Source organism: Netta rufina (genome assembly GCF_964035555.1).
Source record: "Netta rufina genome assembly, chromosome: 2".
NCBI lineage: Eukaryota > Metazoa > Chordata > Aves > Anseriformes > Anatidae > Netta > Netta rufina.
In genome coordinates, this window is record NC_140124.1 from 116,824,284 (window position 1) to 116,889,982 (window position 65,699).

The window sequence follows — 65,699 nt, forward strand, 5'->3', positions numbered from 1 at the left end:
CCGGGGCCAGACCCGAGGGCTGGCTGTCCTGGTGCCCCATCCCCAGACCGGTGGCCAAGAGCAACCTCTGTAGAGGAGGGTTGGAAACGGGCAAGGGGGTGATGCTTGTGGTGGGCTCGGATGCTTCTCGTGTGGGTGCTGTAAAAAGGCTTGCCAGCTCCCCTCTGAGGTATAAGTGGTGTGGCAGGAGGAGGCTAATCATTATAGATCAGATATGAGCACGATGCTGTTGGGTCTGTGGGGTGAACGGACGGACCCCTTTGCACTTTCTTCTCGAACTGTTTTGATGGGAATGTTGATTAGAGACAAGGTAAACTTGTTTGTGCTTTATTCGTTAATGACAAACTATAAGCTGCCCTGCCTCCCCTCCCCACAGGCAAGGCACTTGAAGAAAAGCCAGGCAATTAAAGTACTTAAGACAGTAATTACAGGCAAATATACAACAAAAATAAAACCATTGCACAGGATTTTTTTTTATGCTTGGTTTTGTTCTCTTCGTTTATTAAACCACAACTCTTGCCTCACGGTTGAACAGGAATGTCTCAATTGGTGGCACCAAGGCGTGCGACAAGCTTGCCTCGGTTCACTTGGGTGTTTAATAGCCTCCCTGAAGAGGAGCTCTTACTGCTGAGGTCTTCATGGCTCTGAAATCTGCTTTTTAGATGTATCTTCAGGTATATGAAGCTGGCACACCCCCAACTCTTAGCGCTGATCGGTGGGGGCATGAAAGCAAAAGTCTCGTGGAATTTCTTCTTTCTCATTTTCCTGATTCTCACTGCACGTGGAAGAGCATTTCCGAGGTTACTGCGATGCTTAGGAGGGGAAGACTGAATTGCTTGGCTTCAAATGTTTTAATTTACCCGGTGCATTTTAACATTCAGAAATAAGCATCCACAAACTCAGGTTGTTGTGAATCTATCTAATGAGTTAGCATAGTGCAGCATGAGCCTGTGTGTGTGCCAGCCGAACGTATTTTAAGTGGAATTCTTAGCAACTTGAGTATTCCAGATAAAGTGCGCTTTAAAGAGAGAGAAACGTAGCAGTAATGAGATCCAGCTGGTGTACATAAACCTTTCACATTACATTACATAATTAAGTTGGTAAGTAATGTATGGGGAAAAGTTCTTGTTGCTTATTCTTTTGTACTGGAGTTTTACAAGGCTATATAAATACTGTAAGTATTTAATGGGGAAAAGCAGGATTAAAAGCAAACAGCAGAAGATGGATGGTATAAAAATGTCATAAAACAAACGTGCAGTATTACCCTTGTGATATTTAATATCAAATGACTGAAACTTGACAGTGTTCTCTATGTTGGAAGCGATCTTTTAAGATCATTTTCTAATTGATCGGTTTGATTACCATGATTGGTTTAAAGGTGAATTCTTTTCTGCTGAACAATAGCAGAGGACGCATCCCCCCGAGGGATGTTTTGGCCGGGCTTTCTGATTCAGTGAAATCTACACTGCTGTGGTATTCAAAGCAGGGTACAGGCTCATAGGCTCCTTACCATAACTTAACAACCTGTTCTCTTTTTAACAAACTGTAATTAAAGAAACATAAACTACATCTTCATTTAGTTCGACTGCAGAGCATGGGAGAGGAATGTGGGAAGGAATTCATCGTACCGCTGTGAATGTAGCTGCCTACCTTGCAGTTGTTTCATAAACATCCTAGAAAGCTTCTGAAAAATACCGAATGTGGAATGTGCCAAAAATGGTTAAAATGCTAGACTCCGTCCTCTGGCAGACAAGCCCTGGCAAATCTTCTCTTGATGTTGCTGCCCTCGGCTGCCCTCCTTCTTTGCTGGAGCTTTTTTGCTCCCTTGCAGAGTCAGCAAAAGGTACAGCCGTGTGCCCAGGCTTCAGCAGCTGTGCTGAGCCTCGCTCCATGGCTTTTGGGCGCTGTCATTGTCACCAGTGCCACGCTGCCTGGTCGGGGACCCAGCAGGCAGGTGGCCCCTGCTTTGCCAGCTCCCCTGGGGAGTGGGATGTTTGCAAGGAGCAGTCCCAAAATGCCCAGGTGTTTGCTGAGCACTGGCTGAGCTGGAGCCCTCAGCTCTCCTCATTCAAAAAGGGTGGTCAGGCAGGTATGGTACCGTATTTAAAGCTTAGCCTGTTGCTCTTGTGAAGAGTGTAAATTAGGATAATTGCCCTGCTTTTAAATAATGAGACAATCTATTTGAGATGTCTCAATACCTGTTAACCAGTTAAGATGACAACTTAATTTCCAGCTGCTGTTACCGGTGCTGGCCTCGAGCTGCTTGGGCTGGGCGCTGTGCTATAACGTGATGTTGCCTACCCCAGAAGGAAAAGAGAGTTTTGAACCATACATAAACTTTCACTTGCATGAGAGTTACTCAGTGAGAGGTGAAAGGAGCTCTCGGGATATAAGCGAATACAAATATCTTCTGGTTTTGTGGGTTTGTAAGTTCCCATAAATCAGTCGGCAAGTTCCCAGTCCTTGTGACAACCACATGTCCCATGCTCTGACATCGCAGCCACCACAAAGCCCTGGCGAAGGGTGCAATCAGCTCGCAACGAGAGTGGCAAGTCAGATGAGTGGCATTTAAAAGGCAGGGTGCTGTCCTGCACATTTCTGACTTGTTTTTTTTTTTTTTTTTTTTTTTTTTTGCAGACTGTCAGTGTACCGAAAGACTTTTAAAGTGTCCTTGCAGGTTGACAAAGCAACAAAAATCCACAGTGGGACTTTCTGCAGGGGAAAAAAAAAAAAAGGGAGGGGGGGTATGCTGAAATCCTTTAGGGGCTTGTTCGTAAGGATTTGAAGTGACTTGGTATTTTGTGCTGCTTGCTTTTAAGGAAATGTTTGTGTTAATGAGCATTTACTGCGAAACACAGAAAAGAAAGTGGCTAAGAGTGAGGAAGGGCTCAGCAAGGCCGGTCTTGTGGCTTCCGGACCTGCCAGGTGGTGGGAGCAGCAGCCAGTGGTGCTGGTTGGGATGTCCATGAACATCCAGCACCTCATGGGCTCGTGCTGCATGAAATAGCCTCACCGGGGGCTCACCCCGATGGGGCTCCCTGCCCAAAGACCCAGGCTGACCCCGCTCGGCTGGAGAGCAAGGGGATCGCGGCGCGAACAAGAGCCGCTTTGTTCTGCATCCTGGATGCACTCTGATTAAACCCCATAGTCATGAGGATGGATTTACTGGTGCGCTCTCGCTCTTTTTTTGCATTGCACAACAGCACAAACACCCAGCGAGCTAGCAGACTTAATCCGTGTTCCCTGAGGATTGTGAAATTCTGGCTGTGTATAAATTTGCTGGCTGAATTTGGAGCATGATTTATGAAGGGGACCTTGCCTCTTGTAGAAAGCAGGACTTCCCTTCCTGCAGGACCGCAAGGCAAATGTTCTCAGTCTGCAGACTTCTTCAGTCAGCTATCCTTAACGTGGTTTTGGTTCATCTTCCCTGCTGCATGCTTGCTTACTGAAGCTGTTTAACTGAAATGCAAAATAAATTTATTTTCTTTACTGTTTGGGTCTAGTGTTGGCTTACAAGAAATGCAGAGCAATGAATGCATGTTTTGCACTGTTTAGGAGCTTTCTAAAATACTCAGAAGTCTGCTGTGTTTTTTGGTTTTGTTTTTTTGTTCTGCTTCCTCAATCTGCTGTTATAAGTGCACTTTCTCTTGCTAATCTGCTGCCTGAAATACTCTTTGTTCAGGAAGGCAAGTCTATTTCTGTTGTAATCAGGGCTAAGAATTCAGCTGCAGGGTCACTCTGTGGTACTGCAGAGTTCACTGACCACGTTTTGCTGCTGGCAGTCCTAGCTTTGGCCCCTTTACACAGATCAATGCCAGGCTAACCCCATTTATTGCTACTACTGAATCAAAACTCTGCTGCTCCTATTTAATTTAGCTCAAAATAGACATAATGCAAACAAGCGTTAGCATGGCGAAAGAGCTAGGAGAAGGGGGGGAGAGAAAAAAGGCATTCAGTTGTTTGGGTTTTGGTTTGTTGTTTTTTTGTTGTTGTTGTTTTTGTTTTAATTCAAAATACCAAATGGTGCCAGGCTTCAGATGGGAGGAATTAGCTTGCGCTGCATCGTTAGGCCCTTTATAAAAAAACAATAGTCATCATTGATTGTAATCTGCATGCGAGTATTAGAGTCTATCTGGCTGTCTTCAGTTTCCTTTTTGTGTTTAAAAGCCTTTTCTGGTGTCACTGCTGCTGCTTCAGCTTCGCCATGCGTTCAGCCTTCTTCTGGGTGTTGAGTCCCAGTGACGCGTCTCCGGTGTGCTTCCTTTTGGCCCCACCAGGCGAGCCTCCAGCCTTACTGCTGGGTACCGACCACCAGCTCCCCCTGCTTCAGCCTGCTAGAAACCTCCAGACTTGCTTGTGGTCAAGTGAAATCGCTGTTGGCAGGAGTATTATTCTCCATGGAGCTACCCGGTGCTGAGCCCTTTGCAAGGTCCATCGCGGTGAGGTGGGTCACAGGGTTTCGCTGAGGCAGGCATGTGGCAGGTAAGACTGCTGTGGCTGCTGGGCCTCTTGACAGAAAAAGGTAGTTTTTCTCTGTACCTGTGGATCACTTTGGTACGAGAAAATGTTGGGATTGTCAGGACGTTGCTTGGAGTCGAGATGACAGGACCTTTACATTGTGGTTGGCATCCCGCCACAGTTTCCAGCTAGGACTGGGTGTATAAATTCCACCGCCACACCTCATTCCACACGGCTTCGCAGATATGTGGGGGAAGGCATACCCTCACTGCCTGCTGTCTTCTGGGCTGAAACCTTGTTCCTTCTGCAAGGCAGCACGGGTGGAAATCCAGAGATTTGGGGTTTCTGCTGAAACATGAGGCAGTCTCTCCACATGTCCTCCCACACTGCCCCCTCTCCCCAAACTAATCCCCTTCGGTTCTGCATTCAGCAGAAATCAGGTGCCCAGCCTAGGTACATCTATAACGGGACCACAGATGACAGCCACGAGACAAATCCATAATTTAGGAATTGTTGGTCAAGTTATTTTGTGCTCCCCACTGCTAGATGCTCATCGCAGGACTTGTGAAACTTTTCCTGTTTGTTCCAAGTGCTCGTACTCGTGTCTGTCACTTACAATTCATCTGTTCCTGAAGGCAAGCTTTTGTTCCAAAGGGGAGACCAAAGCCTGACAACTTAAATGTTTTTTGTGTTTCACCACCCTTCTCCACACTCTTGCAGATTAAACGCCGCCTCCTCCAGCCTACCCTTTTCTCTTTTGGCAGGGCTTTGTTGCCCCAACAGGGGATGCTTTGTCTCCCCTCTCCCACTCCCCAGGCACACTTGGCGTCCCTCTGCCTGCTCTTCTCGCCTCTCACAGGCACTGCAGCCTCCCTGCTTCCCTCCACTCTGTGCCGGGACGGAGCTGCTGGTGTCCTGCACCACTTCCCCAGCCTTTCCCCCATATTTGCCTGCATCCAGAGAAAGTCCTCTGCAGGTGCTATCTTCCAGACTTTGTCTGGAACCGCTCTTTAAAGCCTTGAGATGTGTCACTGTGGGTGACCATCCCCTCTTCAGCCCCTTCAGCTGCCAAGCTTTTCTCTTGTGATGGTTTTTCCCACTTTTCAGGTGTCTGGAATGCAGTGGTTTGGTTTGCTTTTTCACGTGAAAGCAGTACTTTTGTGAAGAAGGGTTATTTTTCTCCCTCTGATTCATGCAGGGGTGAGAAAGTGTGTCCTCTGTCCTGCTGTCCTGGCCACTGAGCATCGGCGGCCTGCCACGTGTTGCAGTGGGTGGGCACCACTCACAGCATCCAGAGCTGTATTCCCATGTGTGCCTAAGGAGAAAGCCTCATGTGGTCCATCCTCTCTAAAGAAGGGACAGGGTCTTAATCATTGTTTGCCTTTGTTTGTTTTGGTGTGTGGTTCATTTCTTCTTTTTTTGTGTGTGTGTGGTTTTGTGTGTTGTGTTTCTTGTTTTTTTGTTTGTTTTGGGTAGAGGTAAGTTTTTTTTTTCTTTTACTTTGTGTAGAAAACAGTTCCTTAACCTATTTTTTTCCTTGGAAATCAAGCTGATTTTGCTCTAGTAAGTGATTACATTTTAGTAACAGATCCCAAATTACTCAATCTTCTAAGCACTTAATTATCATATACTCGAACTGCTGTCTTAGACATTTGGAGATACTCTCAGATCTTGTGGTCTCGATCCTTCCCTAAAATGTTCTTCTCTATTACAGAAGGCAGTGTAGTTCGGAGGTGTCAGTTTGGGACCTGAGCTGTTTATAAAGGATGTGTCCCCTTGTTGACATGCTTTTACTGGTTAGTACTAGTGGTTGCTACCCCTCTAGGTAGTGGATTTGTTTCCTGCAGCTTTAGTTAGGTGAAGTCTTCCCCCAAGACTAACGCAAGATTTCTTCAAGTATTGTTTCGAAGGAGAATAATTTCACATCAAGCTTACTGCCTCATCAGTGGTTAAATTAGGCTAACCTCTTGGCAATGTCCGACTTCTCCGAGAACCCAGTTACAGAACAGCCTACCAAAGAGAAATTTCATACCTGAGTGGTTACCACACGGTGGTTGAACCAGCTCTGGCAAGTGGCAGTGAATGTCCTTAGGTTGTCTAACATAGCTTCTGCATGTTTTAAAAATGAGGTAACTGTGTGTGTGAGTGTTATAAGTCTGGCTTTCATTTTCCTGGTGAAGCTGCCCATTGCCCTTTTTCTTTCGAGCTGTCCCAGAATCATCTCATTAGGTCTTTCTTCTGTGTTGTTGGCTTCTGTCATAGCGCAGCTATCTTTAGCATGACTTTGTTAACGTGTCTGTATTTCTTGCTTGTCAATTTTATTGAAACGTTCACTGAACATTTGAGGCAATAACAGCCAGTAGCTAGAGAAAGTAAGATAGGCATTTCTTGTCGATTAACCAATGTTGTCTTTATGCTTCTTTAGACACTTTCAGTTCCTTTTGTTGTCCAAGCACTGGCAATTCATGTGTTAGTAATAACCAGAGAAGCACAAAACCGGGTTCAAACAGAACATGCAATCCAAGCTAATGTATATTAAGATACCAAAATTTTGACTGGTGTTCTGAGTATGCGTATGTGTTCTGTTGTGGTGTAGGATCAAGTTAAAGCCTTTTAATATGAAATAAAAAATTTAATTAACTAGTTAGCAGCTGTCTAAAACTAGTTAGCCAGTTGCTAATTCATGAAGTTGGCAGTGGTGATGGTGGCTTCTGTTAGCATATAGCACATGGTTATATAGATTCGTGGTTAATCTACCCTCGTGGGCAAAAAATGCTAAAATTAGCTGCCAAATGGATGTTTTTATCATATGAGCTACAATGACTACTTGGAGAAATCCCTACAGGTTTGAAAACAATAATAATCAAAACTGTATTTCTTAGCTTTGGATGTGAAAGTATCTTTTACACATAATAGAATCAAATGAACCAAATCTAAAGTATGCTTTGTTCCTATGCCATACGGTTGCTGCCTTGCCAAGCACACTTCTCGCCTTCCAAAGCAGGATCCTGCGTTCTCCTCTCCTCAAATCCTGCCCTTCACGTACCCAAAAAAGTCGCTGCTTGAGCCTGATAGTTGTGTACACACTGTTCCTTTTCTCCCTTCATCCCAAAGTGTTTTCCCAGCATTTAAGAAAACCTCAAAAAAAAGAGAAAAGAGGATAAAAAAAAAATAATAAAAATGTTCATGCATTACTGCATGAAGGAGCTTTTTGAATTTAATTCAAGACTTTAGCCCCTTCCCACCAGCTGCGTACCTACCCCTCTGAGGGCTTCCACATCTGAAGAGCATCACATTTCTAGTATGGGGCAGGGATAGAAAAGCATCTGGATGGCTGAGGGTTTTCAGCTCACCTCCCATATGTGGCACGACGTGTGAACAACCCTCTTGGAGAGCTCTTCGGACCCCGTGACTGTCCTGTGCCACCTTGTGTGTGTCTCTTCAGCAAAAGCCTGTTTCCTCTCCAAGCACCTGTATGTTGTTGTGCCGCCTGTCCTTAGGTATTAAGTAACCTACATGTATTTTGAAATAGCATAATGATAAATAATGTGATTTCTCTCATGATAGTGCTTGGACTTTTTCATTCTCCTGTGTGTTATGAAATATATAGGCTGATAATTTCAATGAGAGTTACAAGAGGAGAGAGAGACTTCCAGCCAGCCCTGGAAATGCACGGGATCATTTCAGAGCCGAGCAAACTCTCCTCATTGCAGTCTGCGTTCACCAAGACTCCCAAAAACCCTGTTGCTTCAGTAAGTTCAGTCTTTACCATTTCCTTGCACTGTCCTTTCGGTGGTCTCAGTCCATCTGGCAGGTTTTCAGCAGATCATCATTTTCTGAGCGGTGGCATCCTTGCGTTGATAGCTCAGCATTGGGAGGGGAAGTGGGCGGGAGGGAGGAGGAGAGCCCCATGACAGCAGAGGGCTCCTGAAAGCCGGTCCTTTCTGACTATAGTGTTGCATTGCATCAATTCTGGAGTGAGGGATGTATAATTTAGGATTGCAATTTTCCACCGTATTTCTAATTCTGCACCAGCTTGAACTGTAACTGTCAAACGCAGTTGTGTTTACATCTTTGTTGTAAATTAGATAATTATGAAGGTATGGTTTTAAAGCCCTTTTGTGCCTCTTTTCTGCAGTGAGGTGATAGATGAAGCTATCTGTCTGTTGTATTGTCTAGTCTCGTAATTACTAAGTGGACGTAATGTCTTCAAAATTACGATTCAGGCTGAGAATATTTTATTATTGGTTGCTGCAAGAAACATCTGGAGAGTGCTTAGAGCTTGAGTGTGCTACGGCATTTCATAGATACAGTTTTATTGGATCCTTATAGTTTGTCTGTTTCCTTTTCATAAGGCAGGAAGGGCTAACAGAGGCTTTTGGGGTCTTTTAATTTTTTTTTTTAAGGTGATTCTAGATATAAACTTCTTTAGCTAGTCTGAAGATGTTTTGTTTTGTTTTTTTTTTCTGTTGGCTGCTTGTTCAATCTGAAGTAGATAATGTTCTGTTGATATGTCCGAAAATGCGTGTGCTCCAGATGGGTCAGTATTATCTCTTTCTGCTCCTAGGCAAATTAATAAAACAAATTTAAAAAGTGCAGAGGAAAGCAGGCGGCTGGCTGATTCAAAGGGAGAGGCTATGTTTTTCATCACCACCCTTTCAAAGCCTCTCTGAATCAAAAGAACCATTGGATTGCGAAGGCAAGACCTATGCCACACCAGAAGCTCCCAGTTCAGCAATTTTCCCAGGGTAAAATTATAACTCATGTTTCCTCAGCACAGGCTGTAACTGGCAGCGTTCCTTCTACTTCTAAGGGTGAAATTGCTGGGGGGAGAATAGACATCTAATGTGCCTCTGGAAGTTTTACAATGGGTGTTAGCCTGGCTTTGTGAAAAGGTAGACGTTCTTCTGGAACATGCCCAAGGGCAGGTGCTATTCAAACTGTAGTGTAAATTAACTTTAAATAAGGTAGTGTGGGCTTATTTCTGTTGGGGTTGTGAGTCAAATTTGCAGAAAAGGCCCATTTCTCAAATTCTGACAGTTAATGACAATCTTCCAGTTATCCCACTGAAGTCTGCATTTTTATGAGTCTTTAAAATCTTCAGATATGACTGCAATTCAAGATGGTAATCTTTATTCATGTACTGCTGATAGGATCTTAACTCGCAAACAAAACAGACAGATTTTAGCAATGCTTGTTTTTTGGTGTTGCTTCTCACCAGAAGATTATGGGACAAATTACAAACTCAGTACAAGAAGAATGTAACCAGTTGTTGTTGTTTAGTGTTTTTTTTCCCCCGCTCAAATTTTGACAGCATCTTTAAGGAGTTGTTTAACTTTGCATTCAAATGTACCAACATGGTCCTGGCAAACATAAGTTCTTTCCTTTTAAACCCAGGAGGGAGTGTTGTATTTTTTTCTGTTGTTGCTTTTTTTTTTTTCTTTCCTTGTGCTTTTATTATGTAAAGACTCTTACAAAATATGCATAGAGTGCCTGCTAGAAGTGGATGAAAGGCAACACTCGAGTGAGAAGTCTGACAAAAATTATGCTATTAATATCAACATCTCAAGCTGCGAGGTGTTCACCTGGGAGGAGTTAGAAGATGGTTTCCAGTGTTCAGAGCTTCCCTGCCCCTTCCCACCTCCGTTCCTGATCTGAATCCCATGTACACACATGGGGTTAAGGTGGCTGTTGCATGGTCGTCATCAAGAGCAGGAGCTGATGGCTGGGCTCTTCCCAAGGGCCGGGGAGAGCTGCTCAGGCAGCTGCCACCTCCAGGCAGGAGGTACTGGCCCTGGATGAGGGCCCAGAGCAGGTAGGTATCTCATCTGCAAAGGCACTGCACCTCCTGCAGAAGGGATGAAGTGGTCCAAGGTGTTTGGATCAACGCTGCCGCTGGACAACTGAAGCCTTTTGCGGAGGAGAACGGGTCTGTCACCTCCGTCCTTCGCCAAAAGGTGAAGCTCCCTTCATGCGCTTGCTGTGGTATGGAGGGCAAGAGAATTCACCTCCTCTCTGCTACCTGAGCTTCGATAGAGGAAAGAGAAGAAGAAAAGTGACCTATTTTCCAGGCTTAAAGGGAAGTGAATGAAACTGTCCTGGGGGCAGCAGAAGCAAAGGCTTTTGTATCAGCTGTAGTGTTGTGGGCAGGGCTGCCAGGCTGCTAAACGCTCTCAGGCCTGCAAGCTTCTTTCCCAGGGACTGCTCGTCGTCATGTGTTTCCTTTTAAAAAATAAAAATAACTACATAAAGGTGTCTGAGATGACTGTGGTCTTTCTCCATCGAGACTGAGGGATCTGTTGGCAGTCTGTGTCTTGTGATAATTTCTGCAGGATCTGGCAGGATCCACTTCTTGTCCGCAAGAACACAGGCGGCTGAGTGAGGTGACTGAGGTGCCCAGCTATGCAAACCTTCACATATTTGGGGCTGGGCACGTTACTTCAGGAAGGCTCAGGCTGGGGCCTTGCACTTCCTTTTGGTCACTCCTAAATCAACTTTATTGTAGGTTTGAGTAGAAGCCGGTGCAGAACAAACAAGCTCCCCGTGGAACAAACGGCCTGAAATTGCAGGTATCTAGCCCATCCCTATCTTGGGACGCCATGAGAAGTGGCACAGCAGGTCTGTTGACCTTTGGTCTGATGTCCTCCTGCGTCCTCCCGTGTGCTTACGGGATGTTTTTGCCAGCTGCGTGCTGGGGTGCGCACCCTGTGATTATCCGGTGTCGGGTGGGCATTGTGTGCTGCACGGTAATTGGGAGCAGCTTTCAAATCCGGTTCTGCTTGTAAATTAAATTGCCACTTTTCCTGAGCGAGAATCCAATCAGCAGCAAGCCCCGAGACCGTACAAGTCTGCTTCCATTAAGAAAAGCAAAGTGGCCAGTGGATGTGTGCTGGGGGAGGGCGATGGGCCTGGGCTGGGCCCCCGAGTTTCGTGGGGATTTTATTTTAATAGTGCAGTGGGTTGCACGTATGCAGAAGATCCTGCCTGCATCATGGGCTTAGGTCAAGTCCTGTGCCGGCCACATTCACCACTGGCTTGACCAAAGTGTAGAGGGTGTGCACAGCGAGAAATGGGGAGGTGGTGCAGAAGAACAGAGCTTTACTTGCAGGGCCTGAAGGTAATAAAACATTTGGGCTGGCCTCAGCAGCGCCTACCCAAACAGGCAAGGGGCTGAGTTCCCATAAAGAGTACAAAATTACAGAATATCTTGAGGGAGGTATTAAACTTTTGTATGCAGTTTCAAGGCCTACGGGAAGCTTCAGAAAAGTTTATAAGCACTTGAAAAAATATATCCTCTCTCTGTAAACTTGACCTTCTCCAGATTTCGGACTTGCTGCACTAGTGGTATAAGCATAGCTCCTGCCCTTATCCCTAAAGCCTCCCTTCTCAGGTTAATTAGATATTTTCTTAAGCTCTCAGTGGACAGTTTCTGATGAAGCTGTGGTTAGAGCTGTTCTGCTGAAGTCAATCGTGAGCTACAGGTTCGGCTACTGTCCACCTGGGTGTTGGGGTTTTCTAAGCATCTTCAGGCTCCTGTCCAAGGGCACTTTTAGCTGTCCTGAGCCTGAAGGTAGGCAGCGCTCCTTTTTCCCTCGATCCCTTGCCTTGCACATGGTTCTCTGCACCTGTGGCGTTTATCCTAGGTCCTGATCAGCTCCGGTGAAATCCCAGCAAGGCTCGTTACGCCGAGGAAATGCAACCACGTTCTCTCCAGCGCTCGCAGCACTGACTGGGCAGGTATGCTCAGCAGTGCCCAGGTCTCAAGGAGGAGGCTGTGAGCAGCCGGCATGCAGGATATGGAGCAAGGGACCCCTATCTCGAGGGATGGGATCGGCACTCCACCCCTGGGGACAGCACCTCTGGGACAAGGAGGATGTAGCAGTTAAAATTGTCCCGTCAGGTAAGTGCTCCACTCAGTATCGCTGTAGCCACCCTGCTGTGACAAAGGTTCGTCATTGCTTTTGTAGACTTGGTCAGTGTTTGAGCTGTTGCACAATGCAGAAGAACTTACCTCTAGGAGATGGTTTGAGCCATGTCATTGTCTTCTGATGGCCTGTACCTTACCCCCGGCTATGATGGACCCCTCTGGGTATCTGTGTCCTATCTCTCAGGCAGCCATGTGTTTCTGCAAATCGTACTGGTTGCTGCAGACATGGCACTGGTGGTGGGCAGTGAGCAGCTGCTTGGTGTAGTAGTTGGTTTTGTGCTGTACTCATTTAGTGTACAGTGCTTTAGCATCTCAAGAAAACCCTCCTAACTTCTCAAGCTCTCTGTTGTACTTGACTTTCTTGTATAGGATAATTTGGTCTTCCATCACATGTTGACAGACATTCAGGATGTAAAATGAGGCTTTTCCTCCAGAGGTCTAAAATAATTCTTCTACTACTACCGCTGCATCTCAGGGGATCTAGTATCTCAGCTTACTGTGGCACTAAATTGCATCTGATAGTGTTTTGGGCCTGTCTTTCATGCAGCACTCAAACACAATTGTTTTGGAGTTTTGCTTTATAAATGCAATTCTTAATGTTCAGAGTCAGCAGTCCTAAAGCTCGCAGCTGCAAGGGAGAGAACACTCATTATATTGATGAAAGGCAAAACATTACAGCACAATCGGCAGATTTTCACTGGGGAAAGTGATGCGTTACTTCTTTGTTTTGCAGACCCAGTGGCTCCAGTACAGCCCAACCATCTCCTCAGACTGCTACCACCTGTCAGGGTAAGGGTGAAGAAGCAGAAGAAAGAGCATTGATATACTCATGTGTAAACACCTTTTGCTAGGGTTTGGCCAGTAGCCTGGGCTACTTCTTGGTGTCTGTGTTACTCAGAACGAAGATGAAGAGAAGCACCACGATGGCATACGATGACTTAGGAGACTGAAAAGCATCTGTCACACTCCATGCTGTGCATGTAGTCATCTTTTGAACACCTTGTGGGCTCTTTCTGAGGGGCCAGCACAACCTGGTGTCAACTGTGGATGCAGCATACCATGGCTGTAGCCAGAGAATTCAGAGGATTCAGCCCATGAAGGAACCCAGGGCTGGGTTTTCCCCTTCCAAGAGAAAGTGTCTGGGCTTCCTGGACACGTAGCTCTGTATCTCTGTGTGCTTGTTACACCTTCCAGAAGAGCTGTTTGTACTCTACTGATATTGTTTATATTGAATAAATATATTCTCCAGCCTCTTTGTTGTGGTGACTGTTTCTGCTGAATTGAAAAAAAGTGGGGGGTACTTGCTTAAGCATTGTGGTGAGACATGATCATGATTTTTTTTTTTTATCTTTAATGAAATGTTTATTTTGAAAAAGTTTGGCCTCAAAACAAGGACACTTCTGCAGGAGCCAAATCTGAGAGAGTCATCCTGATGTTTCTGGTTTGGATGAGAGACTTGAAGCAGGGTATCGCGCATACCCTCAGACACCCCTAAGTAGCAGCCCGCTGTTTATTTCAGTGGTGGGGCACACAGCTGTCCATGAGATTTGAGTGGTTCCTACTTCATACTGAAGGAATAGGCATTTGTGCCTCTATCGTCTGAAGTTTTTTTTTTCACCGTTTGGATTCATTCTCCACACAGTGGGGTTGCATGTCTTTGGAGGAGATGTTTCTGCCAGAGACTGCTGGTGTGACTATGCTGTCTGCTTTTGCTACTTGAAGTGATCCCTAAGCACAGAGCTTCTGTGAAGAGAAACCTCTCCCTCATGGCTTTCTATTGTAAGATAAGATAATGGGTACAGACAGATTTGATGCAATACAATAAGCTGTTGCATGATTGTCTTTTCTGCTGTCCTGTCCAGGTGAGACAAGCTTGTCCTCACCTTCCCCCCAAAAAATCCAAGAAACTTTGAAATATGTAACTTGGAGTTTCTCAGCAATTAAAATTCCTTGAATTGTGTCAGGGAGGATCCAGTATGATACAAAGACTAGACCTGCAGTATATCGAGTAGCATTTATATGCTCCTGCTTGAGCTGGGCTGGCTCCTGGACATATATTGGCTATACTAACCACAACCAGTAATGATACCCAAGTCTTGTGGGTCACGTAGGTGGATTCTTTGTACTTGAGCATTGGTCCTCCAGTTGAGTGAGCACGGATTGTCTTGTAGTGCTGTGGTTTATGTCAGGGTTCCTGGTTTAAGAAGGGAACTGAAATGACTGCTCAAGACCACAGAGTGTAAATAACACTTTTGAAATGCTTCTAATCACAGAAGCCTAACACGAGCACATATTTTCAGGGGAGGAGGAAGCCTCCTGTCTCTTTGATTTTGTACACTTAGCAGCACATTTTAATAGCTCGTGTTCTTGAGCTTATTTATATTTTTATATATATGAGTTTATATACCTCTTATTTCTTCCACTTGCTGCCAGAAGATTGATATGGCTTCTGTGTTGTCCTTTGGTGGACCAGTGGCATTGGTGCACATCTTAGCCCTACAGCTACTGTGTTTTGTCAGCCTGGATGTAAAGGCTTATTCTTTACCAACCCTCTTCAATGGAGTTGGTGAGAGGAAGACAGGGAGGAGAAGAGATCTGAAAGCTTTCCTCCGCGATCTTTGGTCCTCTTTGGTAGAAAGGCTTCTTAGTACTAAGGACTTCTGTAGGTCCAGGGGAGGAGGAGTTGAGAGTTGAGGCAAGGTTGCTTTTCTGTTGAGTCTACAGGAAGGCTTTCCTAGGGCAGAAAGTGAGAAGGAGGTTCAAATATACTCTGACAACCTGAGCCGACTAACTGCTTGCTGTTGAAAGCTAAATATCTTTAAGCTGCCCACTGCATAGATTTTTAGTAGTCCTTTTCAATATATAGCTCCGGCAGTAAATTTGTTCTGTTTGAAATCTGAACTCCTTAGTTTGAAAAGTTGTTGGGGGGAAAAAAGTCATTGAGTAGTAGTAATGATAAATGTTTAAAAGGTATTTCAAGCATTTTGGTCCATGGGAAGTGATGTAAAACATTGAGATTTCCTGTTCTTTTTAAGTTTTCCATAGGGCAAAAATTGAAATATTTGAAAAGGAAAGATACCAAGTGAAAAATGAACTGCTAGCAGATTGGGAAGGTCGCTGCCCCTATAGCCTGCATGGGCTCTGGCTGTGCTTTGTGTCCTGCTCGTGAACAAAGTCAGTGCAGTTCCTGAGGCACAAAACCACCTCTGTGATCTCCCTGCCGGTTGGGAGCAGCCATGGCTGAGCTAGAGACCTTTCTTGGGCCACAGAGGGACCTATGTGAGACCAAACACCTCAAGGAAGGCTGCTGACAGCCTTTCAGCCCTCTTTATCATCAGCTGTTTTAAATAGATAAATAAATAAATAAATAAATAAATATATTTAATTAATATATATAAATAAATAAGTAAATAAATAAAATAAATATCATCAGCTGGGTCCCACTGAGTTTGATTTCCGTAACTGCTTTCTCTCCTCCTCTAATTGTGTGTAAGGAATTATATTTGTAAACACTTCATGGTAGTGGATGCCTAATTTACCAGTAGCGCCTTATTCTAACCACTTTTTTAATCTAAGCTTGTTCACCTCGTATTTGCAGTAATCCAGCAAAAGCAGTATATTTTTCAGAGGGACTATCTGCCCCTATCATCTTTTCCATAGCTGAACTAAAACAACAGTTTAACTCCAATCTGTTAAGCAAATGTCAGAGCGGTGATCTTCTCTGCTGCGCTGGTGGATTGCGCCACATAAAAGAAGCTGGTTTTCAATCGCCAGGTTCTTTGAATCCCACTTCTGCATTAATTTCTCCGGGGCAACTGGATAGAAATAGAAATAATAGTAATACTATTGCTTCATTTCAAAGTGGCCGCCAAAATGGTAGTGAAAAGGTTTCATCCAGGGAAATGCTCTTTGTGAGCTAAGGCTGGAGCAATATTAGCATTAGAGTTTTTAATATCTAAATATTAAGTATATGGGGCATTGTTTTTTGAGGCACAACTACTGCAGGTAACTTGAAGGGGGAATGTTGAAAAGGAGGGCGAAATAAAAGAGCAAAGGTTTTAAGATAAAATTGTATGTACTTTTATTCTATATTTCTTGGGAGTTTTAGGAGGTAAACTTTGTAAAGGGCCGCTTGGTTGTCTCACTTTTGGAAACCAGTTCTTTTTTCATACCTCTTTTTGCCTTGTGAAAGACCCACGGTCCTTTGACCAATATCCCATCCTCGCGGTGATGTTTATCCTACTCCACCTTCTCCCATTTTGTACACCCAGTGCTATCACAGCTATGCTGAATGAGGTCCCAGCCTAACTACAATATTAACCCTGCAAATCTGTTCATTTTCTCCCGAGCAGCCCCAGGCAGGTTATACAGGAGAATGTGTCCAATTGAAAAACTATTACAGGCTCCGCGGTGCTGCAGTCTGCTAAATTGTAACAGGGCTGTGTTTTTCTGACGGAGAGGATCCTGGTGAGGGGAGTGATGTTATCTATTTCATACAAGTTACAGAATTTATTTTTCCTTTTAGTTTCAGCCTCCTTTGTTGATTTTTCAAATCGTTTGCCTGCTTTTAAGCACTGAAAGGTGTTCCTTTCCCCATGACGTGTGCTTTTTCCCCACTTCGTATCGTTTCTTGCCTTCTTACTTTCACCTTTCCAGTTGTTGTTTTTCATTTTTTCTTCATTATTTTACTAAATATCACGCTGCAGATCAGTAGCATCTTGGGTGGTGGTTGTACCACATAGCATTTATAGCAGACATTAGTTTTGCATAGCGTGTGTACCTTATTTTGTCTGGACTTGTCTTCATTGCGCTGCAGGCACCTCCTCGAGCAATTGTAGTGATTAAGAGTGGTATTTCTGCAAATAATATATTAACTTCTGCTTATACAGAAACAGGGGGAGAAAAAAACAAAACCCAACCCTCCCCCCTCAACATCTAAACTAGGCATTTTTCTTCATCCCCTTCGTTTTTATCGGTATTTGACCTAAGCTTGCTTTTGCGTATGAAAGAAAATTAGTTAAGTACCTTGTGGTTTATAGATGCCTTTTGTTACATATTACTTGGATTTATTGTGCAATGCTGGCCTGTAAATCATTTCAGTTAGACATTTACCTGGCTCACGCTGCCTTTATGCTTTGAATCTTTAACAGCCGTGAAAAATGTATAAATGTTTTCGGCGGCGAAGGGCTTCGCCAGCCCAAATTCCCCGCAATTCCCCGCTTCGGCGAGGTTTCAGTACCCGGCTCTGCGGAGATGTTTACAAAGGAGCCATTACCTTGTGCAGCTAAAAGATGTGTCGAAAGAACAAAGAGAGTTTTGTGATGAAGTGTATCTGACTTCTCGCTGCTTTGCTTACCTTTTAAATGTAAAACCTGGTAATTTGCAAGGGCTTTTAGTTCTCAGGGCATCTCTGTAAGGTTCCAAGGTGCGTGGAGCTTTCCTTCAGCAGAAAGCTCGCCTGTCTCAAAACCGCTCTCGAATGCATTTCTATTTTAATCCCCAACTTTGAATGCAGCCTGCCTTACTGGCTCCAGCAAATCGCTCTGCCCTGCCCCACCCTGTTGGGCGCACAGACTACGAGCGCGCTGTTTACCGGCGTTACATCTCTGCCTTTGTGACTAAAAGTTGGTTTCATCAGCAAGCATCTGCTCCTGCTCCACTTTCCGAGCTCGCTTGCCCGGGGAAGCCGCTCAGACCCGCCGCCTATGTGGGGCACGCCGGGGCATCTGTCGCTATACGTATAACTTTTAAATGGAAAATGTCTTTCTCAAAGGCTGTCGATGTCCAGTGGTCTGCAGTGCATGAACAGTTGACTAGTCCAGGTGTTTCTGCTTCGGTTTCCGTGATATGTGAGTTGGAAATTCGAGAGAAGAGTGTGCAGAATGGAGGAGTTGAGGGTTTGTATTTCTCTTCTGACTGCCTCGCAATGACTGTGGAGGGCTTGGGAAGGAGCACAGATATTCTACCTGTGGGTTTTAATTAAAATAGTAATTGTTCTTAGGCTTTCTGTCTGCAGCTCGTGGTGTCTTTGTCAGAGCCTATATCAGCTCTGAAATGCGAGAATGAGCTTTTTTTTTTTCTCTGCACGGGTCGTCTGTCATGAGCAGGGTTCAGGAAGAACTTGTTGTATTGAACGTGGTTTCTACTTTCTGGGTTTGGTCGTTGTGTTTTGCCACACTTTACCTACTTAAAACATAGCCAGTTAAGACTTTTGGATTGATTTTAAAGATTGCCAAATATTTGTCTGTGCTTTAATGAGATGAAAATCATAAGCTGAGACTACGAGACAGTGCTATTGACTCGAGACTGTGGGTTTCTGCGAGGTTTTCAAGGAGATCATTAACCCACGTCTATCTCTTCACAGGACAGTCGGCCCAATATGTCAAGACCTCTGATCACTAGATCCCCTGCATCTCCATTGAACAATCAAGGCATCCCCACTCCAGCACAACTCACAAAATCCAACGCACCAGTTCACATTGATGTGGGTGGGCACATGTATACCAGCAGCTTGGCCACGCTTACAAAATATCCTGATTCCAGGTAACTTTAAAAAGATTGTTCTGCATGTCTTTGGCAACTCTTTTTCTTCAATTTCATGCTCAGACATCCCTGGGCTGTCTTAGACTGATAAATTTAGTTCCTTTTGTTTCAAAATTAAATGAGGTTTCTTTGTTCTTAGGAGGTTAGACACTGACTTTTCTTCCCCTGCTCCACTGTGTTTCAGACAAATGACATCTTTACAGATCCATATGTTTATGTACTAAAACACAGTTGATGGTAAAGTAGGTTGACTTTCTACCACGTAGGATTCTGGTTTGATGCCTGGGACCTGTTCTGTGGTTTATGACAATCCAAAACTGTATAGGTACTGCATTTAAGTCTAAATGTAGAAGTGCTGGGATTTTTTTCTTTTGGGTCTACTTTCCTGTACTGTCACAGTATATTTGCAGATGTGTCAATTGAGGTAAAGGCAAGGTTGTATGTAACAGAATATAGGACAGCATTAATTTCATACTTTTTATAGAATCTTAGGATCTTTTACATAATTAACTCTCTTAACTTGCACTTCATATATCTTCTAAATGAGAATTTAGTGGCTTTGGTAACTTACTAGCATTAAGCAGTTAGAAAAATTTGGGGTGCATGAGCAAAGGGTGTATGTAGAGTTCATGTAATAAAAGTGCAGGTTTAAGAGAACAAGAGTTCATTGAACATATTATGGTATGTGGATGTTTCGTGGTGGCAGATAAACATTGTAGTGATATTGTAATTCTAAGAGTGGTTATCAGTTATCAGAGGTTGATCATGTCTACAGTATGTCTACACCTTGCCCTTCACTGCCTGATCCTGCGGGAAGACAGGGTTACCTTCATGGTCTTTCCACGCCAGCCTTTGAGTGGGGAAGAAATTAAGGTGCAGCTCCCATTCCCCTCAGCCACTTGTACACCCCTCCCTCTCACCTCTGCACTGCTAGGGCAAAAAAGAAACTCTGTGTAGTGTCGTCGGCATAAGTTCATGGGAGTAGAAGACCCAGAGGGGCCCCATTGCTACCTTGACATGTGTCCTGCAGAGGGGTGAGGGCAGGTCTCATTATTTCTAACAGGACAGATGGGTTGGTGTACGGGGGTTTAGTGGAAGAAGGAAGGTGCAGTCTGTCAGATTCTTGGCCAGAGGGGTGCTTGGCAGCATTGAGATCCTTTTATTTATTTATTTATTTATTTATTTTTGATTTTGTGAGTGGTTTGAGTGATCCTGTCCACCACGATGAGACTTGTAATTCTTGCACTGGGACCTAAAGAAATTAAATCAGTCCTGACTAAGGCTTTAAGAGAAACTTAGAATAGAAGTATTCAGGTTAGTCCATGTCTTGGTGGAATCCTATCGCTCTAGTTGAATCTCAGTTAAGTGGTTCATTTAACAATTACCCAGAAAGATCCTTATTGCAATTCAAGCAGCCAATTCTCTGTTTCTGCTTCAAGAGCAATTCCCTCTATTAATTATTGTCCTATCACATGACTGGTCTCCAGTGTCGCTTTTGCCCATTATTTTCAGCTATTTTAATAGCAGCAATTCACAACTGAAGCATTTATTCAGAGAATTTCTTTTGTCTTCTCAGATTTTGTTTCCATCAGCCCTTAGCTACTGGGTTGTGGAGGGTGAAGACCAGAGGCGAGTTTGTGAGTTTCTTGATCCCACAACTCTAACTTGCCTTTCCGGAGGGTACAAGATACACTTCATGGCATATAATTTTGTTTTAAGCATAGGTTTCACTGGTACTACTGCCTCTGCAGCATAGGACTGGGACAGTGCTTCTAACAGTAAGAGCTGACAGTGCTATGAGAAGAGAATGGTAAATAAAGGCATATGAAAGAGAAACAGCTAAACACATGGCCTTTCTTATGACAACCTCCTCAAGGAAGGCCAGGCAGAGCAAAGTAATAGAAGCATTGCCAAAGCAAAGGCCTGCCAGGAGAGATTGAAGCAATGTCTCAAAAAGCTTGAACTGTTCGTCAAAAATGGAATTTGCCCTTTTCAGAAACTTTTCTTAGGACCTGATTGTGTTCAGCTACTAGAAGTGGTGATTACTTAGCGTTTTTCTCAGTAGCTGTAGTAGTGGTGGTGTCTGAAACTGTAGGGAAGTGCCTTCCTGTTGTGTATTCCTTCTTTCAGTGCAGTAGAAGTGGCTGTTTCTATTAATAATGCATGCAGCTTCTGTTTCCATGTCAAATTCACCGGGACAGCATATTCCTTTTTAAGTGAAGAAACACTGAAATGTCTTTCATAAGTGTGTTTGGTAGCAGTGGAATTTAAGCTTAATGCATTCTGCATTCAATTGAGCTATTGTAACACTTTAAAGTGGAAGCTATGCCTCTAGTATCAAAGCTGGTTTAATAAATTAAACATTTTAAAGCTCTTCAGACATAATTTAAAGAAAACCCAAACTCTAAGTTATAGTCATTCTGTTTCAAGTCGTTCTGACATGCGTTTATGTTTCAGTTCTGACAGTAAGTGTCTTTTGAACCCCTTGATGAGTGAATAATTCCAGTACAGTTATTAGAATCTGGAATTCCCAGACACTTCCAGAACTTGAGATATATATTTTTTTTTAACATTAGCAGCTTCAAAAGAGCAATTACTAAACTCGTTTGGATGTCAAGACCGTGGCGTGAAGCAATAAGCTGGCAATCATGATATTGTAGCTTGTTTTTTGTCTGTGAGATCTTACCTTAACGTTTATTTCCAATGTTGCGTTTGTGTATAAACATGGTGAGTGCTGGTTACACATTATCTAGTAGTATTTGGGCCTTACTAGAAATTGTTCCTTGTAGGTAGCCTGACCTGATCAGTCTGTATCCACAGACTAACTTTGTTAGTGCTGGTTCACTCTAATCCAAGCTTTTGGTCAACATTGCTTTATTTTTTATTTTTTTTCTACCAATATCGTGTGTGTGAATGAAATCAAAACTAAGGCAGGGCCTCACCAATCTCTTAGGGTGAGTTGAAGCCTGCTGAGGCTTACTGTCACATGAAGTATTGTCTTTGAAAAATAAGGTCTTGACTATCTTGCCTGAAAGAGCACTGCTCCAGGGATGAGTCAAGGCATAGGTTGCAGGCTCCAGCATCTAACAGGTTGAGACATGAAAGTCATTAGGCTCCTGACTCGTATTACATGCAGTCTAAGGGCCAGAAGCCTAAAATGAACCTTTCATCTGTGGGCCAGGTACCAGAGTCATCTTTCTTTGCGAGATTGAAAGGGTGATATCCAAAGCAGCAGCTTTGGAGTCACTGCGACTTGCCAGTATGGAGGAGACCTGTCCTGATAGAGCAGTCTTTGCTTTGGAGCAAGTATACTCTTCCTTCTCCTTTTGGGTTCAGTAACATCTCTTCTTGTGCCTCTCCCTTCTTCCCTTCTTGGACAGGATAGTAGGAATTGGAAAGAGTACTTCAAAAAGGGTTCCTTAAATGGTACCAGGTAAAGACTTGCACCTTGCAGGGCACGTTTTCTGTAATTCTTTTGTTAGATCCACAGAACCAGTTTGTGACTTGATATGTAAAACGCCTACTGACAAGCATCCATCCGTTCCTCCAAAGAAAACCTAGGTGAGAGTATAAAAGCATCTTGCTGATGATGCTGGGCCCTTGCCCTTTGCTATGGAAAGTCCATCGAGGGCTTCTCTCAAATACTCTTACAAAGAAACCAAGGAATCAGGACCTAACTGTATTCTGGCCAAAGGCTGATTGCAGTGAAGAAATCCAGCAGACAAGCAGCTTATCTTTGAATTAAGTAATCCTGGAATGTAAAATTCTGAAGGTGAAATAATGCTTAAAAAAATACAATTCATAACGAATCAGCAGTATAAAATGCAGGGGAGCCCAGTTTATATTTCAGACCAGGGAGAACTTGCTGTTTTCACAAGGAAGATCTCATATGATTGTTTTATCTCATCAACAAACTTCAGGTTCTCCCAAGCCATCAGTGAAACCATGCCTCAGACATGATCTCATACAGCTGAATAATAAAATTTGCCAGAGTTAGGCTTCATGAAAAGGCAGATTGAATCAGTTTATCTACCTACAAGACCTAGTGTTAAGGCCGGAAAAAAAATTAAAAAGCTATTTTTCTTTAAGTACCTGAGCAGGGGCAAGCGTCCTTTTGTGCACCTTTTCCCTACAATACTGTAAACTTGCTGCATTCACTCATGTGTAGATTGTTCCTCCTGTTTTTCAGTTGTTGACCAATGGTGATGCATATGTCCATGTGAATGGACCAGATGTGGTTGTTTCTGCTCTGTGAGAAATCTTGAGGTTTTAGAATTTGTTCTGTTTTGAACTAGATTATGCAGGATAATATTTGGCAACATGGTTTTCTGTTAAGCATTTGGATGCACTGTTTTTTTTGTTTTTTATCTTATTACTTTGTTTTTGCAAATAAAGATTTTCAAAAATGAGCCTGCTTTCTAACAACCCAGAATAAGCCTCACATTTTTTAATGGGAAGATGGATACAAGATGAGGATCTCCTAGAAGTGCCTTTCTCACCTGAGAGCTGAGGCATGTGCAAGTTCTTCCATTGTTCTTCATGGCCACCAAAGAGTCTGAGGAAAGTAGCTTGTGTTTGTAGAGTTTATGAGTAGAGGAAACACAGGTCTGTTAGTTCTCATGTTGGAACCCGAGCAGCCTACTCACCTTCTCTCAGTGTATTATCATCTTGCATAAGATCAACCCTTTGCTTGGAGATGGCAATCCTACATTTCTCAGCCTTATCCTGTCTGTATGTTGTCTACCAAAAGTTGTTGTGCACCAGGCTAAGACAACCTCAAATGACTGTCGTAGCTAAATGAGATGTTTGACTTTGATCCGTATGAGCATCAGCTCTCTGATATCTCTGTTATCAGCAATATCAGCAGTGTGGTCTGTCATAGGTTCAAAGCATCTGGACTTTTAATTAGTTCTGTCCGATTCGCACAGTACAAACTTTTGCATAATTCCATGGCATCAAATTGGCACATCTTATATTCCCACTGTAGAATCAGAAGATTTCTTAAAAACTTTAGATATTTTTCCTTCTGGAACCTTTTGGGGTATTTGATTGCGTTGCTACATCTCCCATCTTGAGTTATTCCCTGCATACAAAGATGGGTTCTTCTTGTATAGTATTTCACAATACTTCCAAATTTCTGCCCAGGGCTGTTTCAGGTTTTCATATGAACCAATCCATTCATGTCCCAGTTTTCTTACCCAATCTTCATTCTCAGCCCTCAGGGAAATTAAATTTCACACACTTGGATCTAGTTAGGACACTGGCTTTTTTGGTTGACGAGGGTTTCTTTTGCATCAATAGCATAAAATTACTTAGGAAAATGCCCAGATTGCCCTTGGCCCTTACTGAGAGTTTGGGAGCAGGCCTTACCCTTCATAGGTTGCGTATGTGAACCCCCAAGGACATCCTGTGCATTAGGCAGGGTACCGCTGTTTGCCTGTTTCAGAGCTTTGGCAGTTTCTGCTGTTTGAAGGCTGTCTGCAGTTCCAGAAGAAGACATGTCCCTTGGTTCATGCTTCTCTAGGTTGCAAGGCCATGCTGGAGGCTTCTTGTTAGGTAGGAGGCCTGCTGTGGTGGGGCTGTTCCGTGCTGTGCATAGGAGTCCCCATGCAACACCTCATGAGAGCAGTCCTCATACTTGTTTCTGACTCATGGTACCTCTCAAACTATTGTCATGTGAGGTTAGTCATTAAAAAAAAGAAAAAGAAAAAAAAGCCAAGTTTTCTAATTAATGAGCTTTATGTTTGGTTTTTTGGTTGTTTTTATGAAAATGCTAACAGAATGGGTGTTATTACATCTTTACTTCTAGTCTCCTTGTTTGAATTAATTTTCCTGGAAGGCACATCTGTATCAGAAGAACTATTTGGTGATCTTTCTAGAGTAGCAACGTCAAAGCTGGCTGAGGTAATATTACTTAAACCATTGTGCTAAATTTCTTATACAGCTTTTTCTTCTGTAAGTTGTAAAGAGCAAGCTCCCTTGAGAGTTTTCAGTGTTGTTATACTCGGGCAGCTGCCTCAGTATGAGTGGTCCAGGTGGCAATTTTTTAATATTTTGTATTTTTTATTTTATATTTTGTTTTTGTTTTTTGTCCTGGCAAGGGGGAATAGACAGAAGAGGTTGGCAAAGTCTTGGTTTAATCTTTGTTACCTACCCTGGCTTGCTCATCTAATTATTCACTTTTTATATTTCATCATTTGATTGCTGCATGGTCTTGTGGTAAGAAAAAAGGTTTGGGATAGGACAACACTCTACCACTGATGTGTTCTGTGACCCAAGATAACTGATTTGACTTTGAGCTTTGGTTGCTTCCTGCTAAGGTTAACAAAAAAGCAATTTGTAAAATGTTCTATGATGAGGATTGAAGTGTAAAAGATTGCTGTCTCTAAGCATAAATATTTATAGATGCCAGTAACAGCGATAGAAACAGTTGATGACATTATTATCATCAGAAGCATGTATCAGTGAAAAATGAAATGCTGATTCAGAAGGACCATGCACAATACAGTTTGTTCAACAAAGTTTAAAACTTCTGTGCTGTCACCTGGTGTTTCTTACTCCTGGGCTGCTGTTCTTTATTTTGTCTTGGTTGCTGTAACCACGTATACAGATCTGGGGGGAAAATAGAACAGTAAATGATAGTATACTTAATTCCTACTTCAAGAAATTTAGAGAATTTACACAACTGATGTTGTAAAGAGAAATCTTTTGTAACACACATCTGTCAATAAATTGCTCAGAGGGGTATTTTCTAGTCATGGCTGAACTGAGATTAATTGTATCTCTAGGTATGTATATTGAACTCAAGGTATATATTGACCTCACTTTGCCTCAACGAATGATCACCACAGGTCAGCCATCACTGTCTCCTTGGTAGAAGTTAATATTTTCTGAATCTTAGTCCTGTACTATGTTTACCTAGCAAGGTCAGCAAGCCATTGCTGTTGCTTGTGGCTAGTGACTGGGTGAAAGAAATAGCATGATCAGATTAGCAGGTTTTCACATCGTGTGGTCAGTAACTGGTAGTGAGTCATCACTGAAAGGGGCCATCAAGTTGATGTCTTCCTGTTATAAGTGTCAGTAAAATTGTCTTTGTGTATTAGTTATTTGTAGGATTAAATAGTTTTCTATTTATTATATACTTTTTCAATCTAATGAGTAAAATAATAGTGAAATCAAGGTAGTAGAGTGTTAGAGTACTCCTCACACATGCAGGCCCAAGGACTTTCTATCACAGGGGTTCGTGCCATGCTTAGCCATGGCTCCATGAATGTGATGGTGTGGGTAGAAGTATTCAGAATAAATTTCTACCCTCATGAGTGTTACAAAGTGAAAGGCTTCATCTCCTTATTTCTGAGGCTAGTAGTCTTCTGAGGTAACAAATGCTTTTCTAGAAGAAAAAGAAGAAAATCTGTATCCATATTGTCAGCATGGCTCACAGGTCCATGTACCAGTAGGCCTTGGTGAGGTGGTATGGTTTGGTTCAAGCTGTCAGTCAGTAATTACTGTTTGTGAAGGATCAGTGCTCCAATAACTCTTCTCATTGCACAGGCTGCTTGATTTCAGCTCCGTGGGTGGAAATTTGTTAGTGAGGAACAGCTGAGGAGCTTTCAGACTTGTAGCCCGGTAGCGTGGCTCATAAACCAGCATAAAGAAAGCCACCCGAGCTGTATTGCTCGTTCTAACTGACCAAGAAAACGCTCAGAGAAAAGGGAGTGCTCAGCCTGTGAGTTGTGCTGCTCTGATAAGGACAAGCCCATGAGAAACTGAGGTGGCAGCTTCCTGCTTGGCACTGAAGCGTTGTGCTTATCGGTCATTTCTGATTGGGTCCAGATTTGAATCACAGCCTGGAGGTTCACTGGTTTGTTTTGCCTTTTGCTGTACCCAGTCCTTGCACTCGAGGACCTCTGTGCGTTAGCACTAGGTCCTGATTCTGCTGCCACATGGGCTGTTTGCTCTTCGCTGGTCTTTCGTGAACTGCAATGCAGTTGCTAAGGAAATTGGCATCTCCTACGTACGCAATTGCAGAAGTAAACATTTGGTTTCCAGTTTTGCCATCAACACCTGGCCACCGATTGGGTGTGTTTGGAGCTTTAGGACTAAGGCTCTGACTTGTCTTCCTTTTGATAATGGTCAGTTTTCCTGTTGGGTTTCAGGCATACAAGTGTGTTTGCCGTTTGGGGCTTTATCTGCAAAGTTTGCATAGGAATTTGGAAAAACTGCTTAGGACCCAATGTTTATCTGCGCTCTTTCTAATACAAATAATGCATAAATACTGTGGGATTGTCACCAGCTCCTGTTATGTGAACACGTCCTCTAACTTAACTGGTTTGCAGCGTATTCAAATGCAGTCGTGTCATAACCAGACAACTGTCAGCTGACAGGCTTGAGTTCTCCTTTGTCATTCATTTTCAGTCTCTTTCCCTATAATCTTCAGCTCTCAGGATGTCGCTGTCTCTTCGACTACATCTTTTTTTCTGTCCGCATTCATCTCTGAGTATCGAGCTTAATTTTGCCATCAGAATTCCCTCATTGCTTTGTCTTCATTTCTTCTTCACCTGTGTTTTTCTGTCTCTGTCAGAAGGGAGTCAGAGCTCACAAAGATCACACATGATCTTTACCTGGCCAGATCAAGGCACATTGCTTACTTCTTGTCTCTTTCTCCCCACACACCATTAGGTTTCTGACTCCTGTTAATGGTGAGTTTTCTTGGTGTAGTTAAGCAGCCAGCCTGGTTTTTGGATATCTCATATGATGCTTTCACTCATAGTGACATCAGCTGAAAGGGTGCTCTGAGACTCACTGATACCACTGAATCTTTGAATCGGTGATCAAAATAAAGCATTACTAACTGTGGTGGGTATGTTATCTTAGATCCAGCACAGTTGTCTCTGCACCTCATTTGGACAATCTCCTAGGCACTTTGAGGCACTCCGCCTGCCTCAGAGAGTCAAGGGGCTCCTGTAACAGCTGGAACAACAGCTTTGAGTTGAGCTTGTAGCTAATTCTCACGGCCTGCTTTGCAGGAGCACGCCTTTAGGAGAGCAGTGGTCTGACGGTCACCTTTCCACCCAGTCCTTCCACTGCACAGCTCTGTCTGTGTAGACACTTGGGTTAGCCCTGATGCTCAGAGCAATATAGTACAACGCTCCACCTGGACTCGTTTATCCTGCTTCCAGCTAACTCAGCTGTGCTGCCGCTGGTACCCAAGCTAATTACTGAAGACCAATACTTTATATTTCTATGCACCACTGCATTTTGCAGCAGAGGCACTCGGTGAAAGGAGAGCAATGCTGGCAACTCAGTTTCTATAAATCAACTTTGTTTGTGAAGGAGTAAAAGAGGTGAAAGGGGAGAGTGATAGAAAGGTACAGAGATTTTCTTCGTAAGATTAAATGGCAGAGCATAGCAATATTAAGTTCAATGGCAGTATACTTCAGCAGTTCATCAATTTATAAAGACAAAGATTAATTCTACTTCCTAAACCTCAGTGGGGTTTCCATGCTGAAATGTGACTCGTCTGTCAGTCAAATGGTAGGCATAATTGTTCTTTAAGTGACCTATTAAAATACCATTCATTTTAATTAAAAGTTGTATTTGTGTCCTGGCACAGTCCGTACCCAAACTGCTGAAGCCCTTTCCATGCAAGGCGCATTGCAAGGAGCTGGCTTGAGCTGTGTGATACACACGTGAAACGGGAGCGATTGAAGTCCAGAGCAGCAAAATGTGGCTTGCCTTCGGCACCTGCTGCCAGGGAGGGAGATGGAGGGAGAAGCAGCATCTCCCAGGGCCGCACCCAGGCTCTTTGCATTCCCTGCCTGAGACGTTGCTTGTAGTTACTTCTTGCGGCGTAGAAAGTTATAGTACGGGGCATTTCCCGTAAGTGTGTCACTTCAGAGCAAATGATGGATTACGTCCTTCCACACCCCAAAAGCATTCTTTGTGCTATAATTAAAAAATAAATGTTGCAACGTTGAATTGGAAATATTTTCTGCCATACAGTGAATGTGTTTTGTTAGGTTGCCTGGATGTAATTGCAACAATGTCAGGGTATTAAAACCTTGTCATGGGGCAATGGTTTCCTGCCGCTATGCGAGTGCCAAGGACTGCTTTGCTTAGCAGCAATATTGCTGTTTATCTCCATCAGCAGCGGTGATGATTTTGCTTCTGTGGAACTTTTCTTCTTATTTTCTTGCCCATATGCACATGATAAATTGCAGCTCTGCGCGAGCACTAACCTCAGAGCTTAAATGCTAGGAAGCGCCGCTGTGCCAGAGAGCGACCGGGCTGGGAGATGGTTCCTGGTCTGCCCAAACTTGCCGGCAATCCAAAGGAGAAGCCTCCCAAAACAGCCACCCCATTCAAGGAGCTCCGCCAGGCCCCTTTCGCCCATCTGAGAATTGATTTCTCTTAAATAGTTCAGAGGGCCCTGGGGGGCTCGCGGCGTGCATAAAAAATGAAAACCCTTCCTGTCTTAGAGCAGTGCAGGCAGTCAATACAAAAGAGAAAAATGATCTTTTGAGTGTATCCCGTTGAATCCATTATCTTGAGGGCCTGCGTGTGGTGCTTCATCAAAACATCATCATCTCAGTGATACGTGGGGGGAGAGGGTGAGGCGGCGTTTGGGGAATTCAGAGAAGACTGCGGTGCTCCCAGTGCCACAGGATAGGCTAAACACGTTACAAGCCAGAAAATGAGAGCTGCAGCAAAACTGATATGTTCCTTTTTATAACAAATTGATTTCATATTTTACATGTTTGAAACACAAACAAATCATTCAGGAAAAGTTTTGAGTGCCTCTTGTGTCGGTAGGAAAGCCCTGTTGGGCATCTATTACAATAATTGCTTTGCTTTAGATCAGAATACAAACTTTCTTTCCGATTTTTTTTTTTTTTTTTTTGCTTTACGATGATAAAGAGAATAAAAGAGGAAAGAAAAAGATCAGTGTCATGTGCTGTCAGTGCATTCTAGCCTTGTTTTGGCAGGTTGTCAAGGGGTTAGACGGCACTATCATGTGCTAAACTGGTGTTGAATTTCAATTTCTTGTGAGTTGAGTGTGTCACAACTGTTAGTTTTTAAACAGTGACGTTTTTTAAATTTTTTGCATGCCTGTATTAATGATTTGTATGTTTTACTTAGACGAGCATGAAAGGAAGATACTTGGTTTCAGCTGTTCTGAGTTTGCAGTGTTTACTGGTGTTATTTTACCAGATTGTGTGGTTAGAAGCTGATATTTTGCTGCCAGTGTTTCCTTGCTGCAAATAATAAGGATGTTGTTCTTTGTTAAATTATATGAAATAAAAGAGAGAAGAAATGAGGATCAATTCCAATAATCAGTAGTATCAATAATCCAGGAGGACTAGTGAAAAAATGTATTTTTGGAGGGCAGCTGCAACGGGAAGAACGCAGACAGTATTCCAGAATACAACTGACTCGTCAAGCTTACGTCCTTCGGGGTGTCCTCCATTTCCTTTAGAGAAAGGTTTGCTTAAATAAACTGGGCAGTAAGCAGTGGGTGTGTGCTTTTGCACAACAACATCCACCCAGGTGCATTGTTGGCCATGGTGATCCTAAAGGCAGAGTGCTGTCAACATTCCTAATTGGTTATTACCCAATAACGCACACCCTCGAGTGTCTTGGGACTACAAAATACTTTCTACCTAGCCTTCCTACATGAATAATGAAGTACTTCAAACATTCATCCAATTATATCCAGCCTCTCTCTTGACTAAGGGTTGCCAAATGCAATTGGACATACTTCTGACATAGGATTGCAGGCTGCATCTATGTTGGAAGGGCTTAGTCATAATTCTTGACTTCTGGGGAGAGATTAGATAACACCGCGATGGTAATTTCTCCAGCCTCAAAACCTACTGCTTATTCACTTTGGCTATTAAATTCTGTTCTACTAGCTGTATAATTGCAGAATTTTAAAAATGTATTTTTTTAATTTTCCACTTGGAGCTTGTCGCGTGAAACAGCGTGTGTTGTGTTTGAAAAAATAAGGTGATTTGCGTGTTCTCCAAGTGCTGCTGGTACAGCTGCCTATGAATGAAGTCACCAGCAAGCGTTTGAAAAGCAGACAATTACTTTTCAAACATATATACTGTATTTGTTTTCTGCTCTTTGGTTTTCAAGTCATTTTGCTGCCAGTCATGATTGACTCCCAGTATTCCGGTGTCTTATTTTTGAATGGATGTTTCTTAAGTCTTGCTAACATGCTGTTACAGGCAGAAGTAAGCTAGGGGAAAGATGCCTCCCTGCTTGTATTTTCCTTGTGGAAGACCTAACTCAAGGGAAAGGACGAGGAGAGAAAAGCTTCTGCTTTTCAGTAGCTAATGTGTATTTGGAGGCTCCGCTTTTTGTCAGGCATTCTCATTTTTCCAGCTTCTATTATTGTTGTCTCATAAAGCTGGGCCCTGGGCCATGCCTTTCATGCCGGCCTTTCCCTGCTTAGTAGCTAACCCAGATAAACTCATCAGCAGAGCTACAATTGCACTTTCCCCTTTCCACTTTGGATTAATGGCGCAGCTCCCTCTGACTGAACGGATGCTGCTCTCCAGGCTGCAGAGGTCTGGTTCCAGGTGAGCCTCTAATTCCTCACTTCAGATACAGAAATAACAGCCCTAATCAGGCGCGTTTCATGCTTCTCTCTTTGGTAGGCTCAACAAAAGGAGAGGTGAAAAGGATGTTGCTGGAAGTCGCTGCTTGTCTGGTGTCATTATAAGGTGTAAAGCATTGGTTTGAAAATAGAAACAGCTGCTACGGCTGTAACTTTCAACTGCATTTAGCTTCTATGTGGGTCACTTTATTTCCTGTTAAAATGCGAAGTAGCTAAATAAGGGGTGTGAGTCCTCCTTCCTTCTCTTACTAACGGAGTCCTGAAAACAGGACAGGCCAGAGGAATTGGTGGAGAACATGCACCCGGTTTTTGTACCATGCAAAAATCATAAAGCTGGTGGCACAGTTCTCATCCATAGGAGAAAAATCAGTCATGTTGTTTTCAAACTGCAGGAGGAGAGGGCTGCAGCACTGAGAGAGCCTGGGTAGGGCTGCTCCAGGAGCACATCTCCCTGCAGCCCCATCCCGTCCTGCAAAGGACCTTCGGCTCGTGTGCCTCGGTGTCTTTCTTTGCAAACTGCTTCCTCTGGGGAAGGTGAGCAGTTATGAAAGCTTCATCAGCTGGAAGCTGAGGAGGCTGCAGACAGAACAAAATAAATGGGGTGGGGTCTGGAAAAACAGGGCTGGTGAAACCCAGTGCCAGTAAAGGTCAGGTCTGTTGCAGTACATTGCTGACTAAACTTACGTACAAAAGGAGGGCACATCCATCATAGCACGGAGAGTTTATTTTCCTCATCGCTGTGCTAATGTTATTCTGCCGTAGTAACAAAACATTTGTGGGACAGTGTGTGAGCGGGGCTGGTCCCTACGGTCAGAAAGGGCTCTGCGCTGTTCCCAACAGCCTTCCGTGCTCCATGGGTCCATGAGAAATCCCCTCTTTGTCTTCTCTACGTGTCCTGTGATGATAAGCCAGCAATGTGCTCCCAAAATGGGATTGGGAGTTTAATTTTACCTGTATTTTTTTTTTTGTATTAATTTTGCCTTTGACTTTAAGGAGCAAGCATGTCTCGACTGATGTCAATCAGCAGACCTGCAAACAGATCCTCATCGCACTTGCTGCTTTCCTGTCGGCTGTATCACTGCAATATCGCTGCTAACATCGCAGTGCCCAACCATCTCAGAGCCTTCTCCCTCCTGGTAAAGCCCATCACGAAGCTGGTGCTCAGCAGCAGCTTCTGCCTGGCAACTTGGGCACCTTGCAGCATACACCAAGAGGGGAAGAAAGCTGCGCAAAAGTGAGCGGCCAAACAGGACAATCCATAATTTTCCCTCACAGAGGTCTGCATGGCTAATGCAAATAAAGACAGACTTTCATGGATGCAGTTAGTGAGAAAGTATAGTTTGGTGGTCTTGCTTCATGGTTGGAATTGCTTGTTTTAAAAGACGTTATCTTTTCCAGACTTGTGTTGTGCTAATTGGCTTCTACCTGCCTCTAAACTCCAAGAAAAGTAGGCTTTCAGGAAGGTAGTGGTAAATGATCAGAACCTTCCCACAGCCCCAAACCATTTATTGCAGCCTTGACAAATTCTGGAGAGGTGGGGGGTGCAGAGCTTTGATGAAACAGCACAGCTTTTGATTATCCCAAACTATTTTAAGGCAAACCAGAATGTGGTTCTGTAGATCTCCTGTAAAGATAGCAGAAAACAATTACATCTATGCCTGGTGGTGATGCAAGAAAAAAAAATCTAACAAAACACCTGGATTTCTGCTAAATTAAAATTTTATTACATTCAGGAATAGAGAAAAAATGTATTGGTATTAAGTAGCTACACAAGTGGAGGGGATAATGCAAGGTTGTTGAAACATGTTTTATTTTCAGCAAGCACAGAGAGGAAGAGAACACTGAAACACTTCTCTGTCCCTGGAAATGCCTGTGTTGGGATTTGTGTTATTCTCCAAAATTGCAGTTTTGAAATTCAGGATTTTTCTTACAGAATTTGTAGGTCTTTTTCTTGTTGTTGGTAAGGGAATTGTCGCCTTGTGGTGTACACTTACTCATGTTAGGCGTTGATCAGGTTTTTCAGTATCCATCGTTAGTGCAAGCTGCAACTTAAGCTATTGCTAGAAGAAATGTGCAGCAGCAGTACCTGTGTCTGGGGATGAGGACAGATACAGCATGGAAAGACCCTTAAGCAATGTCTGTTCCCCCCCCCCCCCCCCGCTTTAATCCAGGCATAGTTAAATTTCATTCTGTCTTTTTAGAGAAAGGCTTCAAATTAAGCATAGGAAATAATAAAAATATATAGATTCAAGCAGTAGACTACTCCATGAGCAATGTCTAGCTGCTGGCTTAAAAGCAGTGCTCAGCTTTCCAGGGAGGCAACTTGTTTATTAGCAGCCTGGTGTAGCCACAAGGAAATCCTGGCTGTTGGGCTGCCCTGGTTTCTACCAGTAAGATCTGGCCATCCCGTGGGTGGGAGATGCTGGCTGAGCATGGGCAGCAAGTGCTCATTCACGGCTCTTGCTGGGACTCCGTGGCTGCTCTGTGAGCCTTTGGAAGCTTCCCTGCATCGTCCATAGCCCTTTAGGGGTCCCCAGGATGCCCTCGAGCATCCCAAATGGCACCAGGCACCTTCAGTTTGACAGTTTAGTTGCATCCTGGCTTTCCTGCTTTGAAAGAATCATGGTGTGACATTCATGTTGGACATGGTATTTTTGAGGGCTTCATTTACCAGAATAATGCTGTCTGTTTTCAGCTACATTGATTAATTAATCCTCATCACCCTATTTACAGGGCTGTATTGCTTCTGTATGGTATCTCAGTTCTTATCCTTTCTTCTTTACCTCCTCCACAGAAATACATTCTTACTGTGGGGTTTGGTATGGCTGCAGGGACTATTACACCATGACAGCATCTAATTTAATAAACAATAAAGCCACTGTTTAGTATATGTAAAGTTTGTCAATGGAAGTAATGTTATCTGTGTGCTTTTTATCACCCCCACCACCAGCAGAATATGCAGGCGTGGCTTTGGCATTTCTAACCTATGCATTAAGCATTGTTCGTTGCTCAGAGCCACAGTCTAAGATGTTTTAGGTGGACTTTCCTGTCCTCTTAACTGATTAGCACACAGGTTTTGTATTAACTGATTTGCTTAATGGTGTGATTTTCCTAGTTACTGAAATGCCTAAATCATTTCAACCTCTAGCGTGGAAGCAGTTAAACATGTAAATGTATGAGAATAAATTAGACAGGTATAAACACGTCTCTCTATGTAGGCACATGGGTGTCCACACTAGGAATCGAGGCAATGTAATTGTAATGCATATAAGCTAGAGTTAGTCAGAACAATAGCAGTGCGTGGCCCTGCGTTTCTCATAGTAAATTCTGTGGTCGTAACGCCCACATCTTCCTTGCCTCTATTGTGCGTGCTCTCATGCTATCTGGGTTGCCTTTCTCAAGGAATTTGTAATCTGAGCTGTGAACCTGGAAGCGCATCCTCGGTCCGGGTGGAGGAATGTGGGAGCAGGTGATCTATGCACTAAAGCAGAGCACAAGTGCTCGAGACACATGTAGTAAACCTGTTATCGTGTAGCTGGCCTTGCAGCTTTTCTCCGTGCAATTAAAGTCAGCTTTAATAGGAAAAGAACGTTATTAGAGCTGCCAGGGCAACCTTAGTCTGTCATCTTCATGGTATATGTGCAGTAATACCATCTCCAATACGTGATTGCCTGCTGCTCTGCACAGAGAAACGTGGTGCTCAATTAATAAACATCTCGTCAGCATCTCCTGTTCCTCCTCACTGTTCAGCACGTGTCCTTGGGCTGTATTTTCTGCACGTTATTCAAGTCCCGTTCTGAGGAGTCATTCTTGCATGCTTTCTTGCAGCTTTCCGTAGCCCGGCACCTTCTTGCCTCACTCACGGCAGATTGTGTTTGAAGGCAGAGATGTGACGTGAAAAGGGCTGAGGTGGCGAGATGTGGAAGCTGTGGCTGGGTTTGTGCTCTGGCCACCAGGCCACTGCTCTCTGAGGTGTCACGGCACCTCAGGCCATGAGCTCTCAGTGCTTCTGTGAGCTGGCCCCCGTGTTGTGGGGTGGGAGCTCACAAAATAAGGCAGACACACTTGGTAGCATCACACAGGAGATCTGGATGGAGTTTGTTTCTCCAGCATGGTCCCTCTCTGCATGGCCTCCGCCCCTTCCTGCCTCCCCTCGCCTCACCCCTCTGGCCTCTCCCAGCTCCTCCAGCAGCTGAAGCAAGGGTCCCATGGGCAAGGGTCTGCTACACTCTGCAGACCTGGCTGATCCCACATCCCGTGCTGCCCAAGTGGAGGGTGCTGTGGGAAGGCTGTAGGTCACGAAAGACCACAAAAAGGTCACATTTCAGGCACAGGGAGGTTTGCAAACAGAAGCTGCAGAAGGACCTCCGGTGTCTGACATCTCAACTTGCGATGCTTGTTTTGACTAGGACAATATTCTTTACATACGTATTTTTCCCCGTTTGTCTATACTTAGAAGGCTTTAAAAGAACTTTGCACCTTCCCTGGCAAATTTGCCTTGTGACAGTATGTGGGAATGCTTTATTCCATGCTGGGTTCTGTGTTTTCTGGGGACACAGGCTCGTTGTAGTTAACAGCTAGAGGTTTCAGAAGCACTTTGAAATTTATTCATTGGTGAGAAGCTGTTAATTAGGCTGCAATGTAGAAGTGGCCTTTAGAGAATTAGTCCTCGTAGGACCCTCTGTGTGGCACGCAGAGGTTGGTTTCACACTCTGATGCCTTTATGGCAAGTGCCTTCTTGTCCCGTCTGCAGAAATGGGCTATCTGTCCTTCTAGAGGAGGCAGCAGCTAGCAAAACAACACAGGTAGGGTTTCTGGCTGAGTAGCCAGAGTTGTGAAGATCTTGGAAAGCTTGATCTTTTACAATTTCATGGCAGTATTTCCTAATTTCCAGTGATTTGAATGTGGAATTTTAATGCTGAGCATTCTTCAGGGTACAGAGGAAATACTGAGAGCTAGCAGTGGTTTGAATGAAATTCATGAAAGCTGAGGGGCAAGTTTGATACACGAAAGAATACATCAAAGAATTTCCCCCGTTCTGGGAAGGTAGTTTGGGGTGTTTTTTTTCCCCAGTGCCAAGATTTTTGAAAGAGAGATGTCTCTAGTAGCTTTTCTTATTTTTTTTTTAGCGTTGTCTCTTTGTGTAATCTAGGTTTACAGGGTTTATTGACAGAGCTATGAAGAAGGCTATTGCTAACATGTCTTTTTTAAAGAAATGACAGGCTTGAAGGAAGGCGGGTTGGAGCAGATACATCTTCTGCTTTCTACCTAAAAGCGGTCCCAAGACACGAGTTCTACTTCAATACGTTGCTGACTGTGAAGGAGCTCAGTCTTCTGCATATATAGAGCATCATGGCCTTTGGGATGTTGCACATTCACCAGTTTAGCTGCTTTCTGGCTTTTGGTATTGAACGATAAACACTCCAGTTCTGCTCCTATCCTCCATTATCTGTACTCACAGCAAACCTGACCATCTTAAACATGATTAAAATATAATTCAAAAGTTATTAGCTAATTATGACGCAAAGTACTTAATTTGCCATTGCACCCTAATAACTTAAAGGTACTCCTGATAACTTGGTAATAACCGTATCATAAGCAAAAGGACACGGTTGCTACTAACTTAATAGGCAGCTTCCCTCAAGATAAAACATAAATAACGTACCTCAATGAAATCGGATTCGAGCTTAGTAAAATTATCTTGGCAAGCAAAGAGAATATTTGTTAATTTTTCTGTGAAATGTTATCATTGCCAAGAAAACTTGGTTACAAAAAAATAGAGATGGAGAAAGTATTTGCGTAAATAATTGATTTAACATTTCATTGGCTTAAATGATTTTAGGAAAAGTGGTTTTGATACACGCTGGAAAACTAAAAAGTTTTCTGGGACTTATTTGCAAGATATCAAACACTGCAGGAGATGCGGAGCTTAAAGGCTTGCAGCCTGCTCTGCAGCAGATCCAGTGCATGAGTGAGCCTGAATAAAGGAGCAAGGAGAAGGTGGCACAACAAAGCATCAAACATCAATGGTCAAGTGCCCAGCCCTTGACTTGGCGTGTAGGTCTGGTTGATCAGGGAGCTGGCCAGCTGGAGAGATGTCTCAGGGTCCTGCAGGATGGAGGAGAGGGGCTGTGTTGTAGATAGTGGTTTAGCTGAAGGGACAGCCTGTTTGGGGTTTGCAAGGCTTGGTTTTGTTGGGAGACGGGTCTGTATGGTATCAAAAAGGGCTGTTCCTCTTATCTGTCTGCATCTCTTTTGTTATACCAGAAGCTGAGAGGTACAGAGCAGAGACAGAGGGTATATGGTAAACAGAAACTCCCCATTCCGTCATCTGCAGTCTGGAGTTAGGACTGTGCTGGCCTCACCTAGGCTGCAGTCATGCAGTGGGGGGAAAGGGTTTCTGTCTGCCCACATATATACTCTTCTAGCCATGAGTCACCAGCTCTCAACATCCCATCCCAATTATTTATTGCCTTCCTTTCTAAATCATCAGTATTTCTACAAGTGCCATTTGGATCTGGGTGGCTGATGGTCCTGAATGTGGGCATTTGAACATCACAGGAGAATTATTATTTAATAATTATTTACCTCTGCTCTGAATTTCCTTGGTTGCCAGATCACCTGTTTAGTGGGGAAAATACAGGTTTTAATTTTTCTTGGAAAAACTTCCTTTTCAGGCAAACAGATCAGGCTGTTGCTTTTGTCTTCTGGGGCCTTTGCCATCCATTGTTTAGTTCACCCCAAAGTTTCCTGTGACCCACATGTTCTCGTTTGCGTGGCTGTCGTTCAGTTATACATCCCCAGCATCTCCACACTCATCTGCAGCATATAAAGCTGCAGTTGTCTCTCGTGGCCGTCTCATTCCTGCAACATGACTGCACGGAGTTGTGCAATTTGTTCTCTCCCAGTTAATGTGTCAGTTTGTCCATGTGGGTTGGATCCGGTGACTATTGGTTCATTTTTAATAGGCCTGATTTGCTTTCATTTCTGCTCCTGGTGCTGCTGCTGATCAAGCAGGTTATAGCAAATCCCACGTTTTGTTGTTTTTTTTTGTCTCTGATGCCTTCCCTCATGATACCACCTCACTCATCATTTTGAATTCTTCCCATCTGTTCCTCATATACTTTACTCTGCATTTAAGGCTACTCACCACCTCCCATCTATCTCAATTCCTTCTAAGTGTTTTATTAGCCCCTTGAGCTTGTCCTTACCCTCTCTTTTGCCTCCATGCTCAAATAACAATCATAAGATGTTTGAAATGGTCTCCATGTAAATGATTCAGTCCTTTAATCTTTGGCAAATATTTCCACAAAGGTTTCTGACATCACTTCCACTCAATATCTGGGATTTATCTGTTCTTTAAAATGCCATGTAACATTCTCTCTTAAATCTCATAAGACCCGAGGTTTTAATGTCTTCTCCTTCTTGCTTTGTCTGCTTTGGCTCCTATATAAATACCTTTTCTCTAGAAGGTTTAATAAGATTTTAGGTGTTAATACACTTTTCCCCCGTTACCTTCACTTTACAATCATTGTATTCATGCCTCTTCTAATAACTTAGGAACTGTCTGTGCCAAGGAATTCCTGAGACTCATGGACACGAAACCTTAAATTAAATGTAAGGAGGAAGAGATAAGAACAAATTATAATAGCACTGAGAGCAGGAGATTACAACAGGGTATTTGGTTAAAATGTGGTTTTCATAATGTATGTCTTACTGAAAATTGCAAATTTATTCTCTTATATCATGTTTATGAGGCAACTTTTGTTATGCAGAGTTATGAAGGTTGCTAGGTATTCAGTCGCTGTGGATCCAAATGACATGAGATGTTGGGAAAAAAAAAAAAAAAAAGATGAGCAGGTTGTTACTGCTAAAGTGGTCCTCTGAAAAATGAATAAAAGCCTCGTCATTCTCCACTTGGGTAGCATAGCATTTCTCCCTGGTGTGGCTACCCCTTCAAATGTACTAGCTTCTAGGGAGAGTGCAAAATTATATAATTTAGACATATGAGGAAGTAAAATTAAATAGCCATGAGATGAGCATACCATTAAACAGATCTAATTTATAATGGGCTCTTATGCAAATTGCCTTTGAGCACTCAGCAAAAGAAAATGAAAAGAAATTAATAAGGACAATGTGGACTAAAAAGTCGCAGAGAAAAAAAAAAAAAAAGTAAAAGCTTCTTCCAACTCACTCTCTGCACACCCTGGAGTGTTAAATAAGCATTCATTCGCGTTAGCCACTTAAATGTAATGACGAGATAGGAAAACCTGCATTCACTCATCCCTGCTGTCTTTGCTTCCATGGCTCCAACCATGTAAGCTTTCAACTAAATATATATATATATATATATTTATAATTATTTGCCATGCAATTCATTATTTGAGGAAGGAGAGGTGGGTTTGCCACTTGGGTGTCAGAGCACAGTCAAGTCCCAGGCAGGTTGCTGCATGGGACTGCAGGTACCACATCACCAATGCTGCACCTCTTCCTCTGCCAGGTTACTGAAAGGACTTTGCACCGTGAGTTTTCCTCCCTTTTTGCTGTTTTGTGAAAGGCACAGAGAACAAGAAAAGCTGGCGACTTGGAACAGTTGAAAAGGATTTATTGGAAAAAAAAATCAGGTCTGAGTTTGTAGTGTCTATAATAATAACATGAGTGATAATATGCTGAATATATTCAGCAATAAGAGTTCTGTATTTTCTTGGGGAAAAAAAAAAAACACATTCATTTCTACCTCTTGAAATGATTAAACATAAGGCAATATTCTGCATGCTTGCAGATAACAAAGCTTGCTGCCTTTCCATGTTCCTTGTATCCTTCTGAGAATACAAAATACAAAAGAGAAGAATTGTTTCTCTGTCCAGTGAAGTCACTCAATCTGCAGAACTGTGACATTTTAATAGTGGTGAGAAAGCTGTGCAGTACTTGGCTTGTTCAATTAATATTGTCCATCTTGTTCTTAATTACTGCTTCTTTCCCAAATACTCAACTGAGGCAGAATATACTAAAGGAGAGACTTTCTCTTCATGTCTATAATAATATATGTAAATATTTATATGCTCAGAGAGCAAGGATATAAACACTTATGCTGTGCAGCTTTGCTGCAGACTGAGTGTATTTTTATACTTGACAAACAGGACTTGTTTCTGAAGAACTTGAGAAACCCTGTAAGCAATGTCATCTTCCCCTGCTTTTTGTTGTAGAAATGCTGTTCCGCAAGTGCTGGTCTGTGGGGACAAGAGTCCCTGTAGTATTTTATGGAAGTAAAACATTGATCTTCTCCACGTCCTGTTGTTTTCTCCCCACTAAAACCAGGTTTGTGTCCTTAAAGTAAACCCAAGTTCTCTGGTGGAAGCTGAGTTTTACAATGGTTATATTTTCAACCCTTAAAGCATTCGATTTCTGACAATGGATTATGATACTTAAAGCCAAAGACGTTAATTATTACCCATTGGAGGTCGCACTTTCAACCCATGGGACATTAATTTTCCATATATACAGAAAATTCCAGCCTGTTAGTTTTAATTAAACATTTCAGAAGTAAATTTCCTTATAAATAGACTACAGTTTTTTTTAGCCTTTACCCTTGATATTTGGCTAATTCTTCATATAAATATCAACTTATTTTGCAAGCATCCTTCAAAGCATTTTGCTGTTTAGCAATCCATTCAGCTGTTTTGTGCTTGTCATTTAAAAATATAGATATATAAATCTTTTGTCAGTCATCAGCTGAAGCTGTCGAGAAGGAGATGGGGAAAAGCATCTTCTAGGTTTTCTTGGGAAGCGAAATTTTAATGAACATGGTTTCACAGTCTTTTCTCATGCCAGCAGTCTGGTGTCACTTAAGCATTTATAATTTCAGCATGAGACCAAGCAGAAGGAGAAGCAGAAGCAGAGCTGTGGGTGACAGGGAGGATGGGTGCTCAGATATTACCGTCTAGCAAGTGTGCAGCTCAAGGCAAGGCAGAGTTTTCTGCTGTGCTTCTTCTGGTCTCCAGTCTCTTCTCATGGCTGCAAATGCAACTTAGACCCTGCCACCAAGCTATCACAGCCTATGAAGCTGGAATCTGTAGTTTTTGGTCCGAAAAAGGCTTTAATTTTATTTACAGATGTCTCCTGAAGCTGTTGTACCATTTGAAAATACCATTGTGTACCGCAAAGTGGTCCTGGGGAGGGGAGGAGTTGGTGCTTAGCAGTTCCTCAGCTCTTAGCAGCTTCCTCGTGGTTTGCTGCTGCTGGAAAGCAGCAGCACACGAAGGTGGCACTTTGCGAGCTCCTCCAAGCCGGACAGACTGGCTTTCGGGTCCCTGCTGTTTGTGCGCTGGTGTCAGCTTTGTGATTTTGTCAGAAGGCTCCAGCCTCCGATACTATCTTGTTCTTCTTCTAAACAATTAATAAAATGAAGACAGAAAGCCTAGAGGTTTAAAATATGTAATTATAACAGTAATTTAGATCTAGGGAAATGCTACAGAAACCAATTACAATTATACATTTCAGTAATGACTGACTTGGCCAAATATATATGGTTTGTGTGTGAATTCTGTGACAGATTCCAAGACAACGTGCTTGAGTATGGGAGAAAATCAAATCTAAATGCCTCATTTTAGCGTATTAGACATAAATGTTGCTCATCCACCTAGTGAACAGAAGTCTGTATTATATGGCCTGTCACAGCTTAAATTTTGAGCAGCGGGGCAGGCAGTAACAAGTAACCTTGGAAGAAAGCTTGAATTGTTCTAAGGGATAGCTTTGAGAAAAAATGTTTTGTGCTGGATCATTCTGGAAAATATGTTTAATTCCTTATATGTTAGAGATTTCACATGGTTTGAATTGATTCTGGCATTTCCTACAGAATTTTAAATGGCCAGCCAAGGTTAATGGGTTTTTATTTCTTTCCCAGTCTTCACCTCTCCTGGCTAGTGAGAGGAGACCCATCTGGGTTGGCTGTGCTGTTTTAAAGGAAGGATATGTGACTGTGGGTGCGAAGCATCCTCTGTTCACATCCTGCACTGGGTCAGGGTGATCCCAAACATCAGTACAGACTGTGTGATGAATGGCTTGAGAGCAGGCTTGCGGTGAAGGACTTGGGGTACTGGTGAATGAAAAAATGAATATGAGCTGGCAATGTATACTTGCAACCCAGAAAGCCTGGGCCACATCAAAAGATGAATGTCCTGCAGGCCAAGGGAGGTGATTCCCAGGAGATTTCATTGACATATGAGGGAGGACTTCTTTATGGTTCGGGTGACAGAGCCGTGTCACAGACTGCCCAGAGAGGCTGTGGAGCCTCCTTTTCTGGAGATATTCAAAACCCGCCTGGATGCAATCCTGTGTAACATGCTCCAGGTGACCCTGCTTGAGCAGGGGGTTTGGACTAGATGATCTCTGGAGGTCCCTTCCAACTCAGCCGTTCTGTGATTCTCCCCTTTTGGTCTGCTCTCACAAGACCATTCCTGAAGTCTTGAGTTCAACTCTGGGGCCCTCAGCACAAGAAGGACATGGACCTGTTGGAGTGAGTCCCGAGGAGGGCCACAAGTATGATCAGAGGGCTGGAGAACATCTCCTATGAGGGAGTTGGGGTTGTTCAGCCTGGAGAAGAGAAGGCTCCGGGGAGACCTTACAGCAGCCTTACAATGCTTAAAGGGGGCCTGCAGGAAAGATGGTGAGAGACTTATTGCAAGGGGTAATGGTTTTAAACTAAAAGAGGGAAGATTTAGATTAAACATTGGGAAGAAATTCTTCACTCTGAGGGTGGTGAGGCATGGGCACAGGTTTCCCAGAGAAGCTGTGGATGCTCCATCCCTGGAGGTGTTCAAGGCCAGGCTGGATGGGGCTTTGGGCAACCTGGTCTTGTGGGAGGTGTCCCTGCCCATGGCAGGGGGTTGGAACAAGGTGATCTTTAAGGTCCCTTCCAACCCCAACCATTTGATGATAACGTGAAGCTCAGTTTCTCAGCAATTCCCCACAACCTCACTGCAAGCCCTGCCATCCTTCCAACTTTGGGAGCTGTTTCCATCTTTTTGCCTCTTGAACCCTTGCTGGAGATCTCCTTTCCTTGCTCAAGTGCAGGTATATCTCATCCTGGGATGCCCTGTGCAGCCAGGAGGGTTGGTCGTGTCTGAGCTGTGCTGGTTTGGGGTTTGGTTTTCTGTGAGAGATCAAAGCAGCCTTAGGATGGTGGTGAGGAATGGTGTTTCCTTGCTTCTTTTAAAAGGAAAACAGTGTGTCATGGCTATTTGTTGGGCTTGTGGGATTCATTTTGTAAAAAGACAGACTTGTACCTTGCCTACACCAAAAGCAGAGTGTGATCAGGGAACAAGAGCCCATCCCCTAGCCGCATGCTGGTGTACGGTGGTGGTATTGCACGTTCCTTAGTGAACTGCATAGGTTTCTCTGTGCTAATTCCCAAAACAGATTGATTATATTAGGACAAAAACTACATACGAATGAGCTTTTTCATTAAAACAATGAAGGTGCAAAATCTGCGGAATATAGCAGAATCTAACAGCTTGTGACAAGGCTCAAAAGCCGTGCCCAAGAATGTCAGTAGGGTTTCATGCAAAGCGCCCACGTGACATATCACAAGTTAGCTATTTTGAGACTGTTTTGTTTACAGTTCTTTGGAGGGGTGGAATTGGAAAGAGTCAAAAAGTGCTTCCACATGCACGTATAGGCACATAAACATGCACACAACATCAGACGTGCCAGTCACCCCTGGTGATTTCATTGGGAAATTGTGAGTAACTCCAGAGTGTTTTGCAAACACCTCAGCACAAAAACACGGCATGTATTTCGTGTTACTGTGGCAGGGGGGTTGTTCCCAGTTCTTAGTCCTTCCTACAGCTCCAACTAAATCAGGTTTTGCAAGGAACACCTTTAGAAAATGTGCGTTCAGCCAGCAGCTGATGTTGCAAGTGTTTTTAGCAAGCGGATGTTCTCTGGGCAACTGCGTAGTGGTGGGTGGTCTCTGTAAATGCTGAGGCATTTCTCCTGATTAATTTAAAGTATGCTAATTGATACCTGCCACAAATGGCTGGGTTTTGCTATGAAATCATTACCTCACGTTGAAATATTATAACTTTTGTTTCCCCGGCTACTGCTCCCTCAATTGCAGCGGTCCAAGCATTGGTTCCAGTAAATAGCATCCAGAAATGATTTAACAATAATTTCATAATAAAATAATTAAATAAAAAGTTTTTCCGAGTCTAATTTTCAAGCTAATTCACCACGTACTTCCTCCAGGAAGCGAAACGGAGCTGATCGAGGAGGTTGGTGCTGCAGGGTGGGATGGCGACTGCTCAAGGGGCCATTGAGAAAGGTGCCCCAAATACTGTCATCAGATAGCGCTGTCATCTCATGAGACAGGGTTTGGGTAGCAAGTTTTCCCAGTCACTGCTGAACTGTGTGTGGTCTGACACTGACGTTCACCTCTTGTTTCCTCTTCAGAATCGGCAGGCTCTTTGATGGCACGGAGCCCATCGTCCTCGACAGCCTCAAGCAGCATTATTTCATCGACAGAGATGGGCAAATGTTCAGATATATCTTGAATTTTTTAAGAACATCAAAACTCCTCATTCCTGATGATTTCAAGGTGAGATTTCAAGGGACTTGGATGTTTTGCATGTACCTTGGTGAAGTAAGAGTCTGACATATAGTCAAAACAGAGCCCCAGACAGGGGGTACTTCTGGAATATGGTGTTTGATTTCAGGTACTTGGCAAAAGTAAGCATGGGGTTGCTACAGTGGCATCTGTCAGGCTTTCCTAAAGTGGCATCAATATTACATTTTCCCCTCCTAGCTCTAGTGTGGTGGAGTAATCTTGCCACATTTGACCCAGGGAAATTAAACATTGCAGGATGATGGTGGAATCAAAGGATGTTACCATCTGCAACCAACCGATCATGAGCTTTGCTGGTTACTTGTCCTGTCATCCTCTTTTATCATTCCCTTCTGACTGCAGCAACTCCAGCTTCCACTCACATGCTGAAATTTAGAGAACCATGTGGGAATCATGGTATTGACAAAATAAACAGCACGCGTGGTAATATTTGAGCATTAAGTCATAGAAGAGTATTTTCTTCCCCAGACTCCTGGATGCATAATGGCAATTTAGTTTTACATTTTTAGAGAAGTCAGGGATGAATAGTTCTATGTTTACCATTTAACCTTTATTAAAAAGTCTGCTTTTCTCTTTTTGATAACAAATTTGTAATAGTTCCCCATGTCAGACTTCAGCCTACAGAGGCAGACCTTCAGACTCTTGTGTGCTTGCAGGTATGTGGGTGTACCTGTGGTGTCAGTGAAGTGAGTGCTGGAGACCAAAGTTGCAATCAGAAGAGATCTTTATCATTACTTTATGAATGCATATCAGTGTGGCTGGCTGCACCATTAGTTCACCATAGGAAATGAAGCAATTTAGACTGAACAGAAGAGGTGATGTGGAAGGGTTAGAGCAGTTCACACTGGAGTGCAGTCTTTTATCCCTCATACCTGAGACATTTTCAGGTGTTTGAGGCATAATAGGTGTGAGGTTTGGTTCAGGAGCAATCTTTGAATTGTCTGTTGTAGATACCTACATATTTCTCCCTAGGGGGATGTGGTAGACCTACCCGAATAATGTGGGAGTTCAGAAACGGCTGATAGCATCGTGTCCCTCTTTTGAAGCCTTGGAATGTCTTTGTGCTGTTCTGAGCGCCTGTCCTAAAAGTAATCAGAAGTACAGAGAAAGGAAAAGCCACTTTCCATGCAATATTAAGAAATTACATATGCAGGATGCTTTAACCACATAAATATACCATAGCTCAGCTGAAATTAGAGACGTTAACTCCTGGCAAGTTCACCCAACCACCATGATGTTCAAAGGGGTGTCCCTTCCAGTTGTGCTGTAAGTCATCTAACAGATCAGTGCTTAAAGTGAACTTCAGCCCTGTGTTTCTTTAGAAATATATAGATGATTTTTTTAATTAGACATTAAATATAAACAGTATTCTAAATATGCTTCAGGTGTCCTATACTCATCAAGTATTCCATCTGTAGCCCAAATCAGGGCTGTGTTGATTGTTAACAATCATCTCTTGTGGTCATTTGATTCCTCTGCCCTCTATAGTTCTCATTTCTTTCTTTTTCTCTGTATATTTTCCAAATGTTCCTATGGTCTTAAACATAGAAAAACAGGATTTCGATCTTTATTTATTTATTTATTTAAAATTCAGCAGTAGACAAACTCGGGATCATCAATTCTAAATTACATCTGTACTGGCTATGCGTAGAAATGCATTCTCTCTGCTCTGGTGCTTGAGATGATGTAGTAAACAATACTGTTGGCAAAATTGAGAGGTATTAAAAAATACTTAATTTTTAAAATGCAGTAATATGTGCAATTCATTATGCAAATATCTGAAGCATTTTGCACTGAGAACCATTGCAGTCTCTCTCATTTACATTCTTATACCTGTTACAATGCCTGCTAGTATTGCTGTAAGAAGCGATGGATCCTAATGATGAATTTTCTGAATCCTGATTGAATTCTGTTCCATCTGTTCAATGAGGTCATTATTTTATGACATCACTGTGGGGATAAAGATGTGGGGAAAAGTGGAATGTGGCTGCCTGGATTATTCCATAGCATGAGGCACCTGATCAAGCATAACCTCCCCCTCCCCTCACAAATTCTGCTATACTCAGTCTGCTTCAATTTGCTGATGTTGTTTTTTTTTAATTTATATATGTATTTTTTTGCTTGCACTATTATTTTATTACACCTTCCTACGCAGTAGCTATGAGCTCCTTATGAGCTATGAGCTCTAAAAGGTTCCAGATATAGAGCAGTGTTAGCCTGAATAACCATATACATTAAGTGGTACATTATCAATGTCTCTTTCTTAATTATGCACAGTAATATGCATGTCTTTCAGGACTACAGTTTGCTATACGAAGAAGCAAAGTACTTCCAGCTTCAGCCCATGCTAGGAGAGATGGAAAGGTGGAAACAGGACCGGGAGAGTGGCCGCTTCTCGAAGTCTTGCGAGTGCCTGGTGGTGCGAGTTGCCCCAGATCTCGGAGAGAGGATTACACTGAGTGGCGATAAGTCGTTGATAGAAGAAGTGTTTCCAGAAATCGGTGATGTGATGTGTAATTCTGTCAATGCCGGCTGGAATCATGACTCAACGCATGTCATCAGATTTCCACTGAACGGATACTGTCACCTCAACTCAGTTCAGGTAGGAGGTCACATACACATTTATTGAAGGGGAGCTTGCTGGCCAGGTACTTGTGGGTTGACACGCTTCTCTCTCACTGGAAGATTTCAATGAACAAAATCAGCTGGAGTCTCTGAGCTAGTTATTTACTTCCGTGGGTCAGGGCTGCTTTCTCAACTTAATTCTCACACATCATCACCAAATCTCTTTGCAAAACAAACTACGCTAGTGTTAAAAAACAGCTCTAAGAGGTATGTTTGCCTCAATTTATAAAGACACTGTATATCTGGATAAACATTTTTTTGACACTTGAACATAAGGCGACTATTCAACCCTGCTTCCAGTCCCATGCCCTGCTTGTCATAAAGTGTTTTTTTGGATTGCTGTGAGGGCCCAGGGACATCTCAAGCTGGGGAAGGAGGGTGCCACATCTCCACAGAGCAACTGTGAGAGCATCAGGCTATGTCCCTTCACCTTGGAATGTAACAATTGCCATGCACTGAGAAAGGTGGTGGAGGTGCTCTGATTTCCTAGAGTCCTTAGGAGCTCAGAAACTGAATAGAGAGAACAAAAACAGTAAAGCCCTGCTCTCTTATTCTGGATAACACAGGATAAGTGAGAGGAAAAGGGAGTTAAAGTGAGAAAGGTGACTGGACATTAGTGTTGGCCGGCCTCTGAAATGAGGGTCATGCATCTGCAAAAGGAGAGCACAGCCAGCCTCCTTCTCCTCCTGTTCCTCCTCCTTCTCCTGAAGTAGGACCCAGTATTTCTGGAGAAGGGAGCACAGAAGAAAGGAGCCTCTCAGCTCTCTCTATCACACCTCAATGTGGGGCATCTTGGTGGGGCTTTGACACTTGCGTGAGACTGTCAGGCAAGCTGAAGTGTGAAGGATTCTTACAGGGCAGTAGGGGGGAAGTTATCACACATATGGTAAAAACTATCATATATTTTCCAGTGGTACACAGGTCATTGATTATGATATCCTTAAATGCTTCTTGAACAAATGTACCATATGCTTTTTACCTTGGACAAAAACAACTGGCTCGTTCTTTCTCCTTCATTCGGTGGCAACAATGACACATCTGCGTATTGCAAAAATGGACCTCTCTAATTCTTTGGTCTTAAGGAAGGGCCCCCTTTTCCCCATTCAGAGGATGTGGCAATAACTAAAATCAGTAGTATTGTTTAAAAAAAAAACAATTGTGAAATGGGTAAAATAATCTGGGAGACAAACACAGGTAATTTCTAGAAGAATTGCATTAAGCTTACAAGCTGTAGTGTCATCTGTTTTATCCTTTGTTAGTTAAAACAAAAATCCACACCCACCTTCATCTAAGTTCGTACATCATGCACAGGCCCAATTTGGAGTGAGAGCACTTTTTAACATCTGGAATCATCATTAGCACTATTGATGCTGCTTGGTTTAGGTACACCTCCTAAATGCTCCAGACTTAGGAGCAAATTCTTACATGGAGACTTGCCAATTGAGCTTGGCATCTTTCTGCTGCCAGGTCCTGCTCTCCAGGTAGCAAAGCTCTGCTCCCATCCCCTGATGAAGAGGGTTGAGCAATGTGGTATGTGCTGAGGGCTCTCTAGATGCTGCATATAATGCTTGTGCTTCAACACAGGAGAAGGAATAGTCCTATCTGACCTGTCAAGACATGGTTAATGCATGCTATGCTTGGACAGTTGTCTCTTAAATAATTGGCCTTTATTGTCATGCTAAAACATCAAAGTTGTTTTGTCAGAGTGACTAATTCAAATTTAGAACACCGCTGCATGCAAGATTATAATGGAAAATGGATATTGCATGCAAAGAGGGATATTTAGCCACATGTCCGTGGAATCACACAATGGCTTGGGCTGGTCGGAAGGGACCGTAAAGATCACCTCGTCCCAAGCTCCCTGCCATGGGCAGGACACCTCCCACCAGACCAGGCTGCCCAAAGCCCCATCCAGCCTGGCCTTGAACACCTCCAGGGATGGGGCATCCACAGCTTCTCTGGGCAGCCTGTGCCACTGCCTCACCGCCCTCTGAGTGAAGGATTTCCTCCTATGTCTAATCTAAATCTCCCCTCTTTTAGTTTAAAACAGTTTCCCCTTGTCCTGTCATTATCTGACTGATCAAAAAGTTGTTCTCCATCTTTTTTATAAGCCCCCTGTATGTACTGAAAAGCTACAATAAGGTCTCCCCCGAGCCTTTTCTTCTCGTGGCTGAACATCTCTCAGCCTTTCTTCACAGGAGAGGTGCTCCAGCCCTGTGATCAACTTCGTGGCCCTCCTCTGGACCCGATCTAACAGATCCACATCCTTCTTGTGCTGGGGGCCCCAGATCTGGACACAGTACTTACTCCAAGGGGGACAAATGTCGTATGATAGTTGTCAAAACAATTTTATCCATCAGCAGCTTAGCTTTTTTCCTGATATTTACATTTTTGTCACACAAATAAGGATTGCCAAGCCTAGTGATGTGCAGAACTCAAGTCAAAGTGGCAAAATACACACAGGCTTCAAGAGAGATGCTGATCCCACGCTGATCTTCCATTTTGGGGGAAGTAAGCATCTCTGTTCCAAGAACAGTATGAGGCAAGACAAGGACTAGTGGTAGGCCTGGAAAGTGGAGTGCAGGCTCAGTGATTTGCCCAGGGCTTCACTAGTTTCCTGACCCATCACATTTTCTCTCAGCACTGAAATTCTCTTCCTCTATTTTTCAGTGGCTTGCATTGAGACGTATTTGGGCTTATATTATTAAAAGATAAAGCTCAGGTTAAATAAAACTTGCACTGAAGTTTTGATGTTTGATCTTCACTGGGGGCTTCTGAGACTCTTTTCCCACCTCCTGCTTTTTGAGATTTGTCTGCTGTGTAATTAGCTGGATTTTGGAAAGACATTTGCTGACCTGAAGCAATGAATGTAAAAATGTGACGTGTCTTGTAGTTTTATGGGCATTATGAATCCCAGCTTGCTTCTGCCCCTGTCCCAACTCTCTGCTTGCCCTTGCTGTCCTAGCACATGTCCTAGCTAGGTCCCAGGTTTTGCCACTGGTACAAGTATAGCCATACATCTTTGCAGTCACGGTACCTTTTAAGTCTCTAGAAAATCTGATGGTAACTTTTCTGAAATTGCAACCACAGTATCTGCATTATCACAATTGAACTGAAGTGTTTGCTCAGCATGCTTCTGTGTCTGATGTGCAATCCTGTATTTGCCCTATTGTATTGTAAATTGTGTGAAGCAGAGAATGCATTTTTTCAGACATGAATCGGTGGATAGAAGAATACTGTATTTGCTGACAGTACTAAAGAATACCTATTTTTCTCCATTTTTCTTATTGCTCTGTGCCCAAAAGTCAGCAGAAATCAGACAATACAATGGAGCTTAGGGAACCACTTAGTGGATCTGTGTAACCACATTTGTTTTCTAGCTGGATCCATTTGAACACAGCAACTATCATCCTTGGACAACGGATAGTCTGTTTATTTACTTACACATTGGTGTTTTGTTTCCTCTTTTTGCAGGTACTTGAGAGGTTACAGCAAAGAGGTTTTGAGATTGTTGGCTCGTGTGGAGGTGGGGTGGACTCTTCCCAATTCAGTGAATACGTACTGAGACGAGAACTCAGAAGGACATCTCGTGCACCCTCCGTCATTCGAATAAAGCAAGAGCCTCTGGACTAAAATGGACATGTTTCTTTATGCAAAAAAAAAAAAAAAAAAAAAAAAGATAGAAAGGAAAAAAAAAAGAAAAAAAAAGGGGGACGTTTCATGTGCAGTTTGGACTCCAAACACGTCCTGGAACTAAAATTGAATAAAAGACACATTTATATCAAATATAGAGACCACACCTGAATTCATATGGGAACACTTGGAATAGTAGTAATAATAATAACCTCAAGGTGTAAATGAAAACACACACACACACATATATATGTATGTATGTATAGGTATGTATGTACATGCATATATGTATGTATATGTCAAAGAGTAGGAAATGCAACAACAAAGAAGTAGATGAGGTTGGTGCTGTGATGGCCATTAAGTGTCCTAGGCCTGACTCGGGCCCACTTAACGGTGTACAAGCCATTACCATTGGGGAATACATAGACTGCTCATACAAAATGCATTTTCCATTGCCAAACACCATCCAATTTTTAATGTGTACACACCTTGATTCAACTTTATTTGCATATGGAGGTTTATGTCTGTCTTTTTTAGAGGTGGATGGGCAGGCGTTCAGGAGACGACCATCCATTGCGTTGGAAAGCTAGTCGACTGAAATTTTAAATGTAGTTTGTACAGAAGTCGCACACATTTTGTCTGCCCTCACAGATGTGAAAGGTTAACTTTTCTTTTGAATGAGTTTTTCGTTGTTTTTTTTTGTTGTTGTTTCGTTTTGTGTTTTTTCAAAGGGGGCCAGAATAATTAATATTTGGTAGAGATGCTCTGGTTTGAATCTGCTGCTTTCCTACAATTTTTCAAATTTTATAATGTATTAAATACAATAAACTCTGTTTAAAGTAACGAGGGTCTGATTTCAGCCAACAAGAGCAGAGAAGTGGGATTTAGCTCACTGCAGTCCGGCGCGGTGGAGTGAGCTAAAGGCAGCAGGTGCTGTTGTGGGGTTGCTTTGTGGGGTCAGTCCAGTGCGCTGGTCTTCCTTCAGCACTGTCCCTTGTAAGCTTTGTCCCAGTTTGAAGAGCAGCTGCTGGCCAAGCTCAGAAAATACCAGTCCAGCCCAGGGAAGCCCGTCAAAAAGGGGTGCCTGGTTTTGTAAGCATCCACGTTGTGTCATTCCCTCTTAACTAAGGACCTGGCAGCTCCAATTCTCAAAGACCTTGCCCTGCTGAGTGTTAGCCAGGCTGTTTGTTTTAATGCCCTTCATTTCCCTTGTTTAGAGCTAGCGTTCTTCTGCCTAGAGAGAGTGAGGCCGCCAGCCCCTTGTGTCAGGCCATCCCTGTGACAGCAGGTGGTAAGTTCTGCGTGGTTGTCCTGCCAGCTGCTCCTTTGCAGAGCCTTGCTGGGGCCAGCCCGGCTTGGCGAGGCTTTGCAAACATGCCACGTAACGAGGCTGCTGCACGGCCTCTTCGCAGGGTGATGCTTTCACCACGTAAGATGCACCAGCAACCACCTTCTTTCCTCCAAAGTATCTTTTTATGCAATATTCCAAAATATGACTGTGTACTCATCCTGGTATGGAAGTTTCTATCGAGGCAATGGTGCCGGCGTTCCATTCATTTTGGTGACACTTTGCTATTTATTTAAGAAAAGAAAAAAAGAAATTGTTAAAGTAAATACATGTAACAAGGTTTTTAATATAGTCTGATAACTCAAAGCTACAATTTTGCTGGTTTTTATTAAAATTTGTCAGAGGGCATATTTAAATAACTCTGTCGGCACATAATCAGTGGGGTTTGAAATTATTGAAACACGGAAATGGGAGGGGGAGGGGGACTCCAGAAATTAAGGTTCATTAGCAGATTATTAGATCTTCAATGTGACGCTGATCGGTCTATTCCCAGTACTGAAACAGCTGCCTCAAACAAGCACAAGTGCTTGCTTTCAATCAGCAGCAAGTAGTCCTCTTAACAAATAAATGCTTAGTCTTCCTGCCTAAAATTTGGTTGTTAGTCTGCGTAGAAGTCAGTTAGAAAACAAACAACAACAAAAAAAAAGAGAAATAAATATTTTTAACAGATTTTCAGGCTTCTGGAAGTGGTACGGTGTTAGCAATGTCAACAAAGAAGCCGGTCCCGTGGGCTGACAATGCGCCGACTGACGTTGGTGTGAGGTGACGTGGTGTTTTGGAGATGGTTTGCTGCAGAAACCCTTCCTGCACTCCGAGGTGCAGCCCCACATGCACCCAAGGACACATTTCCGGGCTGCTGAGCCCAGAGGTACTCCCAGATCCAGACCTGCCCTGTGCCTGTGTGTGGGCATGGGCTCCGGTTAGGCCAGAGGCAAAGCCTGGGAGCACTGTCAGGCCTGAAATTGGCCCCACAGTGCCTTTGCACAGCTTTGGTGTGGATCCACTTGATCTTCACCCCACTTTTTGTTCCTTCTGCTTCTTGTCGTGCCGTCAGGCTGTGCTCAGCCAGCAGTTTTGCTTGCTCAGTCCATACATGTTTGAGTTGACAGCACCAAGGCACACCCCTGTGCTCCTTCCACACCTCTGGCTGGCTGGCTGGCCTCCCACTGAGGCCGAGTTCATTGTTAAAGGAGTCACAAATCACGCCGAGACCCTGGATGTGAATGCGATTACGGTGCTGTCACAGAGTCGGAGGTCATGAGTAAACACAGCCATGCCTGATGGCAAACAATATGCAGGAGTAAGCTGGACGTGGATTTTGGAGAACAAGTGAGGTAGTCCTGTTTGCAAATGAGACTTGTAAGCATGTATTTCTAAAATGTTCTTTAGAAAAAAATGTTAAAAATAACATTTCTTAAAATGTTCTTTAGAAAAAGTGAGACAAATGAGAAATATTTCAAGGGGGTGGAGGGTAGGGAAAGACCAGACTCTACAGCCAGCTATTTTCTGGAGGTTAGTAGTGTTGACGTGTACCATAGCTTAAATTTACCTAATGTTTTTAATTAAAAATGTTGCTATCAGTGGTGCTGTGTTCAATAAGAGGAAGAGTTACAGTGAACAGTAGCTGCCAACATTGTACTTCAGCAACTTGGTCAAGCAGTTGTCAGGAGAAGCGCTGTGGACATGCAGAGATGGCAGATGTCTCTTGCCACCCTTTCTCATGGTGAGACACAGGCAGAGGAGCTGGCTCTTCATCGTTTCTTTCTGCAACGTGACAACTGGATTCCTGCAGCAGCCATCAACCTGAGGTTTAATTCTTTCCCTATTGCCTCCTTAATGTATTAAATAAGTGCATAAAATAAATATGGATCCTGGCATGCTTGGATGAACCTTTAAGCCATGAGTATCCCACTGAAGACTGAGCTGGTTTCACCAGCTGGGATGCATGTAGTCCCACAGAGTCATGACTTTCTCTTTTCCGCAGTACTGCCTGTAAACAAGCGCTGCTAATTTATTTTATCTCCAAGATCTTACTGGCCAGGCAGTCTAGCCCAGCTGATGTTTTACCTTTCCATTGCCTTATGTCCAGAACAAATTTCAGTGTCTGATTGCCACAGACACGTAGAGGTGAGGCACTATTTCTAGAGGTCTGGTTGAATCCTTAACAAAATTCAATGGGGACATCCTACAACCCGCTGAAAACATTAAATTTGAGCCTTAGTTACTTTTCTTTACACGAAATAGGCCCTGATTTCAACTGGAAGAGAAACATTTTGTTCATGAGCATAATTTTTTTACAACAACCTTTAAAAATGGATTGATAATTACAGGGGTTTTATCATCACTGAAATAAGTCATCAAGTGCATTTTTCTTTGATGTTCACTTTTTTGGGGACTTGGGGGAAGAAGACTTGATTTGGGGGGCGAGGATGAGGAAAGTATTTTTATTGACAATGAGGCAGTTTTTTCAGAGAAATAAAAACATTTATTTCCATCTGTCATTTCTTGACTGCAGAGTTCTATATTATGAATTATTTCTAGGGACAACTGGTATTTGTATGTAGTCATTCTTGCAGCCTGAGGTTTATTTACAGTGGAAATGAAACCAAGACACCCTTAGGGCCTGTAGATCAGTTGCTTTTTCTCAGACTTTAGTTTGAGTGGTTTATTATTTCTTGAGGGTCTGGAGGGATCGCCACCACCAAAAATCAATACATTGCATCAGGTCCCTGTGTTGGCTTTGGCTGCCACCTCACTGATATGGTTACTGAAGACCCCAAAACTGACTTGGCATTTGGGGGACTCTATTTGAGATCAAAATTGTTAAAGTCTCATTGCTTAAAACCATATATCTTCCAAATAAAAGATGCACATGCATAGCACAAAAATTCATCCCTTTGTAAGCTGAGACAGTGCTGGTAACTGGGGTGCTTATGTCCATGCTGGAGGAAAATGCTGATGCCAACCCCCAAAAGCATCCTCCATTTGTATAAGAGCGAGCTCCAGAAATGGGGGTGTCTTCTGACAGATGGAGAAAGTCCATTTTCCTTGAATCTGTGTTTTTCTTCACATTTGTCATCTAGCAGCTTAATATGCTACTGAGTTCTGTGCCTCTAAAATAGAGTACATTATTTTTCAACTGATATTAGATTCTGTGGGCTGGATCCCATTTTCTGCCTTCTATATTCATTGTGAATTTGCCCCACACCCAAGTTGTGAATGGAATTATAGATCAGTGTAATTTGGGGGTTATGAGAAGAGGCACCACATGGTGGTCAGCTGTACGGTTGCATCAAACGCACTTGTGCATTGTCCCTGTGGTGTGCCATTTTTAAAATCAACACTATTTCCCACTGAAGGTTGTAGGAAGCCTCGTTCAATCAGACTCCTCTCTCCAAGCCTGGCTGAGCTGCAGGTCCACAGGGTCTTCTCTCCAGATAGCCCATTGCTGGTGGCACACAAGCCTATAGGGCAGGGTGGCAACATGCTAAGTGTGTACCTTGCTCTGGGCACTGACAAAGCAAAAACTGCATTTGCTGAAGTCCCTTGAACTCCCCTACTGCTCTCATTCTGGCTCCGCTCAAATCAGGGGGCTTAGCAACGATACAAGGGGATGTTTGATGCTTTCTTGATTAGTCCCAAAGAAATCACAGTCAATGGAAAAGCAAAAGGCAAAACAACCCAAGTATGGATGCTGGTTCTGAAGATCTGTAACAGAAATTTCACTAATTCCTACTGCCTCTGAATGAATAAATGCTTAAGATCTTGAGGGCTCACATTAAAAACATGTATTGCCAGATAATAAATAACAAAACTAGCCATGCATTTCTTTCCCTCATTTTCTGCAGTTCAGGAGGCTTGGTTTTCTTCTGCTTGAGGCTAAGCCTAGGCAGCTCAAGAGTAGTAATTTTGGCCCAGCGCCGTACTTGGTTTCTTCAAAGCATCGTGCAAACCTTCAGTTAAGCGTCTCTCCACCTGTAAGGAGAAAAGGTAGCAATAAGCTCATCTTACAGCTGGGGGAGGGACTCGTGAGGGCTGACTTCCAAGCAGTGGGTGGCAAGCTGCACTTTGGGATTCACCTTCAGCTGCCTTCTGCAATGCCCATACAGGATGGAAGGAAGCTGGAGTTGGTGAGGTGCTATGGCACACAGTTTTAAAGCTGAGCACATACAAGGCACCCTTGAGATACCTGAACAAGCTCAAAAAGTAACACTGTTAGGCTTGGTACACCTTGGGGATTTTTTTCTAATTCCTTCCCTGGCAAGAGAAAAATAAATGAAATAAAATCTTCAAAAGACAGCTGGACATGGTCCTGGGCAACTTGTTCCAGGTGGCCCTGTCTGAGCAGGAGGTGGGCCCAGATGACTTCCAGGGGTCCCTTCAAACCCAGACTATTCTGTGAAAATTCCCCTCACCTTTCATGATGTAAGTGGGCTCTGCTGATGTCTTCTCCTTCCTCTGGCCCTGCTCTTCAGTAGCGACTGTAATTTTCTATTTGTGATGTTTCGGTTCCTTACCACAGAACTTGGGCATTATGAAGGGGGAAAGCCTGCAACAACAAATCCATGTAATTTGTGAAAGAGCTTTGGTCATCAATAAAGTGATCGTGACAAAATCCCCAGATGCACCAGGTTGGTCAATGCCAGGAAGGTTTCCAGCTGTGGTTGCTGACATTGAGCAAAGCATGGCTGGTGCCTGGCTTAAAAAGCTCCAAAATCAAAATGGCAACACCAGGAAACTAGGGCTAAACCCTCCCAAAACTGTCTTCCTCCTGAAGCATCTGCTCGTGTTTCTTGCAGTTGTAGCCTTTAGAGGAGTAGCTTGAAATCTGTGCTAGCGTATCCGCCGTAACCAGTGCAACTCTTCCAGGAGAAAGCTGCTTGGCTCAGGGACTGCTGTTGTGCAGAAAAATCTCTTCTGATGCATTATTGATAGATGTAAGTTAAAGCCATAAAGCTTGCAGCTTTATCAGGCAATATCTACTAAATCCTGGAAGCATGTAAGATAACCTAAATGTAATCTACTGCATACCAGCTCCTTCAGTGATGGATAGCACAACAAAAGCAGGACTAATGAAAAATTAATGAAAACAGTTACTTCCATAAGAAAAATGATCTGTTTTCTCCCACCTTTGTATTGATTTTAACTGGCCCTGTAATTGGAAGTGTATAATTTTTTCCTAAGGTGCAGAGGATTGAGGGCGAGGGAGAGTGAGCGTATAATTCTATTCATGTTTGTGACATACTTTCGGGCTAGAAAAACAAAGCATTTTCCTTAGGACGTTGAAGCTGCCTGTGAATGCAGACTTCAAGCATATTTTCTCAGCTCAGGCAAACTGCCACACTGCTTGCCTGAAACCAGATATTGCATGAGCCGAGTTCTTTGAGTATTTCGAAGGCTGGGGGGGGGGGGCACAGAGAAACAATGTTGAAGAAAAATCAAACATAGCGCGTGTAACTTGGTGCTTTAACATGTTGCATGCAGTCAAGTTCATTCTTGATTGATCTTCTCATTCGTTGAAAAGAGAAAGAAAATCCTATGGTTGCTCTTCGGAGAGTGAATGAATGTCAGGCTCACGGGAAAGACCTTCCTGTGAGCCCCAACCAACTGCACCACTGTGTTCACACAGCAGCTTGGCACAAGATCCCATCTCTGGACGGGCCAGTGTTCCCAGGTGACCAACTCTTGTCACACCTCCTTCTCACTGATGCCTTTAAACACAACTGGGTTTCTGCCTAAATTTAACAGAGTGTTTCTGGTTGTCCTTTTTTTTTTCACCAAACAACATCACAGATAAGTCTGATCTACAGCTCTGCTGCAAGCTCTGTTTTAGCTGATCCTTAAGTCTTTACCTGTTAATGTTAATATATCCGTTCAGCCCGAAGGCTGAGATAATAAACCAGTCAGATAATAAATACTTTGTTTTGGTGGGAAAAGAATTAAAAAAAAAAAAAAAAAAAAAGGTGTTTCTTAAAATGTGCAGGAAATGCTTCTTTCCTGTTCCCCAGGACCCCAGGACCAGGACTGTTTCTATTTCTGACTTATTCCATAAGATATATCAAAGGCATGTTACAGGGCTGTACTGTGATGAAGTTGCTCTTTGTCTTTTGCTAGCACCTCTTAGGCAGTATGCCTTCATTTTAAACATACTTACCTTGCTATGTATTCTTAACTGTAGAGATTTAGCTTCATCCTTGGATGTTGCTTGCTTGCTGTTTTCATTGGCCTGGTAACAGCTGCAGTACAAGACGAACTACCTCTTGCAATGCATGTCATTAAAAATTAGGGCATTTACTGCTCCTCAATACTTGCTTGGCTTTATTTTCATTGCAGCAGCCTCAGACGGTGTGGTCTAGTTAGGTGCTCAGCAGCAGTGATGTGGCGGTTGAACAGCATGGGTGACCAATGGCCACCCGTTGTCCTCCTCTTTTTGCTGAAAGGTGTGCCTGTAGCTCAAAAATAAATAAATAAAATAAATCCAGGGAGACAATTATCCTGTCTACAGAAGTTGTGAAGAGACCAGGGAAAACACTCTTTACAGCTTTGCTGTAAGATTAAGCAAGCATTGTTAAAACAAAAAAATATATATTTTATATATATATATATATATATATGTGCCAAAGAAAGCAGACTGAGGAAGGGCATCAAAGCCTGTGTTGGACAGGCACTGGGGCCTCCCTGGTGGTGACCGTACAGGCGAAGAACTTCAGGGTGACAGATGGACTTTACAGGGACAGGCCAGCTGTGTCCCCAGGTGACAACAAGTGCATTTTGAGTAATTAGCCGGACTGAGGGCTTGGCATCCCGTGTCCCAGCCCTGCCATTCCTCAGGGCAAGCTGAACCTTGCAGGGGTACAAAGAGAGTATGGGAGGAAAAGTGCTGTGTAAACAGGGAAGGGTCTCAGCGTGGGAGAACGAGGCTGTAAGTCATCAGCAATGTTTAACAAGCTTGTCATAAAAGCAGCATGTAAGGTCACTGGCAGCTCTGGTATTAGGTTTGTGATGATGAAACACGGGAATGATAAAAGATGAGGGCAAGTGAAACATTCATCAGATGAAGGGACTAACACACACTTTCTACATGGCATGCCAGAGTGGGAGAAGGACAGTAATCTGAGTGACAGTGCAAGGAGGAGCTCATGATTGTTTTCATTCTTTAGAGAGGAAAACGTTACAGCTACACATGGTACTACAGGGGGAAAAAAAAAAAAAAAAAAAAAAAACATGATGTTGAGTGGAAAAGACAACCTGAAAAAGCCTGTTTTGTTACAGAAAATGTTCTCATTACTTTCTTCCTCCAACATCTCTACATTAATTACGAAGTCAGTCTCCTGCCTGGCCATCCCTTCATTCTTTCTTGCTCAGCAGCATGTGCTATGGACTGTTAGCAAGTTCATCAAAAGAAACAGAAACAATATTCTGATTATTTTTTTTTTTTAATTATTTATACCTGACTGTTTTTCTTAATAAGCGATTATGCACTCTGCATCTATCCATTCCCTCAACTTAAAATTTAATATATTTTGAGAGAAACTGGATGTGGCAGAGTCTAAGTAACAGTTTGCTTTGGGAAGTGTCGTAACATGAAGCTGTTACTCTTTTGTAGGAAGAGCTCTTCTTGAAGGTGACAACCAGCAGCTCTGGTGAAATGGGTAAAGGAAAGCAGAGCCTTTCGAGCAGCATTGGAAAATGGCTTCACTTTTCAGCTTCTTTTATACAACAGGAACTGTAACTGCTGTATTTTCTGTAGTTTTTCTCCCTGAAAACAGAACAGTCTTCATGTACTGCCTCAAAAATAAAAACCATCAGGAAAGGGGTTTTACACGTGTGCTTCCTTCTACTTACAATGATCCAAAGAGCATTTCTCCCTCCAAGTGTCACTCTAAAGTTACACCATTTGTTTCTGAGTCATCAAAATGGTCTCAGATTTTCTTACAATTAAGATATCACTTAATTCTGCTTTCCTCACTTGGTCATATTATCTGGGTTTTTAATTCTGCCCTCTGTTTTTTGCTTTTTGTTTGTTTGTTTTCAATTGACAGAGGTCTTTTGCAATATATATAATTTTTTTTCAGTAGGGAACTGAATGGGGATTCAGTCTTACTGGGGGTTGAAAACCATCAAGCGCCAGTGCTGAGCTCGATGTATTGAACCATATTTAAAGCATTACTCACAGAACATCTGAGAGCAGCAAAGCTGAAGCTCATAATTACACGGCACTGTTGCTGGAGAATGAACAAGCTAGTAGCAGAGCATTGAGAAAGGTGGACCCAGTGCTCCTCACAAGTTCTTCGTGGAGCCCCAGCACGGGAAGGCATGGAAAAGTCCCCTTAGCTCTTGGTACCTTTGAAGTTTAGTCTTTATTTCCATGGGACACTCACATACTAAAACTGTGCATACATGTCCATACTTCTCCAAGCTAATGCACGGATGCCTAAAGGAATGAGGAAAGTGAAGGCACCAGAGAAAGCTTTTCCAAGTGTTTGTTGCTGATCTTTTTGTTTGTTTTAGTGATGGTAAACTGTCAGGCTAAATATTGATTTCTCAGCTCTGTAAACTGAAGACATAGCGTCTTCTTCTGCCATGTTCTCAATATGCTTAAAAAGAAAAATCACTCTGTGACCACATTTTCCCCTATAAAAATGCAAGAAATTAACACAGCAGGTTCTCAGTTCAATATGTATAATTTATTGTAAAATGTATATAATTGGTTTGGCAGACAGCAAATGCACCAACACAAGCATAAACCTTTTTATGAATCCATATGTAATACTGGATGTTGATGGATTATTACTACAGCAAGATGTCATGTTAAATAACTGATGCAGATGTACAGTAGCAAATTACTGTTTTTGCCATTTTCATTAAAAAAAGAAAAAAAAATTTATTCACATCTCCATTATTTATTGAAGATTTTTTTTTAATGCACTCACTGCTGGAGCATCTGGGTGTATTAAACAGATGAATTCGGTATCACACTAGGCTAAATTGCTCACAATGGACAGCTGCCTCATTTCATCATTCTTAAAAGTCCGAAACATGCTTCCTGAATGCAAGACATTCATCTCCTCCAGTCCCTGAAGCTGTGTGCTGGCAGGCATTTCACTCAAGAAAGAGGGAAGCAGGAGGGAGGCGAGTTGCTCTGCCGTGGAGACCCTGGCCAAGCAGGGGGCCAAGAGTTCCCAAGCAGGGGAGAGAGGGCAGTGACCAAACCGTGATCCCAAATTCATAGCCACGGACCTGTTTTAGAAAATGGTGGCCAAGAACCGTCATGTGTGGTCACTGAGCTGTCTGGTCATTATGGGCTGGGCCATGGGAGAAGCACTGTCTTGGGTGGGCTCAGCATCTTCTCAAGATGTTTTTTTTTGCCAAAAAACTATCTGCCAAGGTAGGGGTGAAGTGGTGGCACACCACAGCAGTGCCACAGCCCCTTGGACGGGGCTATCCCCAGGTGTGCAACAAGGGATGCACGTGTGCATCAGGCACAAACAGCTCTGAGTCTCCAGCCTCTCCAGAGGTGTTGGTGCCCCCCTCTTCGCGTCACTGATGGGGCTCAGACCCCAGTGTTGAACCTCCTGTGTCCATCCCCACCCCCAGCACCTCCTGCACTTCTGTCACATTTTCACACCGATGTTCCTCCATGTGGCCTCCTCTCACATCTTCTTCAGCCTCTCCCTCATCCCAGAGTGGATTTTCCCATTCATTTTCCCACCTTTTATATATTCCTCCTCCCTTAACCCATTTTTCATCATCTCCTTCCAGTCGTCTGTTTTCTTTCTTCTCCTATAATCCTGTACATTTGGATAATTTTCATTTGGACTGTTTAACATAACCACTAGATTTGTGTTTTAGCCTTGTTCGGCAAGTTAAAGTCTCCCTTTTCTATCATCTGCTTTTTCTTCTGCCTCTTAATCTAGGCTGGGGTTGACAGACTTGGGATCCAGCTTGGCTTCAGTGGGAAACCTCAACAGTGATTTCCATAGGATCAGGGAAAACATCCAAAATGTTCCAATATGGGAGACTAAAACTAAGTTTCTGGACTTGTACCTGGCCAGATTTCCCAGGCTCCTCTCTGCACCCAGCACCCCTTCGCTGCTTCAGCTGGATCTGTAGGTAGAAAGGACACTGGAAAGCAGGGCACATCTCCTTAGGTTGCAGGTGATGGTGGCTTTATCCCACCAGGGTTGATCCAGCGTGCCAGAGCAGGGACCTTATCTCTGGAAAGCCTTTCTTTGCTAGGCATCATGCCCAGTCCTTATGATATACTTATGCCTGTCAGTAACACAATTGGAAAGAAGGGGATTTTATCCCCCAAACTTTATTCCCTTTCAAGGTGTTACCAGGGGCAGCTCATAGAGGTTCACTTGTTCCTGGCAAGCTGGAAATATTTGTCCCATCGACCTAGATGACAGGCTCACATGTTGCCTGACTGTGGTGCTCCTCACAGTAGCTTTCTGAGCTACTGTGTATGCTGTGGACACGTTGTGGTCTTCCCAAACCAACAGCAACGATGGGTGAAGCACCTCACCCACAGAGCCAAACTAACAAAGAATTCTTAATGTGCATTCACTGACATTTTGGAAAATATGCTTCTACCAGTAGGATTTGTTCTGTGGCCTGCTCTCTCCAGCAAGCAAAGAAAGGACTGACGGGGGGATGCCCGCAGGAAGCCCACTCGACATCTGCATAACCCGGGCTGGCTGCACTAGCAAAGCACTGCTCATGCAGCGCTGGAAACAGCCAGGGCTGTTTCTAGTTTTGGTTTGTAGAAGGAAAGACTCCCTCGTGGCACTGCCATCACATTCAGAGGTTTTTTATTCTTTGGTTGTGAAACAAACCAAAAAAAGAGTCCAAACAGATCTCGGGAGTGAAAGACCGATAGAGTGGCAGCTGTTTTTGAGCTGGGCTCCTTTGTCAAATGGTGCCTGCCTTCTGCTCCGCATGAGGCATCCCAACAGAAAAAGCCCCGTTTCCAGCTCCCCTTTCCCGCAGCTGCCGCTGCGCTGCTCGCTGCTCCCGGCACCTGTGTCTCGCCGTGATGCAATCTAGAGGCTCCCACTGTTTATTTCAATGTAAATATTTTTTTGTTGAGAAACAAAAGGGCTGGAAAAAGGGAGGTTATGGGAATATTCAGGATGAGATAAGGAATCTGAGGCAGAAAAGAACACACCAATTACCTCAGCTCACACACTCATCTGCCAGATGAAACCAGTTTTACCGGCTGTTGCCCAAAGGCAAAACACCATAGGGCTTCTGATGTCATGTTGGCCTTTGGTTATGAGCCCGGGTAAATGGGTACCTGGCACTGAGAGAAAAAAGGCTGTGCTGCTTAATGCCAGCTTCAGGTATTTATGTTCGTCTAGCATCAATTAAAAATACCTCTGTCTCATTCTGCCTGCCTGCCTGCCTGCTAGTGTAGCATTCATTTTCTCTCCATAGCTCCTCAGATTGCCTTGCCTTACAGTTTACAGCAGCAAAAGTTGGCACTTGCCTCTGGCGTGGCGGAGGAAGAGAAACCATTTCACTTTCATGCTACTTTTCCCCTGCTCCGTCTCTGCACAGAGCAGCAAAGGTGTTTGATGTGCTCGTTGTCTTGGAGAGGTGATGTACAAGGCCAGCGCTGTTGTTAATTTGCCGTGCCTCAATAGCATTAGCTTTTTCCTTAGGATTTAAATTGAATTGGTGGCATTGCTGGGACGATATAGTGCTGTAGATCTGAACTGTGTTCCGTGTACTCATCTGTCTTTTTTTTTTTTTCTTTATTATATTAACCTTCTTTTTCCTTTTTTCTCTTTATATTGGCAAAACCCAGTGAAGCAGACTTTATGGTGCAATAATTCTGCATGTTTTGGTTATAAATATCCTGAAGCAAAGTTAAGGTTTTTCATATAACTATCAAAGCAACAAACCTGTGTCTGCTTCAGCACAGAGAGTGAAAGGGACGTTTTACACATAAAAGCTCGTCAGTGGGTGGTAAACAGCTTCGGTCCTAATACATATTGCAAATAATTTTGCTGCGGCACAGACTGACGGCTTTGGTAAAATTGGTAGCATCTGACTGAGACACAACAGTTCACTGTGCTAGCTGCTGTCGTGGGAGCCTAACCAGGGTCTAAGTATTCAAGAAATCCCAGGAAAATCAGGTCTTTTGCCTGTTGCGCTACAAATAACTTCTCTTGCTTTTGAAATTTCCAGTTTTCTCCTTGAGAGCAGATAATGCCACAAAATAATTTAAAAGCAGAAGAGGTAAAAATCAATGACTTCAGCAATAGTAGCGCAGATGGTTTACCCCACTGCGATCTCTGATCTGGGTTTTCCAAGAAGACTCGTGATTTCAGTGGCTGACTTGGCAGGTGCCCAGCATGATGCACCTTGAAACAGCCAGACTGTCTGAGAGCAGATGCTGAATGGTTTCTAAAAATTAGAGGTCTTCAAGAGTTAAGCCAAACATCAAAAGCCACTAAATATTTCACATTTTTCTTCTTCCTTGGTGTTTTATGCACTCAGAATGGCAACAACTTCACAATCTGAAGTCAACACAACAGCACCAGTGTATCACTGCCTTGCAATAGCATCTATTTGAAGGGATGTTTTAACAGTCTGCAGTGCTGGAAGGCGGCTTTTTCTGTACTGCTGCTAGCAAGGATGTGCTGATCTGAGCATTCAGTGGCATGGTTTATTTATTAGAACTTCAGTACAGGTTTTTTTTTTCTCCCCATTGACACAGGATTAAAATTAAACATCCTTAACTGCACGAGATGAAAGCACAGCTTAGCTCATTCAGGTACGTCTGCATTAGATACGTGTGTAAGTGATTAGTCTTTGCTAGCTTGATCTTGCGTTCATGTACAGACAAAACTCCCCCAGGAAGGCTCGCCTGCCTCGGATGCTCAGATGAACGGCAACAATGCCCGGAGGTGGC

General features: G+C 43.3%; 1 protein-coding gene across 1 annotated transcript; it reads left to right on the plus strand.

Moving 5' to 3' along the window:
- Nucleotides 1–18,752: 18,752 nt before the first annotated feature.
- On the plus strand, nucleotides 18,753–51,429 carry KCTD1 (potassium channel tetramerization domain containing 1; the record flags this gene model as incomplete). Its single annotated transcript, XM_084283139.1, has 4 exons — nucleotides 18,753–18,928; nucleotides 45,000–45,144; nucleotides 47,468–47,773; nucleotides 51,271–51,429. Exons 1-4 carry the CDS (start codon nucleotides 18,765–18,767, stop codon nucleotides 51,427–51,429), a joined length of 774 nt encoding a protein of 257 aa, XP_084139265.1. The 5' UTR covers nucleotides 18,753–18,764.
- Between the last annotated feature and the right edge of the window lie 14,270 nt (nucleotides 51,430–65,699).